Source organism: Amaranthus tricolor, chromosome 2 (genome assembly GCF_026212465.1).
Source record: "Amaranthus tricolor cultivar Red isolate AtriRed21 chromosome 2, ASM2621246v1, whole genome shotgun sequence".
NCBI lineage: Eukaryota > Viridiplantae > Streptophyta > Magnoliopsida > Caryophyllales > Amaranthaceae > Amaranthus > Amaranthus tricolor.
Genome location: NC_080048.1, coordinates 30,823,957 through 30,894,256, shown reverse-complemented (window position 1 = coordinate 30,894,256; position 70,300 = coordinate 30,823,957). Strand labels below are relative to the sequence as shown.

The 70,300-nt window shown below is 33.3% G+C and overlaps 3 protein-coding genes across 3 annotated transcripts; 1 reads left to right on the top strand and 2 right to left on the bottom strand.

The window, feature by feature from the left end:
- The first annotated feature begins 11,620 nt into the window (after nt 1–11,620).
- Nucleotides 11,621–14,093, top strand: LOC130805238 (myb-related protein 308-like). The gene is made up of 2 exons (XM_057669917.1): nt 11,621–12,154; nt 13,097–14,093. The coding sequence occupies exons 1-2, from the start codon at nt 11,892–11,894 to the stop codon at nt 13,635–13,637; spliced, it is 804 nt and encodes a 267-aa protein (XP_057525900.1). The 5' UTR covers nt 11,621–11,891; the 3' UTR covers nt 13,638–14,093.
- Nucleotides 14,094–36,516: 22,423 nt separating this feature from the next.
- Nucleotides 36,517–39,848, bottom strand: LOC130805237 (protein EARLY-RESPONSIVE TO DEHYDRATION 7, chloroplastic-like). Its single transcript, XM_057669916.1, has 4 exons — nt 39,033–39,848; nt 38,022–38,188; nt 37,250–37,334; nt 36,517–37,049 (listed from the first exon to the last, which is right to left on the bottom strand). The coding sequence occupies exons 1-4, from the start codon at nt 39,749–39,751 to the stop codon at nt 36,878–36,880; spliced, it is 1,143 nt and encodes a 380-aa protein (XP_057525899.1). The 5' UTR covers nt 39,752–39,848; the 3' UTR covers nt 36,517–36,877.
- Nucleotides 39,849–50,530: 10,682 nt separating this feature from the next.
- On the bottom strand, nt 50,531–53,263 carry LOC130805236 (subtilisin-like protease SBT1.6). Its single transcript, XM_057669915.1, has one exon. It carries the CDS (start codon nt 53,163–53,165, stop codon nt 50,850–50,852), a length of 2,316 nt encoding a protein of 771 aa, XP_057525898.1. The 5' UTR covers nt 53,166–53,263; the 3' UTR covers nt 50,531–50,849.
- Nucleotides 53,264–70,300: the final 17,037 nt, after the last annotated feature.

Genomic DNA, 70,300 nt, shown 5'->3' with positions numbered 1-70,300 from the left:
AATTGTGTGTGTTCTTATTTAGAGCGTATAATGGTCATCGAAAATTATAATTAATTAAATTAAATAATTAATTTAAATAAATTAATTTGAAATACCCAAGGTTGCAAAGTTTCTGTTTTGAGCAAAAAGTAGTATTCACGGATCATAAAACTCGCGGATCGCGAGAAAGGAAGAAAAGCTAATGTTTTGTGGAGCAACAGGTCGCGGCCCGTGAGTTTCGCAATGTTTTGTGGATTCTTCTTTGCAAAGTTAGTTTATCCGTTTTGTTAGTTTTAATGTAACTACTAACGGTTAAATATGGTTATATTAACTAGATATATTGGGATGCATTGATTGAAAGAGGACATTAGTTCGTGAATCGATCTTATGGTTCATGGAGTAACATGTTGCTTCGTGAAATGGTGTGAACTATTCCATAAATATAGAAGGCTTGTGTGGTTATTTTCTACATGCAATTTCTGATTTCTTTTTTTCTCTACCACTTTACATAGAGAACTTGCAATCCTCGATTGTAATTTTCCGTATCTCTTTCCATTTAAGTTTTTCTTACATCATTCTAATTTTCTTGTGCTAGGAATTTAGTGAAATTCTTTGTATCTCAAAACATATTTTCGGTTTAGATTCCCAAGCACCGTAGTAGGGAGGAAATGATGTTTTAGGAAGAGAGTCTCACCTAGAATTTATATCAAGTTCGAAACAAAATCTTCTTGTTTCTTTATTCGGGATTGAAGATCGGTTTCTCGGAGTTCTTGGTGGTGTACAAAAGTATAGTTCTTGATTGTCATATGTGATTTGTTTTTCTACTACAAATTGTAACTTTATTTTATTGTTTATTTATAAATTAAAGTATCTTGCACAACAGTGTGCGTTGAGTATGCATATTAAGAGGGAAGTTTAATGTGGAGTTTAAGTAGGTGTTGAATAGACTTAAACATGTATGATAATAAAGCATGATAATAGATAGTTAATGAGGAATTTTAAGAGCCAAGAAAAGATTCTTCACGAGGTGCTTGTGCATGGGATTCATTTTTGTGACTGTTTATGTTCAGAGAGGTGTTTTATATGTAATTCATTCTTAGCCATAAACATGTAAGACTCATTAATGTAATCTCCCCTATAAATAGGAATCTCATGTGCTCATAAAAATCATCCACAAAATTACCCTAAGCCTAAACACATAGCCTAAACTCTTCTCTATTATAATTCTCTATTGTAATTCTCTAATTTGAGAGTTCTTTGCACTCCTTTGTGATAATATAAGTGAGATACTACACATCGGAGCACGTAACCTTAATTGGGTGAACCTCCTTAAATCTTTGTGTCATTTTTATTGTATTATTTTCTCTTACAAACATCGTTTTCATTGAAAGTATAATTTGTTCATCACAATACTTCATACACTCGATCTTGGTGATATTGGAGTTTTAAACATGTCGTTTGAACTCTAATATAACATCGTTTTCAGATACAGTGTCACGAAAAGTTTTTGTGGTGTTTTTCATAGTATTGCTAAAACGTCCATTAATGTCGCTAAAGCCACTATATATACTATTAGAATTTTGAATTAGTGACAGTTAAATTAAATGTTTCTAAATATATATCACTAAAAGTAACGTTATTTTTATTTTATTAAATTCCAGCTTTTACCTCCAAAGTTATCTATACACTTTAATTTCAAACATTTTACTTCATTTCTAATTATAATTTAAAAGTTTTTCATCTAAAGAATGCGAATGAGTTGAACACAAGAATACTCTTTAAAATAAATCAACAATATGTAAATCTGATTTTTAAAACGAAAAATTACCAAGAAAAATCCAACTTTTTTTTTTTTTTTCTGATTTCCCTATAATAATGTTAACTTTAATTAACCATGATTTATCCAAACAATGAAGAGTGGTTGCCTATAACATTTAAACATGTAAAGTAATGTACTACTGCATGTAATTTTAAAAAAAAATAACAAAAAACACAAAAATTTTCCCTATCGGAACCCACCACCACCCAAACCCTTGCTCTCCCTATCAACGCCTTTCTCCAGCCCCCTAGTTATTCCTCCCCTGATGACCACCAACAACACTCCCTCCACCGGTTGCCAAAATCACAATTCACCACAATCATTGTTGACATTACCGCTACCTGAATCGACCACCCGTTCTCGTTTCCTACTGCCACTAACTCCCTCCCCCATTGCTATCAATCACCATCATTTTCTCCCATCTCTTCATCTTCAACCTAACAACAACACTACTTTATCAGCGTCATTTAAAAAGGTTGTTCTTTGGGGATAATCAGGGGGATTCAACGTGGTGCTTGTTCGTTAGAGCATAGTAGAGGTGAGGGTGACTAAAAAGGGGTAGGCGTGGTGGCCATGGTTGAGAATTGACTAAACGACGCTAACTTGGAAGGGGAGTGGCGTGGGACTATCCTCGGAAGGGGTTGCTATGTAATACCCCGTAATTTATTACGTCAATATTATATTTTAAATGATTTGGAAAAATAATTTTAATTTATTTATTATCGAATAATAAAATTAGCCTTTAAATATATATACATTTTTTTCTTTCTTTTATTTATGTAGTCAATTATTATTATTATTATTATTATTATTATTATTATTATTATTATTTTATTTTTTTGGCAAGTAAGAGATATTATTGCTAAAAAAAAGGGTTATAGCATAAAAACTACAACCCACTTCCCCAAACAAAAGAAGGGAAGCACCAAAAAATTCAAAAGCCCAAAAGAACAACAAACAAAACAAATGGGGAAACAAGAAACCAAATTTCTAATAATAAGATCCTTCCAAGGACTCCTAGCGGCAACTCTTAGCAATTTTCTTAACAGAAAGCGGATTGCCACCAAAAATACGGGCATTTCGCTGAAGCCAAATATGGTAGACTAATTTAGTCCAACACATAGTAAGAAGAAAATCTTTTGTTTTTTTCCTCTTTACCACCTTACACATACGAGAAACTTCATCATCAAAGAAACTAGACCACTAAACAGGACCAAGAAAGGAATTCAATTCACATTGAAGAGCTTGAGTAAACAAGCACAACTTGAACAGATGATCCCTATCTTTGAAGCAAGTGCCACACAGATTACAGGTAGCATCACCCACTACGCCCCACTTCTGAATACAAATCAAGGTAGGGAGCTTATCTTGAATTGCTTATTATTATTATTATTATTATTATTATTATTATTATTATTATTATTATTATTATTATTATTATTATTATTATTATATTTTTGGAAGAAGAAAGAAATTTTCTATTAGAAAAAACAAACATTTACAAGAGTTCCAAACTTTACCCCAAGTGAGTCTTGCTTTTTACTAATATGCCAAGCAATTTTACCGACTGCAGCAACGTTCCAAACTTTGAGGTCCCGAATTCCAAGACCTCCATTCTTCTTGGGAATACAAACATTGGGCCAACCCACATTACCCGGAGAGGTGTTATTGGCATCATCATGCCATAGGTATGCGCGACATACAGAGTTTATTTCCTTTAGAACTTTCTTGGGGAGGATAAACATTTGGCACTAATAGCTAGAAATACTCATGAACACTGCATTCACCAATTGAAGTCTGGCTGCATTCGTTAAGTACTTTGCATACCAAGTCTTGATTTTCTCGGTTATCTTATCGACTAGGACATCCCATTCGACAGCTGTTATGCGCTTAGAGGAGAGAGGCACACCAAGGTACTTGACTGGAATATTACTAAGAGGGAATTGGAGATCTTCTGCCATAGCCATTTTTAGTTTATTACTCAAGCCTGCTAAGAACATCGCGGATTTGTTGCTATTTTCATGAAGGCCTGAGGCCTTAGAGAATAGGTTGATGCTCTCGATCAGAACCTGGATTAAAGTAGAATCCCCTTTTCTCATCAACATAAGATCATCTGCGAAAATAAGGTGGTTGAAGCCCAATTTCTTACATTTGGGATGAAAAATAAATATACTTGACCTTCTGGATGCTTTCAGGATTCTAGACAGGTGTTCCATCCCGATAACAAAGAGAAGGGCGGACATTGGGTCTCCTTGTCTTATGCCTCTTGTCGACCAAAAGAGCTGTGAGAGTTAGCCACTCAGCATTGTTGCAAACTGAGCAATGAATATGCATGTGTAGATAATTCTGACAAACTTTTTCTGGAAAGTTGAGAGCAATCATCATGTTTTTGATAAAATCCCAATCCATCATGTCATAAGCTTTAAGAAGGTCAATCTTAAGAAGGCAGCTGGCGAGGTAATTCTTCCATTCATAATGTTTCATAATGTCTTGACATAGGAAAATGTTGTGAAGAATGCTACGAACTGCAACAAAAGCCCCTTGGGAAATGTTGATAATGTCATTTAGTACCAGTTTTAGCCTACTACAAAGCAGTTTAGAAATACATTTGTAAATAACATAACAGCAGGATATAGGTCTGAAGTCACCCGAATCATTAAGGCAAGCACTCTTTAGGATGAGAGTGATTGTTGTCACGTTGCAGGCATTGAGAAGCACCCCTGTATTGAAGAAGTTCAGGACTTACGTGTATTATGTCTTCCCCGACGATATCTCAACCTGCTTTAAAGAATCCACTATTGTAGCCATCAAGACCTGGTGCTTTATCATTAGGGATACTCCCATCGCATCCTTTATCTCATCCGGAGAGAAATGCAAATTTTGGATGTTTCTATGCTGGTCGTTTAATATTGGGCCTTTACTAATGATATCCATATTGATTCTTTGCCGATTTTCCAGCTTACCGCACATGATGCCTTTGAAGTGCTAGATGAAAGCTTACTTGATTTTACCTTGTTTAGTGCATATGCTGCCATCTATGGTAAGAGTTCGGATGGTGTTACCATTTCTTCTGGTTTTGATGCTCCTATGGAATAATTTAGTATTATCATCTCCGTACTTTAGCCAATTAAGAGGCGTAATCATCTTTTACTTTCCTTAGGTTCTCTGTTGCTTTCTGTTCATGCACTGCATACATGGGGTTTAAGGGATCAGAGTGCATCTGATTTTGCCTAACACTTAATTGATGCTCAGGCTGCCTGAGTTGATCCTCAATATGAGCTTTTGAGAATTTTGCTTTCAGCGCATGCTTTAACAGCTGCATCTTCGTAAGGATCTGGAAGTTTAGGTATCTATGGATCTTTGTAGACCATATTCTACTCACTGTATCCGCGAACTCTGGATCTTTACCCCAGTGATTGTAGAACTTAAACGGCTTCCTAGAATTTATTGGGTTAAAGAAGCAAACTACGATAGGGGTGTAGTCGGAGTCACCTTTCGGGTGGAAGGTGACCTCAACGTTTGGGTAGGCTTCCTCCCACTGGTGATTGCCCAGGACCCTATCGATCTTGCTCATGACCCGAGATTGCCCTGCTTGTTTATTGTTCCAAGTGTAGAGTCTACCATTGATTTTTAGATCATATAATCCACAAGTCTCAAAGGAATAGTTTCTGTAAGCCTGGGTGGTACCAATCCTCCCATTAAGATTTACAATACAATTGAAGTCACCCAGAATAATCTAGCATTTAGATATTTGTTGCCCTATATTTGTCTGTTGCACCGTAGAAAAAGGTGCATAAGAAATTTCTATCAACTGTAGGCGAAACCTCTAGATGAATATATTGACTATGGTATGTCAAGATATCAACCTTGACGTCCTCACTTTTCAAAGCTACTACAATTCTACCTCCTCTGTGCCAATTCAGATTGTGGGTAAAACACCACCCTAGGCAAATTTTTTGGTAAAGACGAACTAGCCAGTTTCTCTTTATCTTTGTTTCAAGAAAACCAAATAGGCTAATGTTGTGGCATGAGATGAACCTTGCCACTTCGTCTTGTTTGCTTTCCTTGTTTAGCCCTCTTACGTTCCAGGCTAGGATGTTATTCATCAAGAGGGATATCGGGGTGAGTCTCATCCATTCCCCCCTCCCCTATAGACTGTGTTGTGCTAGTCTCACATCTTTTTGTTCCCTTCGCGTTTAGCCTTAGTTCTTCATTGTCCTCCATGCCTTGAAACAATTCAAAACCATTGCTGATATTAATGGTGTCACATTCAGTCCCAATGGATGGTTTTCGGTTTACCTGCCCTTTATGAATGGTTGTATTATCTGCATAGCTGCATAGTGCAGTTTCGGACTGCTTACTCGATACTCCATTCACATAGGTTTCTTGTTCGATCAAGCAAGGATTGATAGGTTTTAGTTGATCACCATTCTACTTTGGTGTCTCTTTGCTCTTACGTACCCACCTAGTTTTGACCGGTTTAAATCCATCCTCATCCACCGCAAAGTTCGCATAAGTTTTAGTTTTCTTTATACCAATCCTACATTCCGTATTCGTGTGACCTGGCCACATTTAGAGCACCATAGTGAAATCCATTCGTACTGCACCGGTTGAGTCACCAGTTCATCATGTTCATTGGTATAGTATAGCTCCTCCGGGAACCCTTCATTAATGTCTATATCAACTAATACTCGTGTGTACCATATACGCTCTATTTTTAACGTGGCTGTATCAATCTTAAGTGGTCGACCAAGGTATCCCACAATTTTCCTTAATGTAGATTCACCCCAATACCTGAAATTTAGTTGTGGTAATTTGACCCAGATAGGAATGGTGGTTATGCTACCCTTTTCATAAAACATGTTTGCATCCCAAGGCTTAATTATGAAAGGTTTTTTGTCAAACATGAGCCCAGTCATACCACATGCTTTCTCGTGTTCCTGTTTTGTGTTAAATCTAACCAAAAACACTCCCTTATTGACCATTCCAATTTTATCGACACTTAAGTCTTTTCAAATCCGCTTAATGAACCCGTCAATAACGTGGAGGGGGGGATTGACACCAACAACGAAACACACCACAACATTTTCAAAATAACGAACTTTCTTAGCAATATCATCAATTGTTATTTTACATATAGTTCGGGACTTTGTGCTATTACCTGAGCGTGGGTCAGCAGCTTGTGTACATGCCTGCTTATCAAAAGCTACAACCTCATCATCAGCCACTAATTTAGCTTGTATTGAGGAATTTATTAACTGAAATGGGGATTGAAGGCTGCGGACAGTAGGTGTTGTCTATTTATCATCTTCTTCATCCAAGCCATCAGCTCTAATCGAGGCTTTCAAGATCGAAGCCCAATTCTGGTTTGGCGACTGGGTTGGTGATTGGCTTACTACTTTCTCCTCTGCTACCAGTGGTGGGTCGGACTCCGGAATCATCCCCTTAATTTCCATGGTCGGCGGTGGATGAAGTTGCTCCACCACTTTTTTGGTCTCCCTCTCTGACCTATAGGAGGGCAGTGTTTACCCGGAGAAGGAGAGCCACCAGGGATAGAGAACCCACCGCCAGGACGCTTGCATGAGAACTACCGTACTCATGTAGGACGACCAGATCTGGGGTTTTATTAAAATCGTCTCTCCATCGCAGGAGAGAAATGCTTAGGCTAGAGAGAGATGGTTTATTATTATTATTATTATTATTATTATTATTATTATTATTATTATTATTATTATTATTATTATTATTATTATTATTACTATTATTATTATTATTAAAATATATCAAAGTTAGTATGGGTAGGGGTTTTAAAATTTAATTACTCCCTCATATTTTCTACTTTAGTGTATTCCTCTTACTCATTCTTTCTTTACCTCCCTCCACTCTCTTGTTCTCCCTTAAACCCTTACTCTCCCTCAAAACATTCGACCACCACCACAGCCGCCAGCCCCACGCCAGCAGCCCCCCCACCAGCAACAGCCCTCCCCTATGCGACTCTCCTCTTTTCTCCTCCTTTTTTGTAAGGTTTTTCATCCTTATTTTAAATTAGTGATTTTAATCTTTAAAGTTTTGGGTAAATTCATCAATCTTAGTTTAAATTAGTTTATATCTTGATAGAATCTGTAATGGGTAAGTGTTAGAAATGAGATTTGAAAATGAATAAGTTAGGGTTTGTGTTGGGGATGAAATTAAAGATAGTATGTACTACTTTTATGTATTTTGGTGAGTTTGTGATATTCGGACAAATTTATAGAAGCTTTTGATAAGTGTTATTTTTTATTAATAATGGTGATTTTGATGATTAAAAATAGTTAGGATTGTTGGTCACTTTTAATAGTTAAATATAAATTAATTATGCTAATGGTGGTGATTGTGATTATTGTTGTTGGTTTGTTGGTGATAAAATTACTAATAAAGAATTATTGTATAAAATTACTAATAAAGAATTATTGTATAAAATTACTAATAAAGAATTATTGTATAAAATTACTAATAAAGAATTATTGAATCATGTGTCGCTAGCGGTGATTAAGTGTTGTCATTGTCATTGTGGAAACATGGTTGATGTTTAATTGATGTGGTTAATATGCAATTGTCGCCAAACTAATTTCTTATCATGGTTTTGAGATGTCTATGCTACTAATTGCTTTGTTTTGTTATACTTTGTCACCTCAAACCTTGAGGAATGGAATAAATTTGATTGAAAATCATTATCATCGTGCATTGGAATCTAGTGTAATACACTACATTATATGATTTGAGGCTACATAATCTTGTTTTATTGCAAAAGTGTACTAATTGAATCTTTTCCCCTTGAACATACCTTGTAGAATTTAATTGAAACTAATGTTATAATTAGATTGAGTGATGGCATTGTTTGTGAGTAAACATGTTGTGTAAATGATTAGATTGCATATTCATATGAGTTATGGCTTGTAAGGACCAAAGTAGGGTACTTCATAGAGCAAGAAGCTCCAAGATGAAGTCAAGTAGACTTACTAGTTTTACTTTAAATGTGTATAGGTGTCTGGTACATAGGAGGGGCGTAAGAACCTCTTACGGAGTGATTGTTGCGACTTGTTATCTTGCAGTTGCAGATATGTACGCACCGTAACTAACTCTTGCATGCATCTTGAATATGTTTTCTTTGGGTAAAAATACTATGTGAGTATGTTGACTATAATTTGCTATCAAAAATTAGTAAGTTGTTGTTTCAAATCTGGATTGGTATCTAGAAAAGGTAGATAATGGGTTTTGATGACGCGTGAGTGGAATGTTGGATTATATGAGATGGAATAGGAATGATTTTCTTATTAATAAGTTGTGAATTGTGTTTTATGAACGGGAATGAACCCTTATCGATGAGATATAAGTTGGTTGTTTATTGTGACTCCACTGGATTGGTACCCCAGTTGGTTTAGTTCTCGGAGGTATGGATCATCTGTATATTGTCTCTATATGATCATACTTTGCCATTGGGCGCCGACATAGCCGTCACTGTCCTTGGCTGAGGTGTTTCCATGTGGGTCTTACAAACCCGAATATGGTGGCCTCTTGTCACATAAGAGAATATATGAAATCAAAGAAGAGATGAAAATGGTGAAGGCAATGAGAAGTACATTGAAATGAGAAGTAGTTGGAGTTGATACTTGTATAGTAAAATGTCCTCTTATCTTGCTATGTTGATATTTATTGTTGGTTATATATATATAACATATTGTTAGTTACTGAAGTGTACTGCTTGTTTTCTTTGTTGATGGCTCGTCTTTGATGGCCCTGCTATGATACGTTAGTCTACGATCTTACATTGAGCAGTAGGGATATCATAGATAGATATTGCAAGTTATGGAGATTCTTTGCATTGCATAGGGGGAGAAATGAGTGAGAACCTTGAAGTGTGCAATATTATTTTGTTTTTGACGCTACACGTAGTCCTTTTCATTTAAATGGTTTACGTTTTTGGTTTGAGGCACATGCCCTCTTTTTTATGTAATTTGTTCCGCAAAGGTTTAGTTCGTACAACCTTTCATATTTCGTTATTTTAGTTTGAATGACTTGTAAAGTTTGGTTATGTTTTTGAAAAAGCAAGTGTTTACATGGGAACCACGATCCATGCTTAGAATGTCGACAGAGGATTAGGCGATGATCATTCCGCCATGATGTTTGTTACAAGGCTGTTGATGCCTCTTCTTTGTTATGTTTTATTGCTTGTTTATTTCTTTTGGTGCGTCCAATTTCAGGGTAGATGCTGTCGAAATTTACGCACAATTTAGCTTGGGTGTTTGCCTACCCATTTAGTTAAAGCAATCAAACTTAACATTTTCTCTTTCATTTTCTTTATTTTATTTTTTTTATTTTTAATGTAACACCCGAATTTCCTCCATTCCCTTGCGGTTTTGGTTCCGTTTAGAGGGTCGGAGATTCAGGGGTGTTACATGCTAGGTTTGGAAGGAGGGGAAAGTTAGGTTTTTCGGGCCACAGTGGGGGAGGGGGTTGCTGTTGTCTACTAGGGGTGATAATGGCGAGACGAGGAAGGGTGTTAAGATTTATTTAATTTTTTAAGTTGTTTTCTAAATTTTAACTTTTTTTTTTTTTGCAAAGTAACTTGCTATTGAGATTAACGGTAACTTTGGTCACTCATAGCAAACACCTCCTGAAAGTTCGAATCAGGGTTGTTCCTAAGGGTAGTTTTGAGGTGCAACCACTTAAGGTCCAGCTCATGAAGGGGCTCAAATTGAGTTAATCCTTATAATTAAAAATTAGTAATTGCATAAGTAGCTTATAGTATGAATCGAACTTGTAGCATAAGGTTTTTCAGTTAAACGCATGATAACTAAACTACATAGTTAAAGAAAACATAACCAAAACTTTACTAATATAAGGGCCCTTTTTTAATTTTTCGCCTAGGGCCTAAAAATTGTCATGAACGGTATTGGTTCAGATTATTTATTATTAACTAAAAGTTAGTACTATTATAAGAAAATCAAGAAAATGTTGAATTTTCTATGCCATTTTCCATTTTAAAATGACCACAAACAAGAACTTGATTTTCAAATCAACTAAATAATCCTAAACAACATATAAAATTAATTATCCAAAAAACAAAATAATATGTTAAATTTGGTTGGATTTATTATCAGTACCAACATATAATTCGGATGCAAACATTCCATAAGCTAAGGAGATTTCATCTCAAAATCATATGACTATGAGAATAAAGACTTTAATAACTTATAAAATATACAAACTATTTTTAGTTTATTGATGTCAAACAAATCATCCTAATATACTATAAAAAAATAAAATAAAATTAAGGTATATCTATATCACCACTAGCCTAAAATGGTGTTGGTTCAACTACAAATAATAAAATAGTGCTAGTAACATGTTTTCTGGTACTCTTGCAGGTTTATTGATTGTTTAGTGAGATTCAGAGGTGAAGACTTTGAGGACATAACCTAACTATACTCTTATTCATAATCAAAAAGTAGTTCAAAAGCTATTAGACATAGAAACAGCCATAGAAATCTTATATATTGTCTCCACTATTTGAAAACCTAGTACCCTAAATTCTTTAATTCTTTTATCTATACAATGTTAGAGTAATTGAATAATTAAGATATTAATGTGTAATCTTACTTTACACCTAACAATAATTTAATTTTACTTAATCACCCTTTTTACACATTATTTTTTGACTTAATTATTTATTTTTTTTTATCATGAAAATCATATTATCATTATTATCAAAAAGAGTAACCCCACAAGCCACTCTCCTATCAAACCTATCTCACCAACTCACATCTAGAAGCTCTTTCTTTACCTTTTTCCATTTCAACACCCTATAAAATCTCCATTCAAATCCTCAAAAGGGGTCATCTTTATTGTTTTACCCAACTCTCAAAATTAGCTCTTTTTCAAAATTTTATTCATCATCATAAAAAAAAAAAGGAAATCCAACTAAAATAATGAGAAAGAATTCCTATAATAGCTTATAAAAAAATTCCTTTCTTTTTCTCCAACAATTATAAAAATTTTTAGTAACAAAAATAAAAAAGTCATCACTTAATTTTTTTTAAAAAAATTTTAAAAAATGGGGAGGTCCCCTTGTTGTGAGAAATCTCATACAAACAAAGGAGCATGGACTAAGGAAGAAGATGATAGATTAATTGCTTATATTAAAGTTCATGGTGAAGGTTGTTGGCGTTCACTTCCCAAGGCGGCGGGGCTTCTTCGGTGTGGTAAAAGTTGCCGGCTCCGGTGGATTAATTACCTTAGACCGGATTTGAAAAGGGGTAATTTTACTGAACAAGAAGATGAACTCATCATCAAATTACATAGTCTTCTTGGTAACAAGTAAGTTTAAAATTATTTTCTTGTTTTGTTTTTGCTTATATTTCATCTAATATAGAAATCTTTTTCTCATGATCAATATTTGAAAAGGTTACCTACAAATGAATCGAGAATTTACTTAATTGAATAATTTGTGAAATACATAATTAAAGTTTTTGACTTTTATAAATTATAGTTTAAATGCTTAATATTTGCGAATTATAGTAACCAAAGAATCAAAATCTACAATATTCAGGTTTATTATTTAGTTTCGACCACTTAATTTAAATTTCTGATTGTTAAAATAATTTTAATTACTCCCTTTACTTCTTTTTATTTGTCCACTTTTAAGTTTTTACCATTGTATGAGAAAGAAATTTAAATTTAATTTTTGAAGTATATATTCAAGAAAAAATATATTTATGTAGAATCTTCTTAAATTCGTCTTGATGCAAAGAATTTTAATATATAATTTTTACAATTTTTATTATACATACAATGAGATATCGAAACTCAAAATTTACGTTGATATACTTAAGAAAGTAAAATGGACAATCAGAAAGAACGGAATACTATTAGTTGTAATTTGAAAAAAAAATAAAATTGTAATTTTCAAAAATCTTAAACTAAGTTTTGATTTTGATAGTAAGGACTAAAATGAATCATGGGTTTTCACCTAGTTACTACACTTGTATGTTGGTAACACCCGGGAACTAAGGATAACTAAATAGGATTAGTTGAATATTGATCTCAATTAAACTACACAATTTAATATTAATAAGAATTTCAATAAAATGATCGGATTGAATTTTCAATAAATTGTATTATTTTATGATATTATTTTAGTAGAAAGAGTAATAATTATGAATATTTATTAGAATTTCTTGTATTTGTAAACCCACTTTGTAAAATTTGAAATTAAACTAAAGATATTGGAAATTTTGATGGGTTTTGCTTATTATTTAGGTGGTCTATAATAGCCGGAAGATTAGCAGGAAGAACAGACAATGAGATAAAGAATTATTGGAATACTCACATCAAAAGAAAGCTTCTAAACAAAGGAATTGACCCACTTACTCATAGACCCTTAATTGGAAATATTTCATCTCACTCAGATTCTTCTCCAACAACAACACCAAATTCAACTACAACAACAATCTCATTTTCTACAACAAAAATTCCCAAAAAAGAACAAGTTTTGGGATTAAAAGATGAGAAATTTAACCAAAAAATGCAACAAAACAGAATAGAAAGATGCCCTGATTTGAATCTTGATCTTAGAATCAGTCCTCCATACCAACATAATCAAGAGATTTTGAAAACAGGGACAAGGATTTGTTTTACTTGCAGTTTGGGGTTGGAAAAAAGTCAAGATTGTAATTGCAGTCAAAATTGGGTTGCTTGTTGTACTACTAACAATAACAATAATGGTGGAAGTATCTCTTATGATTTCTTTGGGTTGACAACTAATGGTGCTTTGGACTATAGAAGGTTGGAGATGATGTGAAGGTCTAATGCATTTTTACCCTCTTTTTGCTGGATATAAATTGTCTGTCACTTTTTCTTACTTATGTCTTGTTGAGAAAGTTTCTATTTTATTTTATTTAGATTAGATAGGGTCATTATTCCGACCACAATTTATTTTTTATATTTAGAAATTAAGAATATGACATTATTATTAATGGAGATATTGATATTAGCCGATATTTAAAATATAGTACTAGATTTTTACTAATTTTCTATCTTTGATTAGGAGAAAAATACTATTGATATTATATTAATGTTGGTAATTGGTACAAACTATGAATCTCGATTACTATGTACCATTTATAAAAAGAAATGAAAAAAATTATTTAATTTCATGTCACTAATTTATTGTTTTAAAATGGTGAATACACTTGATGTAAATGGAACAACCCCAAATACGAATTGGGTGAAAATACTATGGAAAGGGATTTGCAATAGTTGTGAACAAGTCCTTCTAGTCCCTCTCTTTTGTAATTATTTAATACTTCCTTTTATGGTGTATCTTATTTGCTTTATTTATTCTATTTAATGTACTTATTCAATTTATAATAATTCTAATTGTGCATAATTAAAAGTTATAAAAAGTTGATATAAATAATTCTTGCATTGAAACGAATCAAATAAAATTTCACTTGACTATATTTTAACTTATAGATTAATTATAAAATACAAATTAAAAGTAAGAGATAAATAGTGCCCAAAAAGAAAATTGGACACTTGTGGAGAATAGGAGGAAGTACTAATTAATAGTATATTTATATATATGGAGTGATGTAGCTGGTGATGGTCATGGTCTGATTTGAACTGATTTCATCGAGTTCATAGGCGAATCTAAGAGGTTGATTGCTTAGTAGTTTCAAATTGGTAACTCTAAATTGCGAAAAACAACAAATGTCATATTGGAAGCAACTTTTTATTTTCTATAGCTGGAACTGGTATGAAAAACCAAGATCTTATACATTCATATCCTAGGAATTTAGGGTATACTGAAAAAGATAAATATTTAATACATCCTTTGTTGCCTCTTGTTTGAAAAGAATGAATCCAATTGCAATATAGGCCTGCATTATCTTGTTGGGTGAAAATTGTTTATTTCTCTATTAGAGTGCTTGTTCTTGTGCTAGGAAACAAAAGATGCCTATCTTTTCATCAAAAATACAATCTTTATTAGTATCATAAAGTGGTTTTACTCACAAAACACATGAACATGATTTTTAATATAAGTTTGATTGCTTTGATATGTTTTCTAATTATTTTCCTTCCTTATTTAATCTTTTAAAAAAATATTTAAATGCTTTTACGATTTCCCTATTTTTAAAGTGTGCAATGTAACCTATTTAACAGGTTACAAGTTATCAAGTGCATGATAGGTAAATACACCTTAAAGGTGAGATTACTTATTATTAATTAAAAGTAGAAATTATTGTAGAAAAATCATAAAAATATTGAATTATTCTGAATATTTTTTTGTTTATATTAATTTATTAATAGGATTTGTTAATTTAAAAGTTGTGAAATTTGCCTTTTTAAGGAATAAAGGTTTGATAATTAATGGCATGATATGGATAAGCTATAAGTATGATACCCCAAATTAAGCTTTAAAAAGGATTGATAGACTACTCATATCAACAAACTGTATCTTCTTTTTATTGGAGCCCATTTGCTAAAAACTCCACAGTTAAACGTGTTTGGTGGGAACAATCTTAGGATAGATGACCTCTTGGGAAGTTTTGCTGGACGCATACGAATGAGACTAAAGTGCACTGAAAAGACTTGTGTTGATCTGTAGGGCCAGTCTACAGTCTCCAAGAGTAGTCACCGGTTGTCCGTTGAGTCGGGGTGTCACAATAAGAGGAGGAGACGAGACATGAGAAGATGTTGAATATATCTCTCTGACTCATCCCTACATTGATCATTTTATATACCAATATTTATTATTATTTATTATTTATTATTCATATTGAAAAAACTTCCCAAAAGAGCCTACTCATTGTGGTAGCGTGATTATTCTGCCTAATATAATGTCATTAACACCTTATGATCTCACCTAATTACAATTGTAGAGGCAATCAAACCTATTATTTTAAGTTGATTAATCTAGAACAAATGTCATGATTATCTTATCATATTTAATTTTTTTTAGTTTCATTGATATTTTTCCACACTACAAAATGAAAAAATTAGTATGTGTTTATTGATTTAATTGGAAAACTATCATTTTTAACAATACATATTCCATTTTTATTTTAAGTTTGATTTATTATGTGTATATAAATAAATATTTTTTCTGTTTTATTATAATTGCTAAATTTTTCTCTTTATTCAATTTCAAATTTTTCCGTACTTGTTATATCATTATTTTTTGGCAAAAAAAAAACTATGTAATTAACTATTTGCTCCTATTTTTTCATAAAACATAGAACTTATTAAGTTTTACACTTATTATCATTTATTCCCAACCAAAGTTATCCTATTAAATGCCTTTTTATTCCTAATCAAAGTAACAACTTTATTTCTAGAGGTCTTATTTCCCATTTAAACACATCTCCGTAAGAGTTAGTATAGTATTAAATCTTGTACAAAATCACTTGATAGCAACTAAAATTAAACATATGAAGTATGTTTGTTCTATATTTACAGATATAAAAAAATTAAGAATAATAAGAATGGATCGTGCTAATAAACGCCCCTAAAATATATTTTAAATAGTAAATAAAAATATATTTTAAGCTATTAATTATATTATCCAATAACATATAAAATTTGAAATTTATCATTAAATTACGTGTCAAAAAATATTAATTATTTTTATTTTTTTTATTTCTAATTTAGTCTTTCAATCATTTTTATCCTCATAAAATTCTATCAAGATGATTGGATTCAGATATTCCTCAATTTTAATATAATTTTTTTGGATCGAGTTGTTTTTAAATTACTGAATTATGACCTATTAATTCTTGCTTTGGAATTTAAATTCCCATTCAATTTTGATAGGTGCAGTTCTCTCACATTGAAATGATTAATCGAGACAAATTCTACTTTATCCACTTTGACAGAAAAAACAGAGATAACTATAACGAAATTTAATATAATACACTTTCATCTTCCAATTTCATGCAGACGAACACAACTCGGAAATAGAAATGTGAATGGTATCCTTAGTCGCACCTACCAAATATTACATAATAAAAACATACTCAACATTGACTATAAAATTTATGTTTTTCTAGTTCTGTCATTCTTGCCTTCTAACAATATTTATCAATCAAATTGATTTAATGATTTTTGTTAATTTATAAATTAAAATATAGTTATATGTAATTTTATTTGAATCATGATTTAAAGTATTTTAATTTATAATTTTTATAATTTTTAAAATTGGAAAAATAGAAGTAATTGTCCGTCGCTTATTAGTTTCCTCTTGCTTAAGGATTAGCCTGTTATTATGAAATAATTTATAGCTCTTTGTTTAAGATTGTCTCGCCATGATACAGATTTATATAATTAGATTATTTTTTTAGTCGATTAGTTTAAAATGATAATTGATTATTTTAACAAACTAAATTATATGGATAAACCCAATAGAAATGATCTCACTATAATACTATTTCATTTAAAAATTTGTGATTAATTAATACTATTTTGTTAATTTGAATTTGCGTATTTTATTATCTACACTACATTTGGAATTGTCTTATACTCCTACTCTTCTTGTACGTGCTGTATACTCTCTTCCTAACAAGTTATATAATAAGTTCATTGATTGTCATTTTAATTTGTGTTAATCATTATTTTTATTTTTAGATTATAGTCTAACACATTGTTTTAATCTCATCCATTTTTTTTAACATTCTCTTAATTTCATCATTACAATTTATTCTCTTTATTTATTACCTATATCCAATTTTTTTCTTAAATATTTTCTCGCTCTTTTTAGATGCAATTATATCATGACTATACTATTCTTCAATTAATTATCAATTTTTTTAATACTTAAAACAAATAGCCAAATTAAATTTTACTCAAAGTCGCCAATATTTAACTCACCCCTTTTATTATACTTGGTACATTTTTCTTATATAATTGTTTAAAACTACTTGCTATATTACTACTTTTGCAAAATAAATGTCTACTTTACTCACTTTTTTTTACCTGTTAACTTATACACTAATAAAAAATATACATTTTTTTAATTTTTGTGCACAAACCTTGTATAAGGACTAAAACACAATGAAGAAAATATTATTTTATTGTCTATCCTAAATATTTTGATCTTTTTTTTACAAGCTCCACCCAAAAAGTCTTAATTGGCCAAAAAGTATACGCTCAAAGTTAGATATACGTCTTACCTACGGTTCATCACTTCTAATTCTAGTTTATAGAAAAACTTAAAAGACTAAAGAATTGACTATTTGTAACATTTATCAACAAAGTCATGTATAGATTTGATCCATATTATTTTAATATAAATCAATTTAACAATAATAATTATTTTTCAATTATTGTATTTTTTTTAAATACATATCTATATATATAACTATTACTAAAACAAAACACGCTGACATTATTACTATTTAATATTGATTACGTATCACAATCTCAACAAAAATTTTCCCTCCAAAATTCAATGATAATGTCATTATTATTATGACTAATATTTATATATTTGACTTTATTACTTTCTAACAATGACTATAATATTATCCACATTGATTGATTTTATACTTTTAGGTCACATCATTTAATATGTAAGAAAATCATATATTTTATTTCAATTTTTTCAATTATTTATTAAATCTTATCAATTTTATTTATTAAATGATGTATTAAATATTTTAAGATGATTAAAAGATAATGCACCTTTATTAGTATTTTTTTTATTTATATTATTGGATACTTAAATGCAATGTTTAATTCTAATATGATTAAGGTTGTGTCTATCTGTGTGCAAGTCACTTATATTTTCTTTGACAACAAGCAAATTATTTTTGTTGTTTAAATTTTTATAAAATAATGTTACATGAATATTTATGTTAATTTTGATTTTTAAGTTTGTTATTAATAATTGTAATACTTTATATAAATTATGTAATACTTCATGTACGATTCATTTGTCCTTTTATTCAAAATAAATTGGTATGTTTTTTATCATTAAAAATATTCATAATTTTGTATTTGTTTTTGTTAGAATACATTGGTATGTTATTTTTTTATTAAAAATATTCATAATTTTGTATTGTGTACTTCATCTACGATCTATTTGCCCTTTTATTCAAAATAACAAATAAAAGTATAAATATATAATCAAATTTTTTGTGTTTTGTTGTGATTTATTTGTATGAACTAAATTTTCACTGTCATCTAGCGCACAATGCAAAGTATGATATAAATTAAACAATATATGTAATATATACAACTATTCAAAGTGAAATGAGATATAACTATTATATAAAATTAATTTCTTAAAATTTTAATTTCTTAAATGATACAAATATATCGAAAAATATAATTAAGCCGTGCATCGAATAGACACTATCTAGTAATTACTATTTTAATACATTTTAAAATTTGTACACACTAAAATAGATGGACCAAATCCGTACAAAACTTTCTTCCATCATATACTCCCCAATGCTTTGCGTTTTTGGGCATGATGGAATTTAAGTGTTGCACTATTGTTTTCAAGTTTTTCTAAATTATTGATTGACTTTTTCAACACTATAAATCGAAGTAAGTGAAGTAAAGTTTGCAATAACAATGAACTAAGAAGATGTGATTCGATGAAAGTGATTGATCTATAATTTCAACGTTGAGGTAAGATTGTGATGAAACATTGAATTGTTCTTTATATGTCGGTACATTTAAGTTAGCTTCTTACATAAAAATCAACTTGGTTTAAGAAATTAAACGCTAAAAAGAAAGGATAAGTTAGGAAATATGAGTAGATGTCTTTGCTAAAAACATAAATTAGAACAATGGTAAGGACAATATAGGAAAATATTGTGCATATATTAGGAGAATATTATAATTTGTAATTATTTTATAGAATATTTTGTATTCTTGTTTACTCCTCGCAATCTTTGTATAAATAGGGGCTATTATTGCTTTGGCTAATCAATAAAAACCAAGTATTCAAAACCTAAATCTAATATTTATTTTATTTTCGCATTATTAATTTCTTCATGGTATCAAAGCCAAATATGTTTTCCGATGACCTATAACCGGCTTACCATACGGTGTTCATCATATACCAAAATCTTACCTGAAATGGAAAAATGAAATCCGATTGACGTTAGTGACTCCAATGTTGCAATCCGAGTGGTTAAACACCAACAATGGTGTCTCCATCATCAGATTTTTCTTTCCAATGACCAAAACCAAAACATTCCAACCCCAACTAAAAAAAAATTAAAGGACCATAGATCTCATCAATCACCTTGCTTTTGCCCTTCCTCATTGGAGAACCGCCTCCAAGGTGTCGGAAATCCGGACCAGCAGCGTGGCTCAAACCAGTAATGAACCGGACGCATGTGTGAAACTCAGTAGAGAAGAAAGAGAAAAAAATCGAGAAGTGAGAGTAGGGAGATGAGCAACCGCTGATTCTAATGAGAGGAGCGAGAAAAGTAAATTGAAACCATGGGATAAGGGATATAAGAGGCAGGCGGTCTTCATGAGGAAGGAGAGAGAAGAGATTAATTTTAGGAAAGAAGCAATTGAGGGCAATAAACCTAAAAGATGCCTTCATACTACAACCCTAAAGATATGGTACATCCTCCTCCTCAAACTACTCTTTTCATGTCCAAAGCATCTGGAGAACAATTTGAACAAGAGGTAATTCCTGAGCCTTTGAATGATATTGCTAATGATATTCCTAATTTTAAGTCACCTCGTAGATATGAGTTACCCCTAAGGAGTACGAGGGGTATTCGTAATACCCCAGATTTAGCTTGAAAAGGGATTGATAGACTACATATAACAACAAGGTGCATCTTCTTTTCTAGGGAGCCCATTTGCTAAGAACTCCACAGTTAAGCGTGCTTGGTGGGGAGCAATCTTAAGATGGGTGACCTCCTGGGAAGTTTTCCCGGGTGCGCACGAGTGAGGCCAAAGTGCGCTGGAAAGACTTGTGTTGATTTGTGGGGCTAGTTTACAGTCTCCATGAGTAGTCACCAGCGGTCTGAGGGGCCGGGGTGTTACAAATGGTATCAGAGCAACCCTGCGACCGTGGCTGATTGTGTTCAGTGCACTTAGCGGGGGAAAAGATCCTGAAGTTACAGTCCAACGAGGACGTTGTATTCTTAAGTGGGGGTGAGTGTAATACCCCAGATTTAGCTTGAAAAGGGATTGATAGACTACATATAACAACAAGGTGCATCTTCTTTTCTAGGGAGCGCATTTGCTAAGAACTCCACAGTTAAGCGTGCTTGGTGGGGAGCAATCTTAAGATGGGTGACCTCCTGGGAAGTTTTCCCGGGTGCGCACGAGTGAGACCAAAGTGCGCTGGAAAGACTTGTGTTGATTTGTGGGGCTAGTTTACAGTCTCCATGAGTAGTCACCAGCGGTCTGAGGGGCCGGGGTGTTACAGATATGAGTTACCCCTAAGGAGTACGAGGGGTATTCCACCAAGGAGATATGATCCTAAGTTTGAGGCACAACGATCTCGATATCCCATCATTCAGGGTAATGTTGATAACCTAGCCCAGACAGCTGTGCTTTTAATGCCTCTCTATATTCAAGTTCTATACCTCAAAACACAAAAGAATCACTCCAAAATCCGAAATGGCAAAGGGCTATGGAAGATGAGATAGCAGCCCTCAAAAAGAACAACACATTGGAGGAATTACGTTACCTAAAAGGAAGAAAACAATTAGTTGTAAATGGGTGATCTCGATTAAATATCATCTTGATGGTAGCATTGAGAAATACAAAGCCCGAGTTATAGCTAAGGGGTATACTCAAAGATACGGGGTATACTCAAAGATACGGGGTAGACTACTCAGAAACCTTTTCCCCAATTGCCAAGATTTAAACAATCAGAGTCCTGTTCTTAGTACCTGCAAATAAAGATTGGTTGTTATACCAGTTCGATGTAAAAATGCCTTCCTCCATGGTGAAATTAAAGAAGTCTATAAGAAAGCACCACCGGAGTTCTCAATGTGTATGGATCAGGAGTGGGGTGTAGAATCAAGAAAGCATTGTATGGCTTAAAACAATCTCCGCGAGTATGGCTTGGTAGGTTTACTATAACAATGAAGAAATTTGATTACAAACAAAGTAAATCTAATCACACTTTGTTCTTGAAGAAAGAGAAAGGAAGGATTACCTGTTTGATAATCTATCTTGACAATATGGTCATCACTGGGAACAATGAAGAAGAGATTAGTGACCTGAAAAAGAAGTTGTTTATGGAGTTCAAAATAAAAAACCTAGGAGACCTGAAATATTTCCTCAGGATTGAAGTTTTAAGGTCAAGACGAGGAATCTTCTTCAATTAAAAGAAGTATATACTTGATCTCCTAGCAGAATCTGGGCTGCTTGATTGTAAGCCAGCTGAAACACTAATTGTAGCCAACCATAGGCTTCAGACTATACAAGATTGAGAATTAGCCGATAAAGAATAGTATCAAAAGTTGGTGGGAAAACTCATCTTCCTATCCCATACTAGACCTGATATTTCATATGCTGTTGGGGTAGTTAGTAGATTCATGTATCTCCCACAAGTACCACACATGGATGCAGTAATGAGGATTCTTAGATATTTGAAGGGCACAAATAACAGAGGGGTCATCTTTAGGAAAAATGATCATTTTGATCTCATGGCTTATACAAATGCAGATTGGGCAGGTGATCGGGATAATAGGAATTCTACCTCAAGGTACTTTACCCTGGTAGGATTAAACCTAGTCACTTGGAGAAGTAAGAAGCAGAAGGTAGTAGCTCTATCAAGTGTCGAGGCAGAGTTTAGAGATATAGCCAAAAGAGTAACAGAGATTCTATGGCTCAAGAAACTCTTATGTGAATTAAACGTCCCACCAAAGCAAGCTTGTAAATTATTCTGTGATAATCAAGTATACATCAACATCTCAGAGAACCCTGTTCAACATAATTAAGTTAAATAGTTAGTGAAGTCTTCCTAAAACAAAAGCAAGGATTCATTAAAACCAGATAAATGAACACTAGGGCTTTACTATCTTGGGTATAAATCGTAAGTAAATATATAAAACAGTTGACAGGGGATTTTCGACAATACGTAATATAAGTCCTACAATCGCCTATTCATATAAAAGTTGTAATTAATTAGTGATTAACAATAATTTTTCCTATAACTAATATTCATGTTTCTATTACTTTCTCATATTGATTTACTCTCTTATATACTTGTCATAGTTTATTCTCTTAACATTAAGCTTACTTTATTTTTAAGTTTCTAAATAGCGTAATCACAACTCATTTCCCCGTCTTTTTATTTCACATATTTTCAATTAAAATAAGTAATTTGGATCTATCATAAAAACTAATACTCACAATGTTTATGGGATCGACCCTTATTTGCCACTTACTATATTTAGCAAGTTGTTATCGGGTAATATATAATTTAAATTTATGTACATACGAAAATGTTTTATAAATTTTGGTGTAGTTGCTGGAGATTATGTCAAATTTATTAGACATAAGTAACTTCTTTGTTGGAATATGAAGAGATGATCAAAAGCAACAAGAGGGGGGGTGAATTGTTGTGTATTGAGTTGTACTACATTTTTGCTCTAACTTGCGGAATTTTAGCAAACAAAATAAAACTTAAACTTAAGAAGCAAGAAATAAAAAGGAGACAAAGATTTTACGTGGAAACCTTCTTGGCCTAATAAGAAGGAAGAACCACGACCCCCCGGGATTTCAAAAATTCTCACTATGTTTAGGCAATCAATTACAATTACACCAAACAATATTTGCTTCACTCGAAGCTTCTCTACTCTAGGCCTAATTCTCTTTCTCTATTCTCCTTCTCTTTCTCTTCTCACGTTTCTCTTCTCTATTCCCTTAGACTTCCCACAAGTCTAATTACAACAAAACACACATCAACCCTTACAAGGCCATTTCTCTTCTCTATTCCCTTAGACTTCCCACAAGTCTAATTACAACAAAACACACATCAACCCTTACAAGGCCATTTCTCTTGAGGATAAGAATTAAAATAATTACTTAAGAAAAATATAATAAATTAATTGGCATTGGAAAACTGAAAATATTTTTCTTAAGATGATCTCCCTTTAATGGACACTCTTGAATCCTAAAAGGATTGATTTTTGATTCGAGCAAAGTCCCTTCTATTTATAGAGGGAACAGCCAGCAGTTACCATAAGCATAACGTCCACTATCTCACACATACCTCCACTACCCCCACGTTCTCAAAACAAAAGGTGGTGGAATTATGAAAGTGTCCGGCTGTTATTTGCTCAAGGAAAAATCAGTTTCCTTAATGCTAAAAATAGCATAGGAGTTTAAAACATAAGATCCTAAAAAATAGGAGATCTAAATCTAATCAAGAAAAAGTCTTGGGCTATTTTTAGAAAACCTAAAAATAGATTTGCCAATTAACTTACTAATTAATTTAAGCAATTAAATTAATTCTAAACCATTACATCAACTTAAAAACAAAAAATAATTAATTCGCAATTTTCCAGTCGATGTTATTCTCCAGACCTGCTACGTAGGAACAGTGTACTGTCTCCAGCTTCAACTTCAGTCAGAATGTTCATTTTAGGAACAGTAGACTGTACGTCTACTTTGAACATTATTCTAACATCTTGGACATATTAAGACATGTACATCTTCCACGAACCAAGTCATAGGCTTCATCAGCGATTCAAACTAAATCGGATATATACCTACAAAACAATCTCTAAAAATATATTTGTTTATAAGTGAAGTCATCATCAAAACCTTAAGAGGCCAACAAATTCCCCCTTTTTGATGAGGACAAACTTTATAAACAAACTTAAGTAAAATAGAGTAAAACAAAATTCTTAGAGCATACTAGAGATTAAAGCAACTCTAAATAACTTAGCAAATCAACTCGTTACAATATAATTTACCAAGCATTCACAATAAAACAATTTACTCCATAATATCAAATATGTTTAAAAATTTTCAAAATTAATTAATCTAAAACTTAAATGAAATAAACTAAAATAAACTAAAATAAATAACTAAACTGACATAATTAAACTAACATAATAAAACTAACACAAATTATTAAGTATTTTCAACAAAAACAACTTGAAAACAAATTCACAAAAACAAGTAAATATCAATCAACTTATCAATCAACTTGAAAACACAGATGATCATTAAGCTAGCATAAACTCAGCACATTATCATCAATAAGAAACAATATAAATCAACCATAAGAAACAATATAAATCAACCAAGATATGTTACTGTGTATTCACTGCTCTTCTTAAGTTTGTGCATAATCTTCCCCCTTTTGTCATCAATCAAAAAGAATTAGTGGTTATCAAACCTCAGCACAAACCATGTAGATTTGTCAGTGTTGAAAACAAGAAACAATAATAAGAGTAAGTGCCATGAATAAAAATCAAACCTGCATATAATTAGTTGTCACAGACCATGAAAATAAAAACAAAGAAAGTAAAGTAGCGGTTGTTCAACAATACAACTTTGTACCTTAGATGGTACAAAGACTAAAAAGTGAAGTTGTTTGATTAATATTACAGCCAACAAATCATAAAAACATATGGGAAGAGGGATCAGGGAGCAGTCTCTTCTTCATCAACGAACTCAGTCTGTACTTCTACTGTGTCCAACTTGGCACCAAGACGGCTCTCCATCTGGTTAAGCTGATCAACAGTTGAAGCAAGGGAGACACGAGTTTCGTCTTGAAATGCAAGGAAGTGAAACTGGAGGTCATTTAGCTTAGAGAGGACAGAGTCTAAAGAAGCTGCAGGAACAGAATTATAATTAGTACAACCTACATCAGGTGAAGTGTGTGACTGAAAAGGTGGTGGTGTAGACTGTATTGGTGATGGAGGTGGTGATGTGGTTGGCTTGGGAGAGGAAGGTTCATTAGGTGTCGGCTCATGTATGGTGTCAAATGGTGTTTCATCAACCACAGTAGCCTTGCGTTTCGAAGCTAACCTCCTACTCTTCCTCTTAATGAATTTAGCCTTTTTCCTCAGAGCTATCACAATCTCTTCATCACTTGTATCATCACAAAGATTGTGATGAGCCTCTTCTCCTAAGGCTCCCTCCTGTTCTGCTTCCCCCTTACTAGCTTCTCCATCCTGTTCCCCTTTTTCTTCTGTTTCAATATGGTCAGTGGGAACATGCTCTTGCTCCTTTTCCTCTTTTTCTTCCTGATCTCTCTCCCTCAATTTTTCGTCTTCTTTTTCAATATCTTCCTCATCAGATTCTACTTCAACAACCTCCTCATTCATCAATACCCCCTCATCATTCAATTTCAAATGCAAATTTTGTAAACATTTAGCACCAATTTTCATATTGGGACCCATTGGGAACTCCAACCCTTCCAATGGGACCTCAAATTTTCTAAATATCCAAGTTAGCAACCCTCCATAACCAATGAAACTTTTCTTTTCAATGCAGTCTGATAAATGAGAGATCATCAATGAAGGAAAATTTATTTTAATGTGTTTTTCCATGCAGTAAATTAAAGTGGCGTCACGCAAACTCACTTGACTACGTTTTGAGTTTCGTGGTAAAATGAATCTGCGAGCAACATTGTACAACAACTTATGCATAGGAGAAAGAACATTGTGACTGATTTTCCCTTTTTGATCAACTCCTAAAAATTTTAGAATTGTTCGTTCATTGATACCAGAAAATGAAATCTTCGACCCAATATAATATGTATCAAAACCAACATTGGGAACATTAAACCATTCCCCTAATAAAGCACTGTTAAATTCAATTTTAACAGTTTTAACAACACTAGAACACATTCCACCATCATTTGAGAAATTTAAAATAAATTCTCTCATTAGGTTTGGAAAAATTGAATTGCAACTGAAATTTGACATTAATGATTCCCATTCTTGAAAACTCAAAATGTCATGCAATCTTGGAAAGTTAGTAGAATCATACCAATATTTATCCAACCCGAATCCTACTGTCATCTCCTTTGAAACCTCTTCAGCACTGTTTGGATCAACATGCTTTGAGCGCTTAACTACTCTGGATGATGAACCACCTGTTGAAATCTTTCTTTTGGTACTTGTGGGTTCAGTGGAGTGTTTTGGTGATTCTTGTGTGGTTTCAGTTGGTGTGGGTGGTACATCCTGCAGTAATGGTGGTGGAAGAACTATTTTTAAAGGTTTTGGCTGGGTGTTTTGGTGAGATGTAGAGGCTTTCTTTCCTGATTTAGGCGTTTTCTTGCTTGATTTTGGTGTTTTCATGTTTGAATTTTGAAAGGTTGAGGAAGAAGAAGGACGGTTTCTTGTGACGGTTTTTGAAGAAGGAAGATGATGGTTTGAGTGATTTGATGTGATAAAGGGTTTTTAAAGAGGGTTGACGGTTACCTCACGTCCTTTCTCATCAATGCCATTCATCATGGCTTTTGATATAGAAAGATTGTTTGGGATTAAAACCGTTTCCCATTATTTTTAATTTAAGTTGGCCGTACATTTTTAAGAAAAATGTGAAATATGAATAAATTATGAATATTAAAATAAAATATGAAAACAAGATAGAAAAAGGATGAATTATGGAAAAAAAAAATTATAAAGAAAATAACGAACATATTGCTGTGGTCTGATCAAACTGACAACATGCAGACGAGAAAATATTCATAGTACAAACTTCATTACGTGTTTACCTTATCCATGCAATAATTGATTTTCAATCAAAATTTTGAGGTTGATTCCTGACCTTCTTTTTTCATGATGCTTCATTGGAAATTTTATGCAACGAACTTTAGTGGAGCTTGATCATACCAAGTTCCAATCTCATCTTTTCATATTGTTCCCTTGGAAGCGGTTTGGTCAGAATGTCTGCAACTTGTTCATTTGTGTTAACATGCCTTAATATAATATTTTTGTGTTCTACGTTATCCTTAAGAAAATGATGTCTAATATGTATATGTTTAGCACGAGAATGATGCACTGGATCTTTGGATATACATATGGCACTGGTATTATCACAATAAATAGGAATGCATTCAACTTTAATACCAAAATCTCTTAGTTGCTGTTTTATCCAAAGCATTTGGGAACAGCAAGCTGCTGCTGCTACGTATTCAGCTTCGGTAGTGGATAATGCAACAGTATTTTGCTTCTTGGAACCCCATGAAACTAAACATGAGCCAAGAAATTGTACCATACCTGATGTACTTTTTCTATTTACAAGATCACCTGCATAATCTGCATCACTAAAACCTTTTAAATCATAAACATCACTTTTAGGATAAAATAAGGACAAGTCGTCTGTTCCCTTCAAATATCTTAAAATTCGTTTGACTGCCGTGAGATGTGATTCTTTAGGATTTGATTGAAATCTAGCACATAAACTAACACTAAAGGAAATATCAGGTCTACTTGCAGTTAGATATAATAAAGAACCTATCATGCCTCGATACATTGTTTGATCTACGTTAGTTCCTTTTAGGTCTTCATCTAATCTAACATTTGTAGCCATGGGTGTATGGTTGGTTTTAGCATTTGTTAGACCATATTTCTTTAGAAGTTCTTTTATATATTTTTGTTGATGAATGAAGATACCATTTTCGGTTTGTTTAATTTGTAACCCAAGGAAGAAATTTAGTTCTCCCATCATGCTCATTTCAAATTCTGTGCCCATTAGGTTAGCAAATTCTTTACATAATAAATCATTAGTGGCACCAAAAATAATATCATCAACATAAATTTGAACAACCAAAATATTAGAACCTTTATTCTTAAAGAACAAGGTTTTGTCGATTTTTCCTCTTACAAAGTTATTTTGAATCAAAAACTTTGAAAGTCTTTCATACCATTGCCTAGGAGCTTGCTTCAAGCCATATAGGGCTTTATCAAGCTTGTAGACATGATCAGGACAAGAGGTATTTTCAAAACCTGGGGGTTGTTCAACAAAAACTTCTTCATCAAGAAAGCCATTTAAAAAAGCACATTTCACATCCATTTGATATAATTTAAAATTCATGAATGCAGCAAAAGAAATTAAAATTCTAATAGCCTCTAACTTTGCTACCGGAGCAAATGTCTCAGTATAATCAATACCTTCTTGTTGATTGTACCCTTTGACCACGAGTCTTGCTTTGTTTCTTACAATTATTCCATGTTCATCTAGCTTATTCCGAAATACCCATTTCAAACCAATTACCTTCTTGCCTTTTGGTTTGGGTTCTAAGTGCCACACTTTATTTCTTTCAAATTCATTTAATTCATCTTGCATGGCTACTATCCATTCGGAATCCTTTAGAGCTTCTTCGTGATTTTTGGGTTCAAGTGATGATAGGAACGCAAAGTGTGCACAAAAGTTTCTCAGTTGGGATCTGGTTTGTGTTCCTTTATTCATATCACTTACAATCAGATCAAGAGGATGATAACTTTGGTATTTCCAAGGTTCAGGCACAAATTCTCTGGAGGGAACAGTAGCATGTTCTGTTTCAGCATCTTGATTTGCATTTTGTTCAGCTACTGGATCATCTTGGTCAGCTGCGGGAACAGCTGGATTGGGAACAGTCTGCTGGTCCTGTTGTTCTGGCAGTTCCTGGATTTGGTCAATTTCTTCTGCCTCTTCTTGTGTAGACTGTTCACTTGCTGTTCCATGATCTTGCACTTTAATTCCTTCATCATCATCTTCCAAGTTTGCAAGACCTATTTTAATATTACTTGTTTCCTGTTCACTTGTTGAAAAGTTAGTTTCATCAAAAATTATGTGAACAGATTCCTCTACGCACATTGTTCTCTTATTATAAACTCTGTAAGCTTTGCTATGTGATGAATAACCGAGGAATACTGCTTCATCACTTCTTTCATCAAACTTGCCTATATTTCGTTTTCCATTCACATGAACAAAACATTTGCATCCAAATACACGAAAATAGGAAATATTTGGTTTAACACCTTTGAGTAATTCATAGGGTGTTTTAGAAGTGATTGGCCTTATTAGTACACGATTCAATATGTAACATGCAGTATTGACGGCTTCTGCCCAAAAATTCCTAGGTAGACCACTAGCAATCAACATGGTCCTAGCCATTTCTTCTAAGGTCCTATTTTTCCTTTCTACCACTCCATTTTGTTGTGGTGTTCTAGGTGCGGAAAAATTGTGATTTATGCCATGTTCATTGCAATAATTCATGAAGTTTGAATTTTCAAATTCTTTCCCATGATCAGACCTTATGTGAACGATTTGATTATAGGTAGATTTTTGTATTTTATTAGCAAAAGAAACAAACTCATCAAAAGCTTCATCTTTGCTTACCAAGAATAAGGTCCAAGTAAATCTACTAAAATCATCAACTATGACAAACACATATCTTTTGCCACTAAGACTTTGTGTTCTCATAGGTCCACATAAATCCATATGAATTAATTCTAATGGTCTAGTGATAGTCACAACGTTCTTTGATTTAAAGGATGACCGCACTTGTTTTCCTTTAGCACAAGGATCACAAACTTCATTTTTAAGGAATTTTATTGCAGGTAATCCTCTTACTAGGTCTTTTGATCTTAATGTGTTAATCAATGAATAACTAGCATGACCTAGACGTTTGTGCCAAAGAAGTGGGTCTTCTTCAATAACACTTAAACACGTTAGACTGTTTCTGGGAACAGTGTCCAGGTCCACCACATAGGTGTTCCCTTTTCTGATTCCCTCCAGCACAGGGTCTCCTGTACTGTTCCTAGAAATTATGCATCGTTCAGAAGTAAACTTAACAGAGTTACCTTTGTCGCAAAATTGAGAAATACTTAACAAATTGTGTTTTAAATTCTCGACTAAAAATACGTTATCGATGGCATGGGAACTAGACCTTCCAACCTTTCCTTTGGCAATTATCTCACCCTTCATGTTGTCACCGAAGGTTACTGTTCCCCCATCATAGGCTTCAAGTGAGAGAAATTTAGATTTGTCACCCGTCATATGCTTGGAACACCCACTGTCGAGATACCATGAGTTGTTCCCCCTCACTTGAACCTGCAAAGCAAACTAATGGTTAGGTACAGGAACCCATTCATCCTTGGGTTCCTTGTCGACAATATTTGAATCATATTTCTTAATCCATATTTGTTCGACATAATTTTTATTTGCTTTGATATGTTGTTCCTTCTTTATACATTGATGTTTCAGGTGTCCACTTTTACCACAGAAGGAACATATTTTACTACTAGGGAGATCTACATAGACCTTTTTCTTTTTATCATTCTTCATATAGCCTAGTCCTTCTTTACTTTTGATTTTAGCATTTAGAATCCATTTGGGAATTTCATTGAATTTCCCTTTTCCTCTCAAGTTTATTTTATTTTTCAAATTTTCATTTTCAATTTCGTAGGATTCTAATTTTGATTTCAACTTTTGAAATTCAGTGTTAACCATGTGAGTAGATATATTGTTTGCATCTTTACTTAATCCTAACAATCTGTTTTGATTCATTTCGATACTAAGGAAAATAAATTCTTGTTTCAATTTCTCAATTGTCTCTTTCAAAACAACATTCTGATCTAGCAAATTAAAAAATCTGCTTTGTACATCTATTCTAAATGAATTTAGATAGGATACATGATCCTTGTTTGAGTTGAGGTCTTTCTCGATTTGGAGACACTTGGTATTCTGTTTTTCTAATTTCTCTTGTGTCTCCAAGAGCAACTTAATTAATTTATTCTTACTGAGTTTAGACAGTTGTTTAAGAGATGGACTAGAAGACATTACCTCTTTTTCTTTAGACTCTTCATGAGATGCCATGAGACACAGATTTGCGGTTTCTTCCTCCACTGGAGCTTCTGTCTCAGCCTCGCTCTCCGTATCACCCCAAGTTGCGATCATTGCCTTTCTAAAATCAGTTTTGAAGTTTCCCTTCTTATATTGTCTTCCAACTTCTCTTGCTTTTCCCTTGCCCCTCTCATTTTTCCATTGAGGGCAATCCTTGATGAAGTGTTCAGTGCTCCCGCATTTGTGGCATTCAAAATTTGTCTTCAAGTTTGTAGTTCTCTTTTCTTTATTATTTCTTTGATTTCCATATCTTCTGTTCCTGAAGAATTTTTTGAATTTACGTGCCAACAAAGCTGCTTCCTCTTCACCATCTTCTGATTCTTCACTATCATCTGCTGCCAGAGCCAATCCTTTGTTTCGGGAACTGTCAGCTGTTCCCAGATGCAATTCATGAGTCATGAGGGAACCAGCCAACTCTTCCAAATTAAACTTGGTGAAATCTTTGGACTCCTGGATGGCAGTGACCTTTGCTCTCCAGCGTTCGTCTTGAGGAAGACTTCTAAGTACTTTCCTAACTTGTTCATCGGGCCCAAGACCACAGTGAAGCAATTTGATAGCAAGAACGTTCATCTCCATCTTTTGAAAATATTCTTTTTCATATTCAGTGATTGGTTTTGGAACAGCTTCATTGTTGGAGTTGATGGTCGTCACCTCAAAGTCTCCAATTTCAATGACTCTCCAAACTTGATAGTTTTCGGCCTTTATGAAGATTTCCATTCTATTTTTCCTGTAAGTATAGAATTTCCCATCAAACATGGGTGGCCTTTGTGTGGAGTACCCCTCTTCCATGCGCTCGTTCATCTTCAACATCTCTGTGGGAACAGGATACTGCTCTCAGGGTTTCCTGATTAAATGAGGAACAGGGCTCTGATACCAATTGTTGGAATATAAAGAGATGATCAAAAGCAACAAGAGGGGGGGGGGTGAATTGTTGTGTATTGAGTTGTACTACGTTTTTGCTCTAACTTGCGGAATTTTAGCAAACAAAATAAAACTTAAACTTAAGAAGCAAGAAATAAAAAAGAAACAAAGATTTTACGTGGAAACCTTCTTGGCCTAATAAGAAGGAAAAACCACGACCCCCCGGGATTTCAAAAATTCTCACTATGTTTAGGCAATCAATTACAATTACACCAAACAATATTTGCTTCACTCGAAGCTTCTCTACTCTAGGCCTAATTCTCTTTCTCTATTCTCCTTCTCTTTCTCTTCTCACGTTTCTCTTCTCTATTCCCTTAGACTTCCCACAAGTCTAATTACAACAAAACACACATCAACCCTTACAAGGCCATTTCTCTTCTCTATTCCCTTAGACTTCCCACAAGTCTAATTACAACAAAACACACATCAACCCTTACAAGGCCATTTCTCTTGAGGATAAGAATTAAAATAATTACTTAAGAAAAATATAATAAATTAATTGGCATTGGAAAACTGAAAATATTTTTCTTAAGATGATCTCCCTTTAATGGACACTCTTGAATCCTAAAAGGATTGATTTTTGATTCGAGCAAAGTCCCTTCTATTTATAGAGGGAACAGCCAGCAGTTACCATAAGCATAACGTCCACTATCTCACACATACCTCCACTACCCCCACGTTCTCAAAACAAAAGGTGGTGGAATTAAGAAAGTGTCCGGCTGTTATTTGCTCAAGGAAAAATCAGTTTCCTTAATGCTAAAAATAGCATAGGAGTTTAAAACATAAGATCCTAAAAAATAGGAGATCTAAATCTAATCAAGAAAAAGTCTTGGGCTATTTTTAGAAAACCTAAAAATAGATTTGCCAATTAACTTACTAATTAATTTAAGCAATTAAATTAATTCTAAACCATTACATCAACTTAAAAACAAAAAATAATTAATTCGCAATTTTCCAGTCGATGTTATTCTCCAGACCTGCTACGTAGGAACAGTGTACTGTCTCCAGCTTCAACTTCAGTCAAAATGTTCATTTTAGGAACAGTAGACTGTACGTCTACTTTGAACATTATTCTAACATCTTGGACATATTAAGACATGTACATCTTCCACGAACCAAGTCATAGGCTTCATCAGCGATTCAAACTAAATCGGATATATACCTACAAAACAATCTCTAAAAATATATTTGTTTATAAGTGAAGTCATCATCAAAACCTTAAGAGGCCAACATTCTTAATTTATTTTTATTATCTAATACTTTTTTACTATAAATGTTATATTATTTAAAGGAGTATAAGGATGTGGATTATGAAACTGAAAGATGAATATATGATTGGCGAAGAATAAAAAGAAAAACTCAAATTCTCACTTAAAAAAATTTACAACCCTGCTACATCATTTAGTGAGATTTCTTATTTTAACATGGCTATTCAATTATTAATTGTGTTTCGTGGTTTACCTGGTGAAGATTCTCATTGCCATTTAAAAGAATTTCAATTCTTTTAGTTAAAACAACCATCCAGCTTTTGATCCAGCTCACAGCAACCTACACAAAATCAATCTCAAGGAATGACCCTAGAATATACGGTAAAATCTCTTAATTCTAGTTTTTTAGATTGTTGAAAAGAGACTAAATCTATCATACTAAATTTAGAAAATAAAGTAGGACGAATAGCTAAGGACATAAAAAATTTACAAGTATAAATCAGTAATAAGTTACCCTCCCAACCACTAATTCTTAAAGAAAATATTTTTTAAAATGTCTCACAATGAAGTGTCTTAAAACAATTTTAATATCCCAAACAATGTTTTATTATTCAAAGTGCCTAAAATCATCTCGCAATGAAACTTTTTGTGCTTGTATTACTTCGTTTTTCTGAAATACTTGTTGTTTCACGGTTATTAAAACTATTTATTGTTTAAGTTTGTTCCATAATTATATTTGGCTAATATTTAAGAAAAATATAATTTATGTCCTACTTAATCGGCGTAATTTTAAAAGGAACAATCTTAGATGGGCTACATATGCTCATGGTTAGGCTGTACAACAGGCCGAATAAGGATCGAGGCGGGCTCTAGAAAAAACGGGTCGAGTTGGGCAAGACCTTAAAAAATAAGAAACATGCTTTAAACGTGTTGGGCTCATCAAGCCCAATCAAACTCGGCCCATTTTTATTATTTCTCTGGACTGTGATGCAATAAATAGGTTATAACTTTTTTAAATCATATCTCAAGAAACATAATTAAACCAAAACAAGTTAGAAAAAAATGTTCACCAAGCCTAACTAACTGTTTGCATATAAAACGCTTATTTTACGTTTATTCTATAAAGGTCTAACCTTTTACTCTTATTTGCATCGAAAGAGTCAAATAAATTGTAACCTATAATACAAATTATCTTTTAATGTTTTAACCTTATAAAATCTAAACAACAAAAAAAAAAAAAAAAAAAAAAAATCGATTCAAATACTTGTTCAAGAACCTACTGCCTTCCTAGCATCTCATAACCACCATAAACACCGAGCTATCCCAATGCCCACCTGTCTTCCCCTTCCTCACCCACTGCACAACCACTGACCCTACTCTCCTCCAACCTTTTTGTATTTCACCACTATCCAACCACTTACGCCGCAACCACCTACAACCCACTATCCAACCACCCACTACCCACTCTTTTCCTTATTCTCACTAATTAAAATTAATAACAAAAAGCTATAGTTAAGCAATTAGCACAAGTTGGAAGAGCCCTATTTGAAGATCAAGAGAGTATATTTACAACAAATAGCCTATTTAAATGAATTTAATACACGATCTTTAGGCATCAACTTATCTTTAAGAATACAACTTTGATTAATATAGAAAGGGGAGAGATAGGGCACAGGGGAGGATGGGATTTTGATCATTCAAGGAAGAGCAAGGATGCATGTATCTAATTGATGTGGATCTATTACAAATAATGGAGAAAATGGGGAGGCAGTGTGTAATCAAATTTATATTTGTTATTTTCTATTCTGATTTTTTTTAAAATGAATGCAGCTAATCAAAACATAACAACTGGCATATTAATTAAATGAGATGGACTAAATTGTTATTTTATGTCTGTTCCAAAAAAAAATTAAAAAAAATTAAATAAAAAATAAAAAAACCTTAAATCTAGGTAACCATTATATAAAAGCTCGAAAAAAAAGAAGTGAGACCTTTGTGTAATAAATCTAAAATTAATATAATATTTGCAGACATGCTAAAAGTTAACCTTTTAAAAACAATTTTTTCAACAAATAAATAATTTTCTTTTACATTATATTTATCCAGCCCATATTCATCAATTTTAGTAAAACCCTAATTATTTAGTCCAACTGGCTTTATTCAGCCTAACCTTTCTAAAACCTTTTAATTAAAGTTCGGATTAGGAACTCTAACGAACGTCCAAATCAATGAACGGGGTTATTCAGACCATTTTGTCAGGTGTCATACTGCCATGGAGCATTCGGCAATACACTTATATCAGCTACTCTTGTAAAAGATCATCAAAAGAAAAAGTTCACATTCTTATTTTCTTTTTAATTTATATTATATAGCTCATAAATCTAATACGTCTCTCAAAGAGACTCTTTCACAACAATTTATGCACCTATACAAATAGAATATTTTAAAAAAATTAATGTATGATTCAAACGATTTTCACTGTAGATATTATGTTGTATATGTGTCTAGCATGCATGAACCGATTGAATACAAAAACACTTCAACAAAAGAAATAAAAAGTACACAGGAGTATAAACAGCTGTGCAAGGGGCTGGGGTCCATCCGACCTTCAGATCCAACCCTTTATTATACAGGCTTTAGACGGATCAGGCTCTAACGAGCGGGTTGAAAACGGGCTTTCACGTCTTAAATTATGATCATGGTGGAATGATGTAAAAAGCGACTCTTGATGAATTTTCAAAGTTCTTGGTAAATTGGTAATATTCTGCATAGCAATGTTAGGTGTTCTTCGAGAAATTCAATTGTTTGACAACTATTGTGCAATCCTACATTCAAGAATGCTACTTGAGATTTGGTTATAAAACATAACATTACATTATCTTCAGCACTTCCACTTCCAAAAAAAAGTAAATGATACCAAGAAAATCATGTGCTATCTATTATTATCAACACTTACAGTTAAAAAAAAAAAACAGTAAATGATTCATTCCTATAATTAGTTAAATGGGCGGGGGCAAACTGGTTTTGAAGCCCATCTTTTATATTGTAAGGCCCGGTCTGGCCCATATTTAATAAAGCCCGACCAGGCCCATATCCGACCCATTGCATAGGCCTACCTATAATATTACAATGCTTTTTTGACCTTTCCAGCAGCAGCTTTAGCAAGGGTAGAAGGCTTTAAAGCAGCCTTAGGATTAATAGCTTTCCTTAACTTGAACACTGTCCAAGCTGTTCCTATTGCATGTCCCGCTGCATCCAACCCTTCATTTGTTGCTCTTGCTGCTTCCTCTCCGTACCTGTAAAACATTTACTAATTAACTCTTCATCTTATAACACATGATCAATCATTATTATCCCAATGTGTAGGGAGGACGAAAAAAAGAGAGACCAATAATACCCTCATATAACAAAAAAATCGTAATCGAAAAGAGCCCCTCAACCCTCAACTCGAGTAAACAACACAATAATAGCAACAAGATATAAAATTAAGATTCACCTCTCTGTAACGAGATCTGTAGTTACAAGTGAAGAGGTAGACATAACGTTCTTTCCAGCAACTTCAACAGCATCACATATCTTCTCTGTTATATACAAATTATGTAGTAATATAAGAGAATGAGTTGACTGCACACACATCAAACTCTATATAATTCCATCATAAAATTCATAATGGGTTGATTGGGTTGAATATAAATATTTAAGGGAATAAAAAAGTCAAACTAATGAAATGACGTAAATAAAAATACCAATAAAGTAATTGCAAAGAGGCATATCGAGAGTAAATTCAAAAAGCTAAGTGAAAAAGGTACCCTCATTTAAAAGATAGTAAATTCAAAAGAGGTATATCCAATATGAGGAAAACTAAATTGTAATTTTATTCATTTTTAATTACTTTTTAATAAATTCTTTCAATATATCTAACAATTAAATTCCTTTAATCTTATATCTAATTTACTTTTTTATTCTACTTTGATTTTTACATACCTCTTAAATATTTAAATTTTACATTCAATCCAAGCGTCCAAGCGAGCCCTAAAACCAATTACCAAAACCAATTGTACTGTGATAATAGGAAAAGTTGACCATCAAGCTTTAAGCTTATATGATAGTTAATCTCTTTATAATATGTAAATATTCGTTGTGGGATCAAGCTATTTTTAACTTATTAGCATTTAATTTGTGGTGAAAACATCATATTAATTTTGTCTACGTAAAATGAATAAGATTTATGTAAAATCAATAATGGGTAGTGTAATAAAAAGACATACGAAAAGCATCAGAAGAGGCCAGGATAATTTCTCCAGGGAGCATGTTGAAGAACTTCTTCCCAACACTAGAGTTTACAATAGAGCCAGTAATAGTCTCAGACACCTTTATAACCCCCGACAATATTGCTGTTGCTGCATCTTCTGACCTTTTTGTCATGCTCTTCACCCTAATTAATTAGTAATATAAATACTTCAGTCTTCTAAAACAATTAGTTCAACCAAAAATACATGCTTAAACAATGAACATGCAATAATAACTTAACATTCATAATCGGAATTCTTAGATTAGGATCCGAGAATCATAGTATAATTTTGACTCAAAAATATATACATTAAAAAAAAAAAAAGAAAAAAACTTGCATTTTTCTTTAATAGAAACAAACTCGATGAGCTAGGAAATAAAATCACAAATGGGTCAAAATCAAGATGAGGGAGTGATGTGTCTACCCATCAATATCAATTACTCAAAAATAAAATACAAATTAAGCCTTATATTTATTTTTAAATTACAACCTTAATTATTTTTTCCTTTTTTCCGATCAAATTACAAGCCATTAGCGACGTTCAAGCTAGTTTATCGGATTCCCACCACTTAAGTGGTGGAAATATTAAGTTATTTAACTTGTCGAAATCCAGTGAATTGTAAATATTGATAATTTGGTGCTTGTGTTACATTTGACTTCATAATCTATCTTAAAGATTCAACTATAAGTTTAAGCTTTTATCTGAGATAATATGGTATCAGAATGTGCTTAGAATATTAAACGCCAAGTATAAGGAGAATTAATGCTGGATCCATACTCCTAAAAACTCTCATATGGGTGATTCCTCGACCATAAGTTTAAGTTTTAAGTTTAGAGTTGAATTCCATATTGAAAGCATACAATCTAATAAAAAAATAAAATAAAATAAAATAAAAAGCCATGAAATTAGAAATATGAAAGCTAAGCTAAACCATCTCAAATAAAATTAAATGCATGCATGCATAGATCAAAAGAGATAAAGATCCACCTTTGAATCCTCCTTAAACACTGAAGACTAACTTGAGCATCACTCTCTCTATTCCCCAACTTACTCCTCAAAAACTCATTCCCCCATTTCAACCTCTCAACAGTCACATCCCCACACCACAATATCCCTCTGACCACCATCCCCGATCCCTCCGCTATCATCCTCGCTATACTTCCACTATACTCCTCCACATTCGGCGCCAACGTCGTCCAATACGCCGCCGCACTCTCCTCCATCTTCTCTCTCTTACCTTCATCTCTCTTCATTTCCTCCGGTCCCATTTCTCTTGCTACCACCCACCACTCACGTGCTTCACCCTCTATCTCTACTTCTACTCTCTCTTCTTTAAACTCGCTGTATTTCTCTAAAACAGAGTCGAATTTTTTGAGGAGTTGGTCTTGTCCTTTGGATGGGATTGTTAAACCGTAGTTTAAAACGTCGTCGTTTGATGATAAGGGGAAGAAGTAGTGAGAGTTGTCTAGTTTTAGGACTGATTCGTCTTTTGTTAATGGCCATTGGAGTTGATCTTTGATTCTTGCTAAAACGGCAATGTTTTCGTCGTTTTGACGGAGTAGGATGAGTTCCAGATCGCCATATGCGAGCTCGATGCTTTGTTGGTTGTCTATTAAGTGGATGATTGTTGATGGGATTTTGATTAAGAGCTCTTCTGTTGTTTCCATGGCGGATTTGGGTTGTTCTGAGAGGCTGTTTTCATCCATTTTGATGTTTTTTTTGCTTTTCTGATCGTCAATGAAAAGTCAAATTTGAGACAATTTGATATTTATCTTTTAAATGGATATTTATTCTTTTATGGATATTTGGATTAGTGGCGAAGGAAAAGGAGGGGAAAGTACGTGGAATAGTAGAAGCATGGCACGTGTAAGATGATATGACGAAGTTTTATATGCTTGTATTCTCCGACACGTTAGTTTGTAGCTGCTTTATTGTGTTAAGAATGAACTGAAGGGGTGTTGTGGTAGTTATTGTCCAAGATGTGAAAACCCATTGTATCATTGTTAAGGTCTTACAATGAAGCATCAAGTCCATATTATAATGATAATGGACTGGCCAAATTATAAATGGCCTCTCAAATAAGACTGTGTCTCATAAAAATTTGTATGTGAACAAATAAGTTTTTATTTTTTTAAATCCCTAATTAAAGTTCCTACTAAAAATAATCTCAACCTAAACGTCTAGAGAAAACAATGTCTTAAACACCGGTTTTAGGCTAAAATGGCCTATATAGTTGGTTTTAGGCTTAAAACGTTGTCTGAAACAACAATTTTCATTCAAGTGAAAATAAAGTCTTAGACAGCTTTTTTCAACCTCTTCTATTTGGGCCAAATATTGACATGGGCCTTTGATCAGGAAAACATTGTAAGCGGAAGAGTTTTTCTTCGTTTTATTTTTTTCTATATAATGGCTTATGAATACATACCTACAATAAAATTAAATCTATATATCATTTTCATCAAAATTCTCATCAAAGCACCCAATATATAACAATGTAAATAATACTATATATACAAATATGTTTAATTGTCCATCAACTACAAAGTTATATACATAGTCAAAGTTATATACACGGTTTAAGAATCAGTTATGGGTGTATCACCCTATAAATTGTATCTAGACTTGGATAAATTACAAGGGTACACTCACTATCTGATTGTTCTCGAACCCTAAAGTTATAGGAATGAACAGGAGATACATATTAACACCCACTCTGAGAGGGTCTAGAAACCGTCGGATGCACAAATGTATATGGCGATTGATGTTCATTCAACGTCTCTGGAGTATCTGCTTGTGTGGAGGAACCAAGAACATCATCATGTGGAGGAACCAAGGCCCACCATCACATTGTCTCACATCTTGATACTTAGGTTGAGGTTTTGTAGGTTAGATGCACGTCACTATATCCTTGTTATACACTTGCTAGTAGAGGTGTTTATTCGGGTGATTGGATCGGTTTCGGACGAGTGTTATTCGGTTCGATTATATTTCGGATCGATTATATTTCGGAAACGTGATACGACGGGTCACACTTGGGTCCGGGTCGATTAGTCACGGTTTGGTTGAAGATCGGTTATTCGACCTATCGGGTTAGCATCAGTTCGGTGTCGGTTGAAGTTCGTGTTGAGTTTCAATCGATCTCGGGTTTTCATCGGTTAATAATTGGTTCGATTTTACCGGGTACATATCAGGTTCGGGTATTTTTCAAGTAGAATTCGACTACAAATTAATAATTACTAATTACTATCGATCGAGTTGGTATCAGATTAAGTTGTTAGTCATTTTTTAATTAATGATGACGTTCCCTTTACTTAAAGCAAAATAGTAAAAATGCAAATCAATTAGTGATCATTATTACATTGTTACTTTTACTTGTTTGACCGGAAATTAAAATTATAAAGTTATATCAATTTTCATCTAATTCGATTAAAAGTAGTTAAATAAACATTGACCAATGATTATTAACTCTAATATATGAAACCACGTATTTATAAAATTTATTTTATTAAAATATTTATAACTTTATTAGAATAACTAATAAGATGATTGAATATGAGTCGATCATACTTTTATGTTAAAAATTGGTTCATGTTTACAGCAGTTTGATCTAAACTTTGTTCGGGTTAAGTTGTTTTTAGCCGAATTGAGTTCGGGTTTGAGAATGATTCGTGACCAATATGACTCGGTTCGGTCATTCTTAGGTTTGGGTAATCTCAGTTTATGGTTATGTGTCAATAAGAAAAATCGATTACAGTTCAGGTTCAATTTTCCTATTTTAAGTTATCAACCAGTTCGGATATAACTTCAGATCGGGCAATGTCGGTTCGATAAACCTAAAAAAGAAACACATTTTCGGGTCGGTTTACTTTCGGTGTCGGTTCGGGTTTTCAGGTCGGGTCACTTTTGAATAGCTCTACTTGCTAGTGATAATAAAGAGTTTTTAAGGGATTCGACTAGCTATAAGTATTGGCTGATAAGCTAGTTGTTTACACTAGCTATTTGAGTTGGTAAAAATTATTGGATAGATTGATTATTTATTAGAGAAAAGGTAGGCTAAAAGTTAAAAACCAATGATAAAGAGGGTTTCGGTTCAAGGCTTTTTACTTAACTTTTTAGTTGACTTTTGGTTTTTGGCTTGACAGTTGGTTAAACAACCAAAAATGTATTTGGTAAATGATTTTTAAGCCAAAATAAAAAAGCTACTTCAGTTATCTGTTTTTGTTTACTTTTAGCTTATTGACCCAATTTTCTCTAATAAACATCCAACAAATTATACCTAAATTTACTAAACATCTCTATGAACAGTTGACTTTTCCAGCTAACTTAAAAGTCAATAAAAACAACTTACCTTTTCAACAGGTCAAACAAGCCAACTAAAAAAGCCTACAACTAACAACCAACAATCAATAGCCAAACACTCTCAAAAGCTACCAATAATGACTTTTGGTTTTGACTTTAAAGTTAGTTTTTCAACAGGCTTAAAAGTTATTCACCAAACATTTTATTAGTGGTTAACCAATTAAAAAACCAAAATACATAAGCCCAACTAAACAAAAAAAATCAGTTGTCAAACCCAACAAAATTAAACATATTCACAAGCTTTGAAATGTATAGCACCTCTTCCCCAAAATGGTCAAAAAGATAGAATCACCACAAATAAATTTTCTAAACTAAAGGCTAAATTTGATGGCAACAACACAAACGTAATAGTATGCAATATAAGAGTGGTATAAACAGGCAGCTACATTAATAGATGAGTCTTGCTAGTTCTGTTTCTAAGAGATTACACTATTCATAATTAATTCCGGTATTAAGAAATAAGTAGGAACCACTAAATTGTGTTGATATAATTAAAAGTAAAAGGAAATGAGAAAAAAATATGTTGATAAGAGTTTAAAATATTGAACATTTAGAGTATATAGACCTAGATTTGTATGTACTACATAATTAGTATAATTGTGGGACTAAAATAAATATATTACAAGTCCAATTAAATGCCTCAAAGAATTTGATGAATCATTACTTTGATTCATAAGTTTTGTTTGATGAATCATTACTTTGATTCATAAGTTCATAAGCTTTGCTTGGTGAGACATTACTTTGATTTGTAAGCTTTGCTTGGTGAAACATTACTTCGATTAATAAGCTTTGCTTGGTGAAACATTACTTTGATTCATAAGCTTTGCTTGTTGAAACACTTTTGTTTCAAAAGAAGGTAATGTTTGATGCATAGCTTTACAAATAGAGGTTGTATGCCAAGGGACAATCCATCCCATCTCCATATCATTTCTTATTTCACTCTTAAGAACACTCTCATTCTTGTTCTTCCTTTCATGTGATAATATTGAGAGAGTAATTAACTCTCAATATCATCACAATTCTTAATTCACCACAACACTTGTATTACTATTGCAATTTCTTTACGCTAGGATTTTGTTGTGTAGATTGTATCTCATTGTGAATTTCATTTTATCATCCCAAGCACCTTTGTGGGAGAAATATCACAATAGGAAAGTGCATGAACGCCTTCTACTCATATCAAGTTTCCGAGCGACTCCTTTGATTGTCGCAACCATATCTTCGTCGACTCCTTAGTGATTCAACAAGAGTTCAAAGCCATATACAAAGGATTACAAATAGTGTAGATTTATCTTGTAACACATATTTGTAATACATCATTATTGTAATAATCTTTTGTGATATCGTCTTCATTATGACAAGTGTTAAGGAATTCACTTCAAATTTCACCAAGTTAGAAAAGTTTATTGGCATCGACTTCCGAAGTTAGCAAAAGAAAATGCAAATTCTTTTGACAACCCTCAACGTGGCTTACGTTATTAGCACTCCTAGACCGGAGGAGTCCGAAAATGAAACATTGGAGCAACGAAAAGAAGTATGTGGGATGATGACAACTTCAATTGTCGAGGACATATCTTGAACGACATGAATTAATCTCTCTTTGATGTTTATCAATATCATGGCTCGGCCGGCAAAACTTTTGTGGGAAGCACTTGAAGAAAAATACATGGCCGAAGATGCAAGTTCAAAGAAATTCCTTGTAAGTAACTTTAATGCATATAAAATGGTTGAAAATCGCCCTATTATTGATCAATTTCATGACTTACAAAGGTTACACTCTAACATGCAAATTCATGACATTAAAATGGATGAGATATATGTTGTAAGTGGCATAATAGACAAGTTGCCTCTGTAATGGAGGGATGTTAGACATGCACTAAAAAATAAGAAGGAAAACACGGGTCTTAGCCGATCTTGGACAACATCTTGTTATTGAGTCTAGCATCCGTGCCCAAGAGGGGCAAAAGGATCCAAATCCAAATATTGGCTCGGTTAACATGGTAGAGGGAAAATCCTCTCATGGTGAAAAGCATAAGAAGACTTACAAGGGGAGTTCTAGCAAATCCAAAACCGTTAAAAACGAGTATTGGGAATATGGACAGCCCGGACATCTAAAGAAAAATTGTTTTGTTTTTCAAAACAAACAAAAGAAGATAAAGGGTCAAGCTTCAACAAGCGGGGACCCATCTACTAAAGGTGATCATTCCATATTAAATAAATAATCTAGTTTTGATTTTTATTTAATGAATACTAACATTAGTATTGTGCAGGATGATCTTATGTCTTGGTTTATCGATTCAGGGGCTACGAGACATGTATGTGGCAACAAACAGTTGTTCAAAACCTTGCACAAGGTGGTTGATGGAGAGTCTCTCTACATGGGGAACAATTCTTCTATCGAGGTCCATGGAAAAGGGCAAGTAGAACAATTGGTGTTAAGAGATGTATACTACGCTCCCGAAATTAGTAGAAATCTTGTCTCGGGTTCCGTATTAAATCGATTGGGCTACAAATTAGTATTTGAAGCCGATAGATGTATAATTTCTAAAGGAAACTTTTTTATAGGACGTGCTTATATACAATATAATTTTTTTAAGCTTTCACTTGAATGTAAAAACTATGTTTATAATATTGATGTTCCTAGTAATATATTTGATGATTTGCATTATCTTTGGCATTTATGTCTAAGCATGATTTAATTTCTTTTTGTCCACAATTATCTCATAATTGTAAAACTTACATCTTGAATAAAATCACTAGAACACCTTTTAAAAGTGTTTTAAGAAAATCTGATATTTTAGATTTGGTACATAGTGATTTATGTGATTTTCATAGTACACCATCATTAGGCAATAAGAAGTATGTGATTACTTTTATTGATGATTATTCCAAATTTTGTTATGTGTACTTATTACATGCAAAAGATGAAGCTTTTAATTCTTTTAAGATATATAAAAATAAAGTTGAATTACAAATTGGACGTAATCTTAAAAGATTGAGGACCGATAAGGGAGGAGAATATTATCATCCTACTTATTTCCAATCTATGGGTATAATTCATGAAACCACCGCCGGTTACGCACCACAATCCAATGGTGGGACGGAAAGGAGGAATCGAACTCTTCAAGAGATGGTGAATACCATGTTATCCTAATCCGATTTGAGTGAAGGATTTTGGAGTGAAGCAATGGTTACGACTTGTCACATTCTTAACCAGGTTCCTACAAGAACCAATAAGGAAACACCTTATGAACTTTGGTACAAAAGAAAACCAAACTTAAGCTATCTTAAAGTTTGGAGATGTAGAGCCATATTCAAAGTGCCCGAAAACAATAGAAAGAAACTCGGTGAACGAGGTTTGGAATGCATCTTTATAGGGTATGCTCAACATAGCAAAACTTATAGGTTTCATGTAATAGAACAAAATGACTACATATCGATACACTCGATTATTGAGTCTAGGGATGCCATTTTTTATGAGAATAGATTCTCATCATTGAATAGACAAGAATCTACAAATTAGTACCAAAGAAAGTGTTGATAATGATCAACAAGAACCCCCTCTAGATGTTGATACAAATCAACAACTAGATGATGAAGAAGAAAATATTGAAATTATTCCTATAAGAAGTAAGAGAACGGAATGCCAAAAGTTTTGGATCAGATTTTCATGTATATTTGGTTGAAGGAACTAGAGATAAAATATCATCTATTATTCCATATTTATTTAATGTGGAAGGAGATCCATTGACTTTTAGTGATGCTATGGCATCACAAGATAGTGCCTTTTAGAAAGAGGCAATAGATGATGAGATGCAATCCATCATGGGGAATAATACTTGGGTATTAGTAGATCTCCCACCGACTTTTAAACCAATTGGTTGCAAGTGGATCTTCCGCAAGGAGATGAAAATTGATGGAACTATTGATAAGTTCAAGGCCTATTTAGTGGCACAAGGCTTTAGACAAAAGTTTGGTATTGATCATTTTGATACATATGCACCAATTAAAAGAATAACCTCCATTAGGTTGTTGGTAGCGTTGGCTACAATTTATCATCTCGAGATCTATCAAATGGATGTGAAAACCGCATTCTTATACGGTGAGCTAGATGAGGAAGTTTACATGAAACAACCCAAAGGGTTTGTTTCAAAAGGACAAGAAAATAAGGTGCGTAAACTTGTTAAGTCATTATATGGAATTAAACAAGCACCAAAACAATGGCATCAAAAGTTTGATGAAACTATATTGTTCTTTGGATTCAAGTTGAATCAAGCGGATAAATGCGTTTATAGCAAATTTGATAACCATGGCAATGGAGTTATCATTTGCTTATACGTGGATGACATGCTCATCTTTGGTACTAGTTTAGTACATATTTAAGAGACAAAGGATTTTTTTTGTCTAAATCCTTCCAAATGAAGGATATGGGGGAAGCCAATGTGATTTTAGGCATAAAGATAAAAAGAGATGGTTTTCGTATTAAGCTTAGTCAATCTCATTATATTGAGAAAGTGCTTAATAGGTTTAAATTGCAAGATTCGACACTAATCTTAAGCCCCATGGAAAAGGTATGAAATTTACCAAGCATACTAGAAAACCAATTTTTCAATTAGAGTATGCAAAGATCATTGGATCTTTGATGTATGCTGTGACATGTACAAGGTCGGACATAGCATTTGCGGTTAGTAAATTGAGTAGATTTACTAGTAACCCGAGTCCCCAACATTGGTTGGCGATAAGGAGAGTATTACGATACTTGAAAGGAACCATAAATTATGGTATATAACTTATAGTGGTGAACCTCCTATTTTGGAAGGTTATTCTGATGCTAGTTGGATCACGAATGAAGAGGATAATTCTTCAACTAGTGGTTGGGTGTTTGTTTATGGGGGAGGTGTCATTTCATTGGTTTCCAAGAAACAAACGGTAATAGCAGATTCCACTATGTCTGCAGAATTCATTGCACTCGCCTCAACGGAAAATGAAGCGGAGTGGTTAAGGAATCTCATGTTTGAGATACCTTTGTTGCCAAAGACAATTTCACCGGTGGCAATTCATACGAATTGCACAGCGAATTTGGGAAGAGCTTATAGTCAAGTGTATAATGGTAAGTCGAGACACATTGCTCTTAGACACAGTCTAGTGCAAGATCTTATCATTCATGGGGTCATAACTCTTGACTATGTGAACACCAAGTTCAATTTGGTTGATTTTTCACTAAAGCCATGAGTAAGGTTTCAATTGAACAAGCGTCAATTGAGATCGGTTTATGTCAATAAAGTTTAAAGGAAAGTCCCAATTCACACATAAGTTGCATTGTGTCTTGAGTTCAATGTGGTAAAGTCCTTTAAAGTCTTTGAAAGCAACAAGGATGAATGACCCATAGTTGCTTTAGACGTGATGACAAGGTAGTCGCTTAAGTTCTCAAGGTCAAGGGTTGAAGAGCTCTTGGTGGTATTATCCTATCAGGGGATATGTTTTACGTAAGTGAGAACCTACCTATATAAATTTGAAGTTTTGGCTGCTTCAAGTAGTCAAGATTGGCACATCTGACTAGGGCTGAACATGGTTTGGTCTAAACCGTAAACCAAACCGGACCAAACCGTAATTTAAATATTTGGTCTGGTCTACGGTCTAAATGGTCTGGTCCGGTTTTGTTTTTTTTTAAACGGTTTACGGTCCGGTCCCGGTTTTAAAATTTTCAAACCAAACCGGACCGAAAAACCGTATTAAAATCATATTTTAGGGGATTAGGGCAAGTGGGCAACTACTCGTGAGTGAACTCCTGCTGCTGGCTGCCTCCATCTCCTTTTCCAAAATCGTGAGTCGTAAATTATATTCTACGCTATCTCATTTCTCTCTGCTCTTCAAAGAATCACATGTGAGTTTCCGTTCTTCAAGATTTCATTTTCGATCTCGCATGCAATTTCGCATTTTGATTTGATGTATTCTAGGCCTTTTGCAATTTCGCTTGCAATTTCGATCTCTGCTCTCTGCAATTATATTCTAGGCCTTTTGCATGCACTTGATAGTGACAATTCAGTTGTATTGCTATCCTTGAATTTCGTCTCCAAATTATTCATTTGTCAACTAGTTTAGTTGGCCTCCTGATTTTGGATTATGGTTTATGCAACAGGAAGTATTAGGCTATTATAAGCTGCACTAGCTAATAAGCAGATGTTTTGTAGGTGGAATTTATGAATCTCGTAATGTTAAATTGTTTGATTGGAATTTATCAATTTTAGGGTTTGATTGGAATTTTGATATGTTGAATGTTAAATTGTTTAAATTCAAAGAATGAAGAATCTCACTAAATAAAAATTAAAAAAAAAATTAAAAAAAAAACCGTAGACCAGACCAGACCAGACCTCTCTAGAACGGTCTGGTCTGGTCCGGTCTGGTCTCTTGACTGGTCTGATCTGGTCTGAAAAATTTTCAGACCGGAATTTCTGGTCTGGTCTGATTTTTCTGTCAAACCGGACCGTGTTCAACCCTACATCTGACTATGATAAACTTATGAATAGATATGCTCACGACCCTATATAATGTGTTAAGGTAAATGACAATGTGTAATTGGTTTTGTGTGTATTTAATGTTCAAGTGGTTGGATGGGCTAGTTGATTCAATCCGTAGGGACATCATTCTAGTTCGATCGCTTGTGAAGTGTTTTATACTAGGCGTTAATTCAATCCGTAAGGACATCAGCGTTGATTCATGAAACGAAATTATATACTTAATGTGTAAAGGAAGAACGAGGTTCGTTATACTCTAAATGGGGGAGGATTGTTGAACATTTAGAATATATAGACCTAAATTTGTATATACTACATACTTAGTATAGTAGTAGGACTAAAATAAATATATTATAAGTCCAATTAAATACCGCAAAGAATTTGATGAATTATTACTTTGACTCATAAGTTTTGTTTGATGAATCATTATTTTGATTCATATTTATTCATAAGCTTTTGCTTATTGAAACATTAATTTGATTCGTAAGCTTTGCTTGGTGAAACAATACTTTGATTCATAAGCTTTGCTTGTTGAAACACTTTTGTTTCAAAAGAAGGTATTGTTTGATGCATAGCTCTACAAATAGAGGTTGCATGCCAAGAGACAATCCATCCCATCTCCATATCATTTCTTATTTGTCTCTTAAGAATATTCCCGTTCTTATTATTCCTTTCATGTGATAATATTGAGAGAGTAATTAACTCTCAATATAATCAAAGTTTTTAATTCACCACAATACTTGTATTACTATTGCAATTTCCTTGTGCTAGGATTTTGTTGTATAGATTGTATCTCATTGTGAATTTCATTTTATCATCCCAAGCACCTTTGTGGGAGAAATATCACAATAGCATAGTACATAAACGCCTTCTACTCATATCAAGTTTTCGAGCGACTTCTTTGATTGTCGCAACCATATCTTCATCGTCTCCTTGGTGATTCAACAAGAGTGCAAAGCCATATACAAAGGATTACAAATAGTGTAGATTTATCTTATAACACATATTTGTAATACATCATTATTGTAATAAAAAAAACTGTGGGAAACTACCTAAATAGAATTGTTGCAAAATTAAAAAAACGAACGAAAATGTAAAGTATAGTGATCTTCTAGGTAAAGAAGTATTTCCCAACATTTCGTATTCTTCCTTTTCTTTTATCATCCTCGTGATTTTATTTTGTATCCTTCATCTCTCATTTCAAATTCACCTCTACTTTCCTTTATTTGTATTATCTGACTTTTATTTTTCTCTTAAATATTTACATTGAATTGAAATATGACCAAAATAACACTATTTGGCTCACGTGACAAAGCCGAGACACTTTTACTTATGTTATTGATTTTTAGTTTTTCACATATAATATGAGGAGATCTTACGATAAAACACATTTCAAGTATGATTTATAGAGTTCAACTAAATTAATATAAAGTTATTATTTTGACTAAAAGACAATCTCTCACGTAACAATTGTTACTTTCTTACTATAAACAACATGAAGGCACCTTTATAAGTGTTCAAGGGACCCTCCTAAAACATTTCTTTTTCTATTTTATTTAATTGAAAATTATGTATTTGTTTGCTCTTATAGAAATTTGGACAATCATTATAATTAAAGTTTATAGTAAAAATTTATATATAAAACTTTTAATTTCTTATCTGTCTTTTATACGACATTGCCCTTTTTAATTACAACAACATCATGAAGACAGAAACCCAATTAAGGGCATGAACCCATCCCAAAAGCAAAAGCAAAAGCAAAAGTCATAAATAAATAGGGAACCCACCCAAAATACAAAAGTAAACCTCTTATCATAATCACCATCAAAAGCTAAAACTTATCAAACGGCTACAATTCTACCCAACCTTTGATCATTACCATCAAAGATACCCATCTTTTTTACCCTATTATACACCTTCACCTACATGATTACAACGGGGTTACTTGGGTCACTACAATGGGGCTCCGAACCACATGTTTTCCATCAACCCAAGTAATTGACCCGAAACCCGCACCCGTATCACCCAAATTCATATTCTTACTATCAGCACTAACTGTCACAGTGTAACTCAATTTTTTCACCTTCTCATTAAACACCAAAGTTGACGGTTTTACAGTTACCGTTATCCCCTTCCCCGGAGAATTCACTTGAACCTTATAAACGGCGATAACATCGTCTCCTACATTTGTCACCGTCCTAATAAAGGTCTTTCTAGAAACTCCGGTATTGGATGTCGGAAACAACACTGCAATTGATGGGTAATTCAAATTCTCCGGTAATGCTTTCCGGTTACATATCTCCGGAGCCCGAGTGATAACTTGGATTGTCTTGGGTCCATACCCGATTGCACACATGAAGTTCACATAATCCTCATCAGCAAGATCATAAACCAAACCCGGATCCATTGCTTGGTCCAGATTCAAATGACCCGACCCAAAATCATACGGCGTGGAAGCTTTTCCCGGAGCTGCTTCATCAGTCATATGATTCATCTGATTATCGGTAACACTGGCTGTTGTCATAATGGCTGATTTGATCATCGCGGGCGACCAATCAGGATGCGCCGATTTCAACAAAGCGGCGGCACCACTGACATGGGGGCACGCCATTGAAGTACCGGAAAGGATATTGAATTCAGTTCTTCGCGAATCAATATCTAACCCGGTTGGGCCGACAGCATCGGTCCAACCGGCTAGGATGTTAACACCCGGAGCTATTAAATCAGGTTTTAATATCTCCGGGTTTAACCCACTGGGTCCTCGACCCGAAAATGAAGCCACGATCGGGGCTGGTTTAATCCCAACAACGGTCCCCTTGAAATTAATCGTCGCCGTAGCTAACGGCGATGAAGCGTAGGATTTAATCAAGTCACCTTCGTTAGATCCCACACTAACGGCTGGGATTATATGAGCATCCCCAACTAATCCTTCACCGTTAGCAACGCCGTTAGCCAGAATCATCCCAACGCCACCAGCTTTTTTCACTACAACACCTTTAGCAACCCTAGGGTTACTCCCACGATCACAAACCACAATTTTACCCTTGACTTCAACTGGGTCCAGAGAATTCTCCATACATAAAGAAACGGATAGAGTACCCGTTTTACCCGGGTATACAATCGGGTACAATTTGTTCTTCAAAGGTTTGCCTGCATAAAGTGAAACCCCAGTAATTTTCTTCCCATTTCCTAACACAATCTCAGCTGGGAAATTCCGATCAATTGTACTCGCTCCAACGGTAGTGATCCATGGAGCTAAATTAGTAACCGACATAGTATTCGGCCCATCATTACCAGCAGATGAAGAAACAAATACTCCACGGGAAACCGCTCCATAAGATCCGATTGCAATCGGATCAAGATAATATGGGGAAGAAATCCCATCTCCACCACCGATTGAGATAGAAATAACATCTACACCATCATTAACCGCAGAATCAAAAGCGCCTAAAATATCCGAATCAAAACAACCCGAATTTTTCCAACAAACCTTGTAAACGGCTAATCGGGCTTTCGGAGCTACTCCTTTAGCAACCCCAGAAGCATACCCATTCATACTTGCTTTAAATGAGTATCTTCCAGCTGCTGTTGAGGCAGTGTGAGTCCCATGTCCGTCTGCATCTCGTGGAGATTTAAACTCCAAAGACGACGTCGTATTAGCAACACCAATCCCAGGAAAGGCGGCTTCATGTCCTTTAGAAAAGAATCTAGCTCCGATTATTTTACGGTTACAATTTTCCGGGCCGAATTTCTCACCCGTTTCACACTCACCTTTCCAGCGTTTAGGAATCGGGCCCAGGTTTTGGTCGGAGAAAGAACGTCTCTCAGGCCAAATACCCGTATCAAGGACTCCGATAATGACGTCGGATCCATAATCGGATTCGGACCATAATCCACGCTGGATTCGGAGTCCAAGAAATTGTGGAGAACGCGTAGTATGAAGTTCACGACGACGGTCTTCAAAAACGGCGAGAATGGAGGGATTATTATTGAGATTGTCAGCCTGTGACGGGGTTAAAACGGCGGAGAAGCCATGAAAAACGGTGTCGTATGTGTGAAGGATTTGAGAAGATTCCGATGTGAATTCAGAACTGTACCAATGGTAATGTGTGGGGAAGATTGTAGGTTTTTGAGAATTATCAACCCTAATTATGTAGGTCTTTCGGGTTTCGGGTTTGGGTTCGGGTTGTTGAGCAGAAGTTGAGGCGAGAAAGAAGAGAAAGAAGAGAAAATGGAGTTTAGCCATGGAGGAGAGAGAAAAGACAGAAGTGTAGGAGTGGGAAGTGTGACTGTGTGAGTGGAGTGGTATGGAATGGAGTGAGTTAAGTAGGGTGTCAGAGATAATTGTCTTTCCATGATTAAAATTTATTTTAATTAGAATATTTTTTGGGAAATTAATTTAATTAGGGCTTAAGAAAAGGTAGTTAATATTGAGCTTTTAATTTTAATATTTTTTGTAAAGGATTGTGATTAGTTTAATGTGTTTGAGGAATGATTTTGTCGTCCCCGGTGGGAATTTGATGACCGAGGATGAAGTTGCAAAAGTGTGATACTCCCAACATTGATTTTTATTTGAAGATTTGATATGGCAGAATTTAAATTTTTGTAATGTAATGACAAGAAAACGTTAAATTATTCGTTAAATTATGAAATTTCGTTTTTATTATTATTTTTTTCTTCATTTATTTTCTCCTTTTTTATTCATCTTCTTCATTTTCATACATCTTTCTTCTTCCATCTATTTTCTTTTATCCATCTTCTTTATAATCTATATTCAAAAATAAATTACTATAATCTGACTTAATTATATTTCTCTATCTTCATCCATGGTTTTCCCTCTCTTCTAGATTTAAAAAAAGATCATATTATCAAAAATGTAGTATGTTATAATGTGTTGACTAACAATTTACACAAAACTTCAAAATGGTAGTCAAATTTCAACCAAGCATTTAAATCCAATTAAAAACAAGGATACCAAATTGCATCTCATAACATAGTTTATGTGAATTGACTAAGCAAAAACAATCGGAAGCTAAATCACAAACACTTACACCAAAATTCGTATAAAGAAATCAATGTGCAAAAACTATTAAATTTGTCTTTTTATATACAACTTTTTAATCCAACAATTTAAACTTAGAATTAATCAATACACAAAATCAAATCACAAAATTAGATTAAAAAAAATAAAAAAAATAAAAAAAAACAACTAAATACACTTAAAAATTGAACAAAATCCTTTGGAATAATATAAACAAAATATTATGCACCAACTTAAGCTCAATAATTCTAATAAAAAATTATCCGCACATTTTCAACAGATAAATTCAAAAATAGCAAGAATTCTATATCATGTCAAGATTAAAATGACACAACTTTACCCACATCAGATCTCACAAAATCAGATCGAAAATCCAAAAAAACAAATGTCGTTAGATTAGAAGCATGGATAAAGATGGAGAAAATGGATAAACAAGAAAACAAGGGTAAGAACGAAATTTCACACCACAACGTATAATCTAACTTTTTGGGACATTAATATTACGGCAGTTTTATTTCATAAAGTATAATGCTATTTTGTGGAATTTTTTTTAAGATTTTTTACCACTAACCTTTCGAAAAAGTTAGTTTCTACCATGTAGAATAAACCTTATTTCAAACATAATATAATTCAAACGTGTTTTGTTGGCTTAGTGGTAGAAATTTATATTTAACTATATGATCTATGTTAGACTTGGCAAAAGCTGACTCGACCTGCTAACCTGTCCTGAACCTAACCCGAAATAAGTGTGTTTGAGTTGAGACTTTGACCCAATTAAATAAACGAGTCAACTCGATCTGATCTATTTATTAACTGTGATAGGTTCAGGTCAAAAGTTTAAATCTGAAACAAATCTGTATAACCCATTTAATTAAACAACTTAATTTCGAGTTAAATCAATATTTATAAACTAAACTTGATGCATGTAATATTTTCATATCAGTAAATACAACATAAACAACTAAAAAACAAAAAATTTAAAATTAAAGCCTAAAAAATTAGATATAATCAATGTTAAAAACCTTAAATTGAAGCTTGTTAAGAGGGTTGAAATCAAGTTGACCTGATCTGTTGCAGGCTAAGTTAAGGTTGTGATTTTCGACTCAATGAGCTGAACGGGTTGGGTTCGGGTCAAGGGGTTTCCGACTTGTTTATATGACCCGAACCAAAAGCCAACCCAACCTGATCTTTTTGACAGGTCTAATCTACGTGTAACAAACGCGTTGAATATATAAAAACTTAAGTTAATGTAGATTACAAGGTTTATTCGATCTCGTTGTTTTCATTTGCTCATTTGGTTTATATTTTTCGCAAATCCAATAAATTTGAATTTTGAGTTTTTAAAAAAGTTGATATAATGAAAGTATATATTGAGACGGATCTATCAAAATCTCAAATGAATATGTTTGTTCAAATAGACGAATCTATCAAAAAAGGAGCAATTCTGATTGAACGTTTCTGACTAACTGAAACAGTCGAAAATTTTCGATTGACTTTCCGACTATGACGCGTTAGTTGGAATTTCCGACTAAATTGCTACTAAATTAGTTTTTGGTCGGAATTTTAAATTGGGAAAAAAAAAGATTAATCTAAAGGTTAATTGTTAAAATATAGGCTCTAACCAGCTATAAATATGCATTAATCGTTTTTAGGAGCGTAAAACTGAAGTCTCAAGAGCTTTATATAAAAAACTAAGTTACCTCATGAATGACATTTCACCAAGGAGTCTAAAATCACACATGAAAAAGCAAGGGATCGAGAGTAATGATTAATCTAAAGGTTTAGAAGAAAAATTCTTAAAAGGTTTCACACAATGCTACTAGCAATCATACCTTTAACATCTAAAATGTTAAGCACTCTAGGGTATAAAGACTCAAACTTTATCCCTACAACACCCAAGAACAATGGTAGGGGTGTTCTATATAATGAAACAAACATTTCTATGAACTAGGAATGGAAAAACAATAAGAAAAAAATGCAATAAACAAAGATACAAAGATTTACAAGGTTTCACCTAATGTAGGCTACGCCTCGGTGGTGGTTAGGTTGCTTGTATCATGAGAATAATCAAAGGAGTTCTCAAGAATTCATACAATGTAGAGATTACACTTTGGAGAAGAAGAAAAAAGAAAGAGAAGGGTTTGTGTTTGACTTAGGGTTAGAATGATATATTGTAGTGAGTTACATTCACTATTTATATATGCAAGCATATGTGAATGCATGGGAAAGGGCCCAGCCATAATAAATAGTCGCAGCAGTTTATTGCAAAACGAAACAGAGAGCATGCTGCTTCTCGCTCGACTGGTCGAGCTAAATAAGCCTGGTCGAGCGGCTGCTGATCTTGGTCGAGCGACAGATCAATAGCCCACTGATTTGGTCAAGCCAACAAGTTCGATCGAGCAGCTGGTTGTGTGGGTCGAGCAGCTGGTTGTGTGGGTCGAGCAGCCCATCAGAGAGCTTCTCTCATCATCATACACACACACACCACTTCATACACTTATATGATCCCATGCATTACACCTCACCAAGCTTCTCGCATCACCATAGACAAACAACCATGCACTAAGGTGCACTCAAGTCACACCTACTTCAACAATCTCCACCTTGACTTGAGTTCACGCAAGTCACACTTCCTTCTAGACACTCCATCCAAACATAGCACTAAACAAACAAACAACTAACGCACCACATAAATGTCCCCTAGGGGCTTCACATCAAGTAAGGTTCTAAACCAATCAAGTCCACACATAAGTGAACTTGTTGGTGGGCAAAGACTTCGTCATCATGTCGACTGGATTATCTTCTGTGCTTATCTTCCCTGGGCCCACTCTCTTGTGCTCAACTTCGTCTTGATTGAAGTTATATTTGATGTCGATGTACTTGGTTCTTCGATGAAAAGTATTTTGATGTGTTGCTAAGTGAATGGCACTTTCATTATCACAATGTACAAGCACCGAGCTCTTATCAGGGCACATCTCACCAACCAAATCATTAAGCCACTTTGCCTCTTTGAATGATTCAGTAATAGCTATATACTCTGCTTCGGTGGTAGACATGGCGATTACATCTTGGAGCGATGATTGCCAACTCACCGCTGTTACGCCCATCGTAAAAACATTCCCCAAAATAGATTTTCTAGCATCCAAGTCACCCGCATAATCAGAATCACAATACCCAGTCAACCCGCTTGAATCCTTCCCAAACTTGAGACAAACATTTGAAGTTCCCTTCAAATACCTTAATAACCACTTCAGCACTTTCTAATGTCCCTTTCCTAACTTGATATATATCGGCTCACCATGCTAACTGCTTGAGCAATATCGGGCCTAGAACACACACATAGCACACATGACGCTACCAACCGCACAAGTGTATGGAATGCTTTCCATTTGTTCTTCTCCTTCCTTTGTTTGAGGACATAGCTTCTTGGATAGCTTGAAATGAGAAGCTAGAGGCGTGGACACACACTTTTCATCGCTCATGGAGAATCTTCTTAATACCTTCTCAATGTACCTCTTTTGATTAAGGTACAAGATGCCTTTTTCTCTATCCCTCAATATCTCCATTCTAAGTATCTTCTTGGCTTCACCAAGATCTTTCATGTCGAACTCACTTGAAAGTAAGACCTTTAATTTCTCCACCTCAAACAAATATCTACATGCTACAAGCATGTCATCAACATAAAGAATCAAATATATCATAGAGCCACCATCAAGCTTCTTAAGATAGACACAACTATCATAAGAGCTCCTTATAAAGTCATGTGAAAGCGTAAACGAGTCAAATTTCTTGTACCATTACCTAGGCGATTGTTTTATACCATACAATGATTTCTTAAAACGACACACATGACTTTCTTTACCTTCAACTTCAAAACCCTCCGATGGCTTCATATAGTTTTCTTCCTCCAACTCTCCATGTAAGAAAACGGTCTTCACATCAAATTAATGTAGCTCAAGGTCCTCCATAGCTACAATAGCTAATGAAGCCTTAATAGAAGAATGCTTCACAACGGTGAGAAAACCTCATGAATATCCACACCTTTAACTTGAGTGAACCCTAACTCTTGCTTTGTATACCGAAGCACTTGTGCTTGTCAATCCCTCTTTCTTCTTGAAAGCCCATTTACGCCCCAACACTTTCATGTTTTTAGGTGCTTCAATGATAACCCAAGTCTTGTTCTTTGCAAGAGACTCCATCTCTTGCTTCATAGCTACTAACTACCTACTTGAGTTACTTGAGGCCATAGCCTCCTTGTATGAGTTTGGATCATTCACACTCTCCACCTTACTAGCAATAGTGAGAGCATAAGCCACATAGTCATACTCCTCTATATAACTTCTTTGAAGTATAATTCTCCTCTTTTCTCTTAGAGTAAGCAAAGCGGTTTCTTTTGTCATGTCGAGCATCATCATCAGTTTCATCAGTATTGGGAGGTTCGACCTCCCCTTGGGTGTCATCAGATGTACCTGCAGTGTTAGTAAGAGTGTTCTCCACAGTAGGAGTAACCAATGCATTTTCATCAAAAACTACATCTCTAAAAGTAATGATCTTTTTGGACTTTTCACACCATACCCTGTATCCCTTTACACCCAAACCATAGCCCATGAAAATACATTTTCTAGCTCTAGTTTCAACCTTTCCCTCACTCACATGAATATAATCCGGACAATCAAATACTCTAAGATTAGAATAATCAACCTGGAATTATACCATACCTCCTGTGGGGACTAGAAGTTCAATGCGATATGTGGAGAGCGGTTCACCTAGTAGCATGTCGTAGAAACTGCTTCGGCCCAAAACCTCTTAGTGAGGCCTTCCAACACATGGTCTATGCCTCACTATACCCTCCTTGGTGAAATATTGAAGAAACTTTTTATCAACAAACTCAAGACCATTGTCCATTCTCAATGTCTTGATGCTCTTCCCGGTTTTCTTCTCAATCATGGTCTTCCAATCAACGAAGACATCAAATACATCATCTTTGTGCTTGATGAAATAACACCAAATCTTCCTTGAATAGTCATCAATAAGAGTAAGCAAATAGTTCCACCACCAAGTGAGTTCAAATATATCAATTTTCTCAAAGGAATATAAAGTTTTCGGGGAAGAACAAATGCAAATAATTTAAACGAATAAGGTGGTACTAATACAATATACAAAACCTATATGAATATAGTATATACACAATGCAGGTGATACTAATGAGCCCTTGTTGAATGCTACTAATTCTATGTTTTAAACTATATGAATGCAAATCCTAGAAGATAAATAGAATATCCCCCTGATAGGAAATTTTTGCACTATCATTTGTGCTTAGAAGGATTAGAGAAAGTGGTGATGAGAAAAGGAATACGAAAAAGAAAAGTGTGAAAAGAATGCAGTAAAAAAGAAAAATAAACAAAGGACTAAAATTATATATAAAAAAAATAAATACCACTCAAGATTCCAATCCGAGCATGATAATGCTGGAGTAGTTTATCAAATGTACTTGCAAAAAGTTCGTGAGGTATGTGATACTTTCCATGTCTTGATGGGATTTCATCAGTTAGGAAAAGGACTATATTAATATAAACAAAATAAAAGTGGGAGTCCTTTTTAGTTTGTCAAACAGTCTAGTAGCACATTTAAGTAAAATATACGATCAATCCAATTTAGCGCACAAGGAGCATATTCAAAATGTCTATAACATGATTGTTCTTTGGTAACATAACTATCATAAATAAAATCAATACTAATGAATTCTATAGAACTTATATGAGTAAGATTTGATGGCGTAATAGTAATGGGCATTATTCCGCACTCAATATAAGGTGAATGAATCCATGAGGAGAGGTGAGGAGACAACATTAGAAAAAGTAATATTAGGGGGCTCAATGGCATCTGACATGAAATACATTGCTTCATTATCTTCAAAACAAAAATTGATTTGTCTACCTTCTTACTAATATGACTTTCATAAAACAAGGCATTATCATAATATCATGCGATTCAAAAACCATTTAAGAAGGCATGACAAATGGGCTATCACAACATAATTCATAGGCACGTAAGTGTTATTAAAGTTATCACATTATTTCATTTGAAAACATCTCTTACCCACATTACCATCAAAGATCGGAAATCATCAAGCTTAATTGTTTTAACATAGTTTTTCTCATAATGCATAAGCATAATATTTGATCGATAATTGCTTAGAAACGAGCAAAAGATGTTAAATTCTCATTCAACTTTGTCCGTAGTTTGGATTGTATTTCTTAACTTGTTCATCTAGCAAACACTAAGCAACCATATTTCAAAATAAATTCCAAAAATCATTTTTATCCATGTCAAGTAACAAACCATTACTCATATGATCGATTTGCTAGATTCCATGAGTCAGGGTTCATCCCTTCAAAGTCACATGACTTAATTTTAGGCTCGGTTTTGAACCCATTTCGGGTAGCCGACCGTTTAAGGCCCCCAGAAATAAGGGAAATCAAATATTAAAATTTGCAATTAGTAAAAGAAAATATTATTAGAATAGTTGGTAAGAATGTTATATGTTGCATACCAAGTCCTGGGTTCGAATCTTACCAAAAATGATTTTTTAATTCTTAGAAAATGATTGAAGGCGGGGCCAATGCTTTCAATTGTGAATTGTGATAATTGAATTCTGATTCTAGAGTCTCACGTCATTTATTCAGCCTCCTCCTTTTGTACTCCAATCTTTCTCTTCTCTAGACTCCATTAATTTCCCCATTGAACAAATTAATTTTTTTTGATCTATCAACTTTCATTAAAGATGATGCAAAATCTTATTCATTATTCAACTTAATAACTTGTTTCTATTGAAGATTTAGAGTATATAGACCTAGATTTGTATATACTACATACTTAGTATAGTAGTGGGACTAAATAAATATATTATAAGTCCAATTAAGTGCCTCAAAGAATTTGATGAATCATTATTTTGATTCATAAGCTTTACTTGGTGAAACATTACTTTGATTTGTAAGCTTTGCTTGATGAAACATTACTTCGATTAATAAGTTTTGTTTGGTAAAACATTACTTTGATTCATAAGCTTTGCTTGTTGAAACACTTTTGTTTCAAAAGAAGGTAATGTTTGATGCATAGCTCTATAAATAGAGGTTGCATGCCAAGGGACAATCCATCCCATTTCCATATCATTTATTATTTCTCTCTTAAGAATACTCTCATTCTTGTTCTTCCTTTCATGTGATAATATTGAGAGAGTAATTAACTCTCAATATCATCAAATTTCTTAATTCACCACAACACTTGTATTTACTATTGCAATTTCCTTGTGCTAGGATTTTGTTGTGTAGATTGTATCTCATTGTGAATTTCATTTTATCATCCCAAGCACCTTTGTGGGAAATATATCACTATAGGAAAGTGCATGAACGTCTTCTACTCATTATCAAGTTTCCAAGCGACTTCTCTGATTGTCGCAACCTTATCTTCATGGTGTCCATTTGGTGATTTACAAAACAAGGAGTTCCATTGTCATCCACACAAGGGAAATACAAATTGATTTGTTTATTTGTATTTGCATTATATTTTCAATAGTTTCTTTATAAAAATCAATTTTTTAACCCTTAGAATTGTTTTTAAATCTACAATTTCAAGTACCCCAAAGTTTTATTAACAAAATAAAAATCATTTCAGATCTTCAACTTCAATCTCCAGGTTATTATTTCTTTTATTTAGTTTTTAATTCTTTGTTGATTGTTAGATTTAATCATTAAAATCCTTTTTCTTTGTATAATCTTTCTGATTTCGTTTTGGTGTTCTTGGTTAATGGCTTAATACAGTTATTATTGTAGGATTTCAGAAGTTTTAGTTTTAAAGTTAAATTTGTTAATGGGAAAGTAGATTTGATTATTTGAGTTTTTTGTGTGATTACTCATTTTATTAGTTTTAAGGGTAATTTACTATATTAGTTTTTTGTTTTTTTTTTTTTTGTAAATTATTGTCGAAACTCGGAAGTTTATTTAGTCATGAACATTTTATTTATTATTTGAGTTTTATGTTTTAGTTTAGCTAAATAAAAAGGTGATTCTTTGAGCGAAACTTTATGATTAGATAAATTGTAAATTGCAGTTGAAAGTTTTAGTATGGTTACTCATTTTCAGTTTTTCACCATTTTCTTGAATAATTTTTAAAGCGTCCCATTTTGAAAGATTACCGCAAAAATAAATAAGGTCTTAGTAATCTTCGCTCCGCCCCTGCTTAATTTCCAAATATAATAACTGCAACCAAAGGGAAAATAGTAATTTACATAATATTTGAGCCTAGAAAAATATGTGTGAAACATCTCATCTTTAAATTGCGAAAAATTTAAAAAGAGACATGGATAAGAAGTAGAAAGGGGTTGAAAGCATAATTAAAAAGCTAGCAATTAATGACACCAAAAAATTGATAGGAAATTTTATTTAAAGACGAATGTATGTACGTGTAGCAAGTTGGTCGAACATAAGAAAGCTTTTGTTGATGTAGATTACTAGATTCTAAAGAGATTGAAACTTATGAAGAGAAGGTTATCTAAAAACTAAATTTAAACGAATTAAATTCAATAATAAAAAAAATAGGGTGTTGAGAATCACCATAATTTCTTTTTAATGTCATTTATTTCTTAATATTCATAGATAGGGTGTTCAAAATAGAATGCGGATCTGGAAAGCCGAATATCTATTTTTTCGAATACCTACTATCCGGTTTCGACCCAGATTAAATCGGGTATCTCGGATACCCGGTTTCATTAGAATATTTTTTTATTAAATTTTTTTTTGTCTTTTTTTCATTCAACCATACGTTTTTTATCTCTATTTTTATTTTAGAATAGTTTTTTATATAAAATTCAAATACTAACTCTCTAAAAATATTTAGCTTAATTAGTCATAAAAGAAAAATTTATAAAATTAAAGAATAACATTATTATTCATTTTTCAAGTAAGAACAATCATAAAAAAAAAAAAAATCTGCGGGAGAACAATTATATTAAGATTCAACTCAAAGTTAGCTTGAGAGATACCATCATTATTTTATCTAATAAAAGAAAAAAAATATATCGGGTATTCGGTTTAAAAATATTTGATCCGGATACGATATCCGGTTCTACAACCGGGTACCCGATCCGAATTATCCGATTTGCGAAAATCGGATAAATTAACCATTTTAATTCGGATCGAGTTTTATGCGCACCACTATTCATAGATTATGAATCAAAAAATAATTAAATGCATTCTTATTAACTTTAAACTTTTGTTACGTTGATTATTTATCGTTCTAGGGCATAGGTCTTATTAATACAATTCTCAAACTTTCATTTTAGTGAATGAACTAATAGGAATTAAACCTAAATATATCTCAAACCTAAATTACTCTTAATGTCAAACCCTTCATCGTATTGACTAAATAAATAAAGATATTTAATTTAAGATATATTAGGCAAAAATTTAATCAGAGATACTAATTCTATGAACAATTTCACAAATATATCAATCTATAATAATATAGGATCAATCCCTCCATCCAATAAAAGAAACTACAAACTAAATTTGGAACAAAATATTAAACTAAATAAACAAACCGTAAGCATGATACTAAAAACAAAACATAGAAATCAAGAACAACAATTTAAATTAAAAAAATATTATCATATAAATTTTTAGAAAATAAATAAACAAAATTTAAAACAAATATCAATCCATAGAATTAATCCTTGAAGATAAATAATTAGTTGAGAAAAGATAGAATAAATCCTAAATAGCATTTTACTAGTAGAAATACTAATATTGGGTTTGACTTTGACAGAAGAGAGACTTTTATCGTAAAACGGCTATGACATTTTTCTTAGGTGTCCGTTTGGGCCGTATACTATATTATCGGAAAGCTCTTGAAACTATTTCCAACGCGTTATTGGTTTTTTTATTTTAATCTGTATATCAAAAGTTATGATCAAAATAGTAACACATGTCATATTTTTGCCTCCAAACATTTGAGCTTTTAAACTTTTAGTTAGTTTTCTTCTTTTGTCGATCCAATTCTTCGTTTATTGTCTCAATGCCTCAAAAACTCATACTTTTCCATAGAAAATACTCATTTTACTTGCAAAACAAGTGCATACATAAAAATTCTAACACAAGGTAAAATCCAAAAACAAATTAAATAAGGACATTAAAACACATTATTGAACTCATAAATTAGGAAAAGAGTCATTTAATTATGGACTTAATTAGTGATTGTTTTTATAGCTAAGAAATCCATAGTTTAAACTATTATAATTTTATTTTAAACCCAAATTTAAAATACACTTTTTCCTCCTCAATTTATTATTCAAGTTTCTTCATCTTTGGCTAAGATCATACTCCCTCTAATTCAGTATAAATGTCTTATTTGCTTTATATACTCAATCCAATGCACTATTTAATTATTAATATCTCTAATTGTGCATAATTAAAAGTTATAGAAAGTTGATATGAATAATCCTTACGTCTAGACGAATCAAACAAGATCCCACTTAACTATGTTTTAACTTATAGATTAATAATAATATGCAAATTAAGAATAAGAAATGAATATTATCCAAAAAGCAAATAGAACGTTAGTACTGAATTGAAGGAAGTAGTATTTTTTTTTCAAAAAGTCGTTATAACCATGTTATTAATTTAGTTTCAAACTTAAATTTGTTTAGTCTGTCAAATATAATCTTCTAGGAATACTTACTTTCCTTTACTTTAAAAATTTGGGAGCAAGTAGACCTGGGAAAACGGTCGGTCGGTCGGGTTTTGGGTCGGATCAATTTCGGTCGGGTCATTTTCGGGTCGGGTCAGTTTCGGATCGGGTCAGTTTCAGGTCGGATCACTTTGGGTTTCGGGTAGGTTCGGATTGACCCAACGGGTTACCATAAAACATTAGAATATCCAATCGACTAATTCAACATAAAAAAATCATTAAAATGTCTAAAAAAAATCATTAGAGAAATTACATGTACGATTTTCAAAAAATAGTTGGTATGTCAGGTTCATTTAAGTGCAAGAAAAATAGCGAAATTAATACTTATTTTGAAAGACTTGTAAGATACGCGCTTTATAAAAGTTATTTTGTTTATTATAATTGTAACGTTAGATAAAAATGACGTTAAAATTATCTTCACAATTTTCATGTTGGAAAGATATACAATTAACTAAGTACTTATTTCGTCTTATAAGATACGCGTTTTATAATTTAGGGTAGCGACATTCGTTTTTTGAAAAGCTCATTCAAACGTGCGAAACGTTCGTATAAATTATATTGATTTGCTTACTGAAATGTAGAAGAATTAAAAACTCATTTGACTGATTTAACAAGATACATGTATTCAATTAAGATGATTATAACGTCCTGTTTTTAAAGAAAAATAATTACGATGGCTAAAAAGACGTTAAATACGTGTTTTTTGAGATCTATTGATGAGTTTTAGGGTTCAAGTGACATACTCAATATGTTGAGATACTTTGAAAACTAAAATTTTATTTGAAATGAATTCTAACATTGAAATTACTCTAAAAATTGATATTAAATCTGTCAAAACGGGTCGGTTTTCGGTCGGTTTCCGGTCGGGTCATTTTCGGTCGGGTAATTATCGGGTTGGTCATGTTTTGGATTAAGTCGCTTTCGGGTCGGTCGGGTTCGGGTTTTGTCGGGTCGGATCCCGGGTTCATTTTCGGGTCGGATCAAATTTTCCCAAGTCTAGGAGCAAGTGTCGTTTAGACAATGGATAATTTATTTCTCTTTTGTGAATTGTACTCCAAATAAAAGGTTCCCGTGAGGAAACAAAGAGATATCGGGAATTAACCTATCACATCTTTTAAAGCACATGAATGTCTACCCCGGCTGTTGCTTGTAAAGACTTTTTTCATGGTATGATAAAATATTTTACTCAAATTATTGTATAAGACGGTTACACCGTGAGACATGTCTCATACAGGTTAAATAGTCTAATATTAGAAACTTTTAGCTTATGGGCTTCTTGTTTTGTGATTGTTTTATCGTGAGACAGTTTCATACAAGACGAGTTGAATATTTTTTATACTACCTCCGTTCCATATTACTTGCTATATTTCAAGATAATGCATTATTCATTCATCACACTTAATTTATGATTAATTTTAATTTATAAGTTAAAACATAGTGAGTTTGGATCTTGTTTGATTCGTCTCAATTCAAAGATTATTAATATTATAATTTTATAATTTTTTATTATACATAATTAAAGATATTAAGAACTGAGTTAATACATTAGACTGTATGAAAGGTCAAAATGTGCAAGTATTTTTGAAACGTAGGAAATAATTATAAGGTTGTTAAGTTGAGCGAAGAAAAAAAATATGTGAAATGATGTGCAAATTTTATTTAACCGCAAGCGCACAGTGTACGTGTAGATGCAGGTCGAACACAAAGAAAGTAGGACAAGAAACGTGCTAATCTCTACTAATTATATTGCTTGAAGAGGAAAAAGGTTGATTGGTCGTTTAACTAATAAACTAAAATGCAATGAAAATATGGATTGAAACTATATGATAAAGATATAGGGTGTTGAAAATCCCTAAAATTCTTGTATGATCAAACTCTTATTAGTGTCTATGGAATGACAGATTAATTATGTGATTAAATATGATCTCGTTAATCTCAACCTCTCGCTCAATTGATTAACTATTAGATTGAGACCCTATTAACTCAATTCTCACACGCTAGTTTTATTGAACGATTTAATAATAATTATATAAAATTTACCCTAAAGCAAAGTTGATCCTAATTTCACAAGCTAATTTATTGACTAGTCCAACAAAGCACATTTAATTTAGGATTATTGGCACAATTCAATCACTTTAATCCTAATTTCATAGACACATTTAAGAATCAAATCATACTTGAATTATAGATTCAAACCCTAACCCTAGAATATGATCTACTCACTATTCATGGGGGAAACGATGAACACAAACCCTAAAATAATACTAAATATGAATAACATGATAATATTGAAACTTGCAAGAGAAGTAATAATTTATTACTAAGAAACACAACAATGAACCAAAAGACAATTATGAAGAACAAAACTAATTCTTATTAGAGGATGATTAATAGCAATAATTAAAATTAAATAATGAAGAATTAACACTAGTATAGAAATTAAATGCAAAGAAAGTTAAATACTAAAGAAAAAAGACTTACAATCCTCAAAGGAAGATTAATGGAAAGCTTAAAAGATGAACAATGAATTGAAGACTAATGAAAAAGGAGTAAAGAAAGTCTAAAGGATAAAGGAGGAGGAAAGAAACCCTAATCAGTTATTAAGGGCTACTTATACTACTATAAAAAGTTAACCTAAAATTAATTGAAAACCGCTGCAAAAATAAACCGGCTGCTGCTTTGACCTCACGCCGAGTCGGCTGCCACAAAGAGGCAACAAGCGCCGACTCGACTTTTACCTATGGAAAAAATGCACAAAATATCAGAACACATCGCCGACTCGTCGTATACTTTTTCTTCCCTTAAGCCAAGTCGACTTTTGTCACTGGAACTTTAGGTTTCTTTGATTGCCGCCGAGTCGTTGAGGTCTATTGGAACACCTCAATCGACTCAGCTTTTATGCTCTGGAGAAGATTGTGCTTGTAAAACTTGATCCATGGATCTTTACTTCACATGGCTCAATGTTTTCAAGAGCTTGATCCCTTCTTGATTAGCCATAAAATCCACAAAATAACTCAATTTTGTCATGATTAACTCACTTTCCCACAAATTGGCTATGGAACACCAATTGGAGCAAATAAATTAAAATGACCTTAAAACACCACTAAACAACTGGAAAGGAGCATATAAATAACCACAATAAGTGAAAATAGTTGCACTTATCATGAAAATTCAATTTATAATCTTCACCTGGAAAATGATATTTGTTCAAATTGGAACAAAAATCGATTCTCACAAAAATGATACTTGTTCCAATCTTTACTTGTAACGTAGAGATTCGTGTCTAATTTCATCCACAATTAAAATTTATTATCTCGTTCTTCCAACAATCAAACAACTCCTTAATCTGTGTGCTAGAGTTTTATTCGAACTTAGGGGGCAATTGAGTAGAGTTTAAATACTACCTCTATACTTTTTACTTGCATCCCAACCAACTTTTACACTGTTCATCATTTTATGCTATTTCACTTATTGCGGTTATTATACGAGAAAAAAACATAATCATGTAGGATCTTATTTTATTCGTCTCGTCGTATATTTTCCTAATATCAAATTTTCATTATTTTTATGCTATTTTACTTGCATTGAAATGCGAGAAAGATGTTTGGATGCACATAAAAAAAGATGGAGGTATAAATTATGAAAATATTAATATTTAATGTATACCAAGAGACTACAAACATATTAAGTTGTTGCTTGTTCAAGTTACTTAAACTCATTATAAAGTTTAATATTATGTTTGCAGGGAAGGAAATTAAGTGAAAGATAAGGAAGGAAATTAGGGGATGGCATTTCTCTTGTTTGTAAACCAATATGAAAGGGGAGGAAAATGGAAGGGAGGTTTTAGAGCAAGAGTCGAATCCCCATGCTTGGAGGATATCTGTATTACATATTAACTCAAATAATGGTATACATTATAAAGGGAGATGAGGGTATTTAGGATGTGATTTATTGAGGTTTGAGTCATTGAATGATAATGTGTACCACAAAACGAGGCAACATCAACAAGCATATAGGGGATTGGTGGCAAGTGCTGAAACAAGAACAATATAAATGAGCACTTGGTGCCAAGAACCTGTTGCTGTGATTTTAATTTGATATATGCTATCGAACACTAAATGTTCTTGTGGGGAATCTCCTTATGCTTATATTATGGGCTATTTAAGAGAAAAAATGAAGCTGTAACACCCCAGAATTTTCGACCCCTTAACGTAACCAAAACTGTAAAGGATGGGAGGAAATCCGGTGTTACATAAAAGAAAAGGAAGAGAATTTGGATAAATGTTAAATATTAACTTTTAAAAAAAAAGTGAGTGGAAATTTCGGCAGCATCTGCCTTAAAACTGTGCGCCTTTGTAGAAAAACAAAAGTTATTTTAGAAGCTAATAAAGTAAAGGCACCAATGGCCTATCAAAACTATGTCACGGCGGAATGATTCGTCGCCGGCTTCTCAAATCAACATGCCAAGCATGGATCGTGGTTCCAGTGTCAACGTTTGCGTTTTAAAAAGACTTAACTCCTTAAAACCATACAGAATTATAAACTACGCAGCGGAAATACAAATATACGAGGGAGGACACAAGGCCTCATAACAAAACATATACAACCAAAGTTTACAAAAGATAACAAGAGCTACAAAATCAAAAGATATCGGTATGATACAGATTATGCTTCGCCCTCATTACTCTCCCCAAATGCAATGCAATGCAAAAGAAGCTCCAGTACCTGCTACACCTATCTATGATCCTCCTGCTGCTCGACATTAGACCAAAGGCCAATGTGTCATAGCAGGACAATCATAGGAAGTCATTAACAAACAAACATAAACACAAACACGTACACGTCAGTAACTGGCATCAAATATAATAAGGCCAACTACTAGATAGCATTATGTCATAAAACAACATAAGATTATTTCATAAAACGCAAGCACAGATAGTAACCGTTTATCGGCCACTTATACCTCTTAATTTCATTACGTGCTTTCCGACCCGAACCATGTGTTCTTGGGTAGAATGCAGGTCTTCACGCTCCTCTTTTTAAACATAAACTCTTGCAAAACACGTATAGTATCAACTCGACCAAGGCATTAACAGAATACCTAACACATGACTTTATAGAGCTTATCTATCTTAAGGTAAGTGTGATCATAGTCTGTAATACCCTTGAGGTAACTTAACTTAGGCACACTTCTCACTATCATAAACTATTCTATCAATAAGTAGATGTTCTATCAATGAGTAAAAATTCTATTAAAAAGTAAACTTTCTATCAATGTGTAAGCTTTCTATCAAAGAATGAACCTTCTATCATTAAATAACTTTCGATCAATGAATAAATTTTCTATCACTGAATAACTTTCTATTAGTGGATCTTTCTCTATTTTTTGGCATAGTGACAAGGCCAAGGGCGTTATCAGCCATCCGGCGCCATGGCAAAGTACGAGCTCATGCCCCCTCCAGCTGACCCTCTCGGGTCCTACCTTCGGGAAAAACTAACACACTGGGGTTCTAAACCAGTGAAGAGGCCACCATATTGGGGTTTGCAAGGCCCACATGGTAACACCTCGGTCAAGGGGTGTTATCGGCCATCCGGCG

Excerpts from the sequence above, each read along its gene's own strand:
- LOC130805237 (XM_057669916.1), bottom strand. The coding sequence starts at position 39,751 with ATGGATGAAAACAGCCTCTCAGAACAACCCAAATCCGCCATGGAAACA. Across the intron at positions 38,189-39,032 it reads TGTTTAAGGAGGATTCAAAG|GGTGAAGAGCATGACAAAAA; the intron begins GTGGATCTTTAT and ends CTAATTAATTAG. Across the intron at positions 37,050-37,249 it reads ACAGATCTCGTTACAGAGAG|GTACGGAGAGGAAGCAGCAA; the intron begins GTGAATCTTAAT and ends AATGTTTTACAG.
- LOC130805236 (XM_057669915.1), bottom strand. The coding sequence starts at position 53,165 with ATGGCTAAACTCCATTTTCTCTTCTTTCTCTTCTTTCTCGCCTCAACT.
- LOC130805238 (XM_057669917.1), top strand. The coding sequence starts at position 11,892 with ATGGGGAGGTCCCCTTGTTGTGAGAAATCTCATACAAACAAAGGAGCA. Across the intron at positions 12,155-13,096 it reads CATAGTCTTCTTGGTAACAA|GTGGTCTATAATAGCCGGAA; the intron begins GTAAGTTTAAAA and ends CTTATTATTTAG.